Source organism: Ambystoma mexicanum, chromosome 2q (assembly GCF_040938575.1).
Source record: "Ambystoma mexicanum isolate Mex_15411 chromosome 2q, UKY_AmexF1_1, whole genome shotgun sequence".
In the NCBI taxonomy this organism is placed as follows: domain Eukaryota; kingdom Metazoa; phylum Chordata; class Amphibia; order Caudata; family Ambystomatidae; genus Ambystoma; species Ambystoma mexicanum.
Window position 1 is genome coordinate 722,594,511 of NC_090924.1, and position 72,089 is coordinate 722,666,599.

Sequence of the window (72,089 nt, forward strand, 5' to 3'; positions counted from 1 at the left end):
TTTTGAGAAATATGAACCACTATCAAACTTGTTGACAACAACAAATTTAGCCCCTAAAAAGGCAACGTGCGAGCACCAGAGTCAGTCAGTGGACTTCCACCTGAGTGTTTTTTGGTTACAGTATTTTGTAAGGCTCTTGTGTCAAAGGGCCTTTTTGATCTGGTAGCTCCTAGTATATGCATTATAATACAAAGAAATAAAGAACAAACTGATACGTTTGAATGCTTTACGAACAAAACGTGGTGCCCACTTCTTATCCTCCTTTTCTTAGAATAAGCAAAACATACTGTAGTCGTCTTTGACAATACTCTTTCACTGTCAGTCCTACTTCCAGCTTCAGGTCCTCAGGAAGATTGTGCCCTACCTTTATATGAATAATACAATTGAATGTACAAGAGCACTTGTCTTCTCATATCTTGATCACAGTATTACTCTTTTTCTGGGGTTTAACAAAAAACCAACAAAAAATTGCAATTAAACATAAACAAAGGAGCAAGGTTTGTCCTGGGTCTATAGCCTTGTGACCACATTTCTCCAGGCCTCAAAGCCATTTTTTGGCTCCAAATGGCAAACCACATTCTACACAAAGTTCTCAGCCGCATTTCCTTTTGTTGGGAAATGGTGGGAGAAGTTAACTAAATCCTTACATAATTACATCCTAAAGCGAATGCTAAGGTCCACACAGAACAAGGATTGTATAGTAACCTGGTTCAAGAGGCTGAGAGACGGAGGGGGATAAATTGCAGCATTAGGCTCAAAACACTGGAATAACTTTCACGCTGCCTAAAAGCTGAAGATAACTTTAAGAGATTCAAAAGAAATCTGAAACCCAGACTCATCAAACCCTAATACAAGCATTGGTTGAGATTTTCTTCCTCAGCATTTACCTCTGCTGCAAGAGCAAGCAGTTTTCAGGCTCTGGCTGTTTTTTTCCAGCCACTTCTGTTAATCATGAACCAGCATGTTTTTTTATTTAAAGTTATCTTGTACTACAATTACGTCCTGTGTTACGGGTGTACCAAAGAATGAGCAAGAATTAGCATAGATTTAGCAAAATGTGCATGTTCCGGTGTGTAATCCCACCCTATTCGGAAACATGTTCTAGAAAATCCTTTTTAGTGACACCATGGTGTGGGACACTGCCCCATATTGGTCCATTGCTTTTGACAGCTGTGGTTGAATGTATATCCCATCCCCACCTTGTATATTTCTATTCTGCACTGTAGAATGTTTCAAACTGTGGTACTTTGAAGCAGACCTCCTGTGGTTTTGCATCTCTTACAAAACATAAAACATAAAATAATATGAAAAGAAAACACAATTGTATTACGTCAGTATACCTATTTGGGACACTGCAAAAATGATCACAGTCTAAAAAGAGACTAGCTGTACTTTCTCATTCACCCCTTCCCAGCCCATGACAGCGATATCCATTTCTGAGCAAACACACCTATGAATCATGATTGTGACCAGAAGTGTATCTGCCACACCACTCAGTCACTGCACATAGAATTCATTTTGCACCATGAGTGCACGAAGGGCATAATGTAATGTGTATACACACAACGCAAATTGCAAACATGCAAATGCCCTTTGTGCTCAAACCCAAACACCTAATCAGCATGCACTACTTAGGTGTTATTGTGTTTGTTATATTTGTAAGCAGCATTTATGGCGATCATATACAACATTAAGGAGAATATGCCTCTACGAACGCTGCTGTTTCCTTTGCATGGGCTGCAAAACAGAAGTGTGACACTGGAAATGGGAAGGGAGTGTAAGGAAAAACAGCTAGACAACCAGACAATAAAAAAACTCCTCTGAGGAAAAAAGGCTTGGTGCACTGCTTTGCAGGGAACACAAGATATATTTTGTATACAAAAAGGAAAAAGTGTCAGAAGGGAAGGTCCATTAAAACCTAACTGAAACAGAGCTCTCTGTCAGTTCAAAGAAAGTATGAGATTTTTAAGGGAAGAAATCATCACTCATGACGTAAACAATATAGAGTGTTATTCCCCCACCCTCATTGGCTACCACCTATAAACATGCTACCAGTCCCCTATTGTCCCTTTACCGCTTGGCCACATCCTATTCTACCTCTACCTTCTAAGAAGTGCCCCCCACCCATTGTCAAATTGGTTCCCAGCTACTGGACTGGCATGTTACCTAGGATGTTACCTGGCCCATCAGCCTAGTCACATGTTGTGCACCTGGTCGTTAGCATGAGCTTGGTGGACAACTCCAAGGTCAAATTGGCCCTTTGAAATAATAGCTCATGCCTCTTGATACCAGACAAGCAGACGTCCCAGCCATGCCTCCCCAGCTCTGGACTAGATTTGTTGGCATCACCTCTTGCTATTTGTATCACAAATCACAGGATGGTCTGCTCCTCGCTCCCTCCTTATCAGTTTCCCACCCAGAGTACACCCGCTTGCTGTCTTGAGGACCACATTAATCGGCCCAATTAAGATGGATTTATGGACTCTATTTTCCAGCCGCCTGGCAGTTCACATAGGACGCCCGTTGTCCCGGCTCCCATGATTTTTTCCTTTGGGAAGGGCGCAGCCCCACACTCACTCTGCCATTCACGTTACAACCTTGTTCCGCATGTCTACAGCTGTATACAATTAAACAATGTCACTATTTTCATCTTCACTCCTGGGGCTTGGGAAAGGAAAAATTATTTATATGCTTCATTATGCCACGCTACTAAACTTCCAACAGGGAATACAAAATTCAAGGACTCACTTCCAATATGGCGATGCTTCAGTATTGCTCACACCCGAACCTATGTCTACATCATCATTGCTACACATTGTTTTTCAGTACTGCTATACAATATCGCCTGTGTACTTTACCAGGGCCTACCTAAGCCGTTATAACAACTTTGAGAATACATGTGTTGTTCCCAACTGCACTACCCCAACCCTCTGCAACCACGCACCTTCACTTTCTCGTGCGCTCTTAGATTTTCTTAGCCTAAATCATTTGGCCATGTGTGGGAGCCGCACGTGCATCCCAACAGGACTCGCAAGCTACTAATTACTGTTTGTAAGTGAAAATCCATTACACGGCAGTTACCCTTTCACAGTTACACAAATGAAGCAGCTAAGTACCAGAAGCCTTGTGTGGCATACAATGAATTTGTCTTTTCTTGATTGCAATGTGTTCACTTTTAAAGAACCAATTACTACATCTATTTAAGTCCCAGCGTGCAACATTAACTCAAACATAAAAACACCAGGGGCCTAATTCCTGTCCCTTAATCATGGCAGGGCTTTGATGAATAAGCCCTTGGGATTTAAGTATGATACAAGCCAGGTTCAACCATTCCGACCCAAACGTTTTCGTCACAGTCGATCTAAATCTTTGAAGCAGAAAGTGGTGCTCTGAAAAGGTCTTTAAAATATATAATGTGCTATTAAAAATAAAAAAAATACAAATACTGAATGCAAGTGACCCAAAATTATTATTATGTCCTGTTTTTGCAACCCTTTGTCCTGCAAACCACCCTTCACCTGCTGCAATAAAATGTGGTGAAATGCCCTTCTGTGAAATTACATGGGGATACCAAAAACATTTTTGTGATTGCTAGAGATTTTTACAAAAACTCTCAGTCAATATATATTTACAAAAGTTTCGTTTTTTTAATTAAACAAGCATTGTCCTAGCAAATATTTGTGACTTTCGTTTAGCAAACTCCTTTTGTTTTATGTGCCTCCTTCCATGTACATATCCAAGGGAACACAGATGCAGCCAGCATGGTGGAAAGTGGATGACTGCAGGAGATGAGTTGAACAGACAGAAACTCCCACAGCTACCCTGGGTCACCCAGCCCTATTTCAAATTGCCAAGGACAGTCATTAATCAGTCATTAATCCTTGAACTTGTCCATTGCCAAAAATGTTTATGATATGTAATTTATAACATGCTTAATACCCAAAGGTTTCTAAGCGGCGACCCGGGGATTGAACCAGTGTTGTTCCGTGTCGTCTTGCTTCCAAGGCAAGCACTTTGCCACTGAGCTATCCTCCCGAGACATACTGTAATCAATGCCCCCATATTTAGCTTGTTCTTAAAAATAGACAGCAATGATGTAAGTCCTTGCTCCATTGTCAAGAATTGCCAACAAATGCTAAAAGGCCATATTGCAATAATTATGAATGCACCTTGCAAATGAAACAAATTTAAGTGCAGACGCTTTTGGCCTCATTATAAGTTGGGCATTGTGGTAAAAATGCATTGGTAATACTGTTACAACTGCATTATCGCACCGTCCAACTACGAGTTTGGTGGTGAGGTGGAGGATTCACCTCCAGCTAAGAGCTGGATTTAAATCCATTACGTTTCAACCAAAAAATGACAATTCCTGCGGTATTACCGCCAGGCAGTAATGCCACCAAAATCCCCCATGCAGGCCTAGGGGGACTAACACTAGCTACCACCACTTGCATTCTGGTGGTAATACCGCTGGACCAATTGGCAGTAGCGGTAATTCCGTTTGTTGGTATCTTGGCAGATTTACCATCAAGATACCACCAAAGTTGTAATGAGCCCTTTGTCTATGCCTCCCATGGAAACAAGACTGGTTACCAGCTCTTCAGAAGATTGATGTTCAGGGATGAGGACAATAACATTGTCATGTATTATTGCAGAAGTAAATGTGATAACAGTAAAATGTAAACCAGATACATTCTGAATATGATGCTCATATCAATACTGTAGATAACTATCTGACCTCCAGATTATGCTGTGGTGGCTGCCAAAGTTCGTGTCTTGTGCTTGAAAATGAAAATACAGTGTCTGAAAAAATAGGCAGAGTATGTCAGTGATGCCAAGATGCCCTCCGTTTTGATCCCTGGGTGCACAAGGGGATATAGGCGCATTAGCAGTCAATCACTGTAGCATGCAGCAAATGTTTTGCTGAACACTCACAGAGCCATTTATTTACTATATGGTATGAAATGTTACTATGAGGTTTATGTTGAAACAGTACATTTTAAACTAAGGAAAGTAAAACAGCTTTGAACATCTAGAGTGGGTCATCCTTAGCCTGAAAATGTGAATCGTGGAATGATAATATGCTTGCACCCGGAGAGCAGTGTCTTGTCACATTTGTGCCACCTGAGCCTCAAAATCAAAAAAGAAATCAAAAAGAACATTTGAAAAATATGTACAAAATACTGTACTGAATTACTAAAACAAAGAAAAGTGTTTTTTTCATGGGTGGGGAAAAACTTAGCATGTCCTTTTAGAAGGGTTTCAAAGAAGGTAGCAGGCGCTCCTCTCCAGAAAGAATATGGCATGATGACCTGTTCTGAGATGAGCGTTTGCAGCACACGCTTTTTGCCCACTGTACCTTTCACAGATGGGAAATATCCATTTGCATATCAGTCTTTGTCCCGCCCACATGGGCAGTCCAGCACCGAAATGCTATGGCTATTCCTCTCTGAACAAGAGTACCAAAAGCAACCCCATACACGTGTTTCAGCCTTGTTGGGCCTCATCAGTGAGGTGAAGCTTTGTCTCTCTGAGAACACTGAGCAGGGAGTCCACGTCTGGTTGCCCCCAGGTAACTCAGGGTGACCAACCCCAAGTTCCTTGCAAACATTTCAAAGAAGGTAGCAGGTGCTCCTCTCCAGAAAGAACATGGCATGATAACCTGTTCTGAGATGGGAGTTTGCAGCACACGCTTTTTGCTCACTGTACCTTTCACAGATGCGAAGGAGCCATTTGCATATCAGTCTTTGTCCCGCTCACATGGGCAGTCCAGCACCGAAATGCTATGGCAATTCCTCTCTGAACAAGAGTACCAAAAGCAACTCCATACACGTGTTTCAGCCTTGTTGGGCCTCATCAGTGAGGTGAAGCTTTGTCTCTCTGAGCACAGTGAGCAGGGAGTCCACGTCTGGTTGCCCCCAGGTAACTCAGGGTGACCAACCCCAAGTTCCTTGCAAACATTTCAAAGAAGGTAGCAGGCACTCCTCTCCAGAAAGAACATGGCATGATAACCTGTTCTGAGATGAGAGTTTGCAGCACACGCTTTTTGCTCACTGTACCTTTCACAGATGGGAAATATCTATTTGCATATCAGTCTTTGTCCCGCCCAAATGGGCAGTCCAGCACCGAAATGCTACGGCAATTCCTCTCTGAACAAGAGTACCAAAAGCAACCCCATAAACGTGTTTCAGCCTTGTTGGGCCTCATCAGTGAGGTGAAGCTTTGTCTCTCTGAGCACAGTGAGCAGGGAGTCCACGTCTGGTTGTCCTTTAGGAGGGGTCAGGGATTCTTGAGCGTGCACCTCTGTCAGTTGTTCTAGGCTAAAGCATCCTAGTTCAGGGAAGTCGAGAAGGAGGGAATTCACTGAAGACAGCATGTACAATATACAGTCTGCCCTTTTGTCACCCCATACCCACCATGATTGCTGTGTTCAGAGCTCAGATGTTACTGTGAGGGAAGGGTAAATGTGCACTTCTGCCAAGCTACTATTGAGTGCAGACACAGGTATGGTCATTACCATTCTGTTTTTTGCCTGAATTGCACACAGAAAAAGGTAAAGTCATTTGGGGGTAGTCTGATTTTTCAAGTTGCTGGACTATATGCGTAAGCATCATCAGATAAAGATGCCATTCACAGTCCATTTAACCCTTGTAAAGACTAATTATGAGGCCCACTGCTAGTTCCAGAGGCAGAATAGAAAAGGGAATAATGTGAACATTATAATAATATAAAAATAAAATGAGATCATCATTGAGGAGGATAGAACCCACAGTCAATGGGAGGACTCATTTCCATGTGAGTGCTTAACTGCATTCTGTACAATTAGGTTTGCCTCCATGTGTGGCATCTGTTTATGCCCATGAGGTAGGGGCACAGCAGCTGTCCAAAGGATACTATAGAATTTGTCACTGTCATTTCTAAAATCATCCATGATACAGTACCCTGCACCTCAATGAGCCCCCACCCACACATCTATTTATTGTACTGCTCTCTTCAATACAACTAATTGCACCCCTCAAATATCTCTATTCGCTCCACAATATGGATCTAAACATAAAACATGCTGCCTATGCTCAAGGCATTAGCCAAATACAGCAGGTGGCATCATCACATTTCATGCAGTGTATGCAATCAAGGCCATCCCAGCGGTCCTTTGGCAATCTAACGGAGGCATGGGTGAAGATGAATGCACAAAAGAGCATTGTATGGATGCTAATGTGCACAAGCATTTTTCTTTCCCTCGTGAGCAGCCACTAGACTGCCAATACAGGCACAAGATGGTGCTGGGGCAATGGGATATCTGGAAGAGGCAAAAGGGCCTGGAATCGTATTGGGGGTTGTCCGGCAGTGGGGTTATGGTAGGAAATAAAGTGTGTGGGAGTGGCACTCTGAACATTTGGAAGGAAAGTGGACAGAGGAAAGGAACAAAGTGATCTTGCTGGTAGGCTCCCATCAGAAGGCAGACTTTCACATAACTGCTCTATCGAGGGCAACATTCAAACCTAGATCCCTAAGATGCTACCTTGTGCCAAGTGAAATATCTGTTCTTAAGCTTAAATAAGCTTGTTTGTGCTTCCACACCAAGGCATTGACACTGTGGATGCTCGGCTCCTTAATGTTGAAAAAGAGAGCAGTTCTGTGGACCTCCAGTATGCTGCCTATTGTTTAAATATTAACTGATATGACCTACAATGGTATGTAAATAGTCTACAATTAAAACAATACACTAATAACAGTTGTACATAATACCAGTGAGTGAGAAGTAGACCATTGTAGTAAGAAATGCCACCTTTTTGTGTGAAATACATTCATATACTTTCTTATCAGTGACAAGGAAATGAGGATAGAATTCCTGAATTGTTTGTCAGCAGGCAGGACATTACATTCAATGTCTAACTGAAACTAAGTGTGTAAATTATTAGTTAGGAAGACTAAGGGCTATAACTCAAAACCTGTAACAGGCCAGGTCCATGTAGGCTTGTGGGGGTGGGTAGTGTGGGATATTCTGACCCATTCCAATGTGCCCCACTACTTCACTTTACTGCAATGGTGAAGGAAACAGCCCGAAATGGATGCTCTGACTCCTGTGCGTGCCAAAATCTTGAAACTGCGTTTTGTAATAACCAGAAAATGGTTGCACCGCCCTGCCAACCCCATTTCAGGTGTGGTAAAATAAGAGTAATCACAGCAGGAATGTGTCAGTGTGCTCTGCAACATTCATCATGGAGCAAAGGAAAGAAGCAGCAGTACTTTGCTGTAAACCCAAAATGTCTCTTTAAAATGTCAGCTTTTCAACCATAAACAGTGCTCTTTTGGTGCTAGATCCATTCATTTCTACTGAATCATTGAGATTAAAAGGGCCCTGGAATTCCCAGGATCATCCAATGTGGCTCAGAGGAACCGAGCCTCATTGAATGACAGCTCCTGGCAACAGTATCTTTGTAAAAGCAAACCAGGTATTGTGTTTTCATTTTTCCGAGGGAAATGCGGCTAAAACTTTGCAACAAGTATAAGAATCAGCTGTGCAGAGAGAAACTCTAAACAAAGGCATGATACATGTATCCAGGTTGCAAACAATCCCTGCACTCAAGGGAAGAACTAGTGCTGACTAAAATGTGTATTTGCTGCAGATGTAAACCGGATTTAAAGAAATAAGTAATGTGCTTTTTCATGAATGAAGAGCAAAAATCGCCTGTTGTAAAGTATACTCTTGTGTAAAGGCATAATTCTTTAGGAATGTCAAAGGATTGCTAATGTTAAAAATCCACCTATAAACTGTTTTAATTTTATATGTTTAATTGAAAAATTTAAAAGGTGAAATTAAAGCTAAACCCAGTCTGAGTTAATCAACTATATAAAAAAACAACCCTGATCTGACAGTTCTTAGCCTGAGAAAGTTTGACACCTCCACCGCTGGCAGGAAAGGCTAATTGCTGCTGGGAGGCCTTGATTACTCATTACAAAGGGACTTCATTAGACATTTGTATGTGCCCCAGGCAGAGACAATAGCAGGCATGGACATTCACCCTTCCAGGGGAGGGGCAGGAAGTTCCAATCTCCAGGGAGTGGCCCCTCATTCTTCTTCAAAGGACTTGCCATTTACTCACACTTGGGAAGAAAGAAAAAAGACTGACACGTGACTTTTGGGTTTAACATGCTTATTTGGCCACTGAACTTCAAGACATTTAACTCTGCAACAAGAATAAGAAAAAGAGTGAAAAGTGCATACATCTAAATCTGAATTTATACTATTCATTTGAAAACTTGGTAGGGTTTCTTACTGCATAAGAAACAGAAGTTATAAAGAATGACCAATTGTGCAGAAACTATTAATGTTGCAAATATAATATTGTGTGTTCATATTCCAGGTGTAATTGTGCATATATGTACAGAATTGGGAAATGTTAGGCCAAACCCTTCATAACTAAAATTGCAAAAATTCAACAGAAAGACTAAACCAAGTCCCACTAACTTGGGAGTTGGATGGGAATTTGACCTACACAATATGTCATTTATGTATCCGATTTTCTTAGATGGCATAACTACATAAATTTGTATTTGTGGGAAAGTTAGATTTTGGTCCCAATAACTCTGGGAGGTTTCCAGATCATCTCATAAAACATGACAACCCTTTCTGTCATCGAACCAGCAAAGAGCAAGGAGGGAACTGTGCTCTGGCCCAATCATAGCATTGTGGGTGTGGGTAGTAAGTCTGCCCCTACTATAAACTTTAGTGATGTCATTTGGCATGATAAATAAGGGAACCTCACAACAGACAGACACACTGATTCCTGTCTCCATCCTGATTTCTGCGTGGCACCCTGTTCCTGAATCCTCCATCTTTGTTCCTGATTCCAGATTTCTTTGCAAAGCCAAGGCCTCTGCATTGCTGAACTCCTTTTCTGCTAGGCCCAAATTATGAAGCAATCACAAAACTTAAGGGAAGCAATTTGATCCAGTTTGGCTTGCCACCACTAAATGCTTGCCTGCTCCAAACTCGCCATCCCACTGATCTCCGGTCTCCAGTAACCAGCACAGTCCAGTCCGAGGTGCCAGTCCAGGTGACCAGAAACGGCCATCTGACCTAATTCCACCAGATGTGCCCTGCTGTCCTTTAGACCCGATCCGTGTGATGACCAGAACTCTTGATGGTCCCAAATCTTAAATTAAAGTGGATTGTAAGTATTAATAGGAATCATAGTAAAACATAGCATATTTTGCCTTGCCTTGTCCTATCCCAATCTCCAAATCATCCTATCTTTAACTTAAGAACCTGTAATATTGTCAGAACCATTCTTTTGTTTTATTAGACCATAAGCCATTAGTGATTTTGATTAAATAAAGTAATTCCCTTAAAGAGAATGGGTTACCCGCCACGTGAAGGGTTATAAGCTGCCGTGCAACTGTGGCGATTCATGGGTGGCATTCTCTTTTTCTTAGCCAGTAATCTAGTTAAGTAAAATCAACCTGTCATTTTAAAACCAATTTTCTGTTTGTTTCTGCTCTATTTTTCTAAAAATGCCTCTCATTCAACCTTGCATAACTTCCTCAATTTAATAGCTAGAGACTTCATTTCAACTCTGACTTAAACATAAGACCTGTAGCTACACCCCAACATAAAACAGTGTATTTCACCTGTTTTTCTTAAAAACTGTTTAGTGAATTTTAGGCGTGCATACGCATTTCTGCAAAAGTTTACACATGTGATTTTCAATTTCAATTCGTTCCAAAGTTCCATTATGATTCAAAGTGTGTACTGTTGCTCATACTAAAGCTTATGATTGTTGGCATCTTTCCCATTTTGCTCCCACAGGAAGTTATATTGATTTAAGGACTTTTGCACACTTTTCATTGTATTGCTCAGCCATTTTTGAATGTCATTTTAAAAGTGTAAGATTTCCAAACCGTTTTTCTCTCTTGTTTGGGGAGGGAATGTTGTATTCAAATCCTGTACACTTTTCTTTATTCCTTAATACCTGCTGCCTACTTACCTCTATGTGGAATTGCTTATTTGTGAGTTGAAAAATTTGCCAGGGGAAATCTTAACTTCAGCGCTATCTTTCAAACAAGCCAACACTGTTCTTTTTTCTGTATTTCCCTTCTGTGTTGCTAAAAGTGAACTCAACTGCATTACATACCTCTTTATTTGTATTGGCAACACCTTGGTGATTGCTGCCCCATGTATTAAAACATATGTTTGATTTGAATTATTAATACATAAATAAATATTACCTTTACCAAACAGCCTGATTCCTGGTCCATTGTGACCTGGGGGTATTTTGAGAATGTGTGTGATATGAGTGGTATATCACTCAGAATATTGAACCTATAGACACAATAAAATACGTATTTTATTTGCACACTGCATACTAGGCTGAGACCAAAGTGTATTGCCTGAATTAAATCCTTAACAGATTTGGAGGCTCGTGCTGTGATTTTGAGTTTGAGTTACCACCCATGACAGTCTAACACAGCAGACTAACCTGCAGGGTAGAGACACGTTGTTTGGTTGGTCTACTGTGCTACACTGTACAAGCACCTCTCAAAACAAATACTCCAAAACCAGGCCTGTTGGTAAAAGTAAAAGTAAATTAACCCCGAGATCATTAATAAAGAAATTGATATTTACAAAATGGCGATCCCAGTAGAAATCAATAGGGCTAGGGAGAACCTCCTGCACAAGCTTTTTGTCAGGGGTGAGTGGCCGAACAGAATGAACATGTCTGGCTGCAGGAAATCAAAGAACAGGTGTCAAGGGCCCATTATATCAAGCTCTTAGTGAATTGTACATGGCCCCAAAAGTGAAAGAGGAGCAGAGTTAAATTGCCAAAATAGCGGCCTATCTATTCCTCCACATAGGAGTAATGCAGGAAAAGCACGCTGAAAACATAGTTCTGTCACAGAATCAAGTTGAAGCACTGGAGAAGATCCAGACTGATGTAGACCCTGCAGAACAAAGGCTACAGAAGAGCCAAGAATTAGAGACAGAATCTAGACATTATGTTACAAAATTAAAAGAAGATCTGGCTCTCCTACAGCAAGAGAAGGCAGAGCAAGATACCCAATTACAGACACTAAAAGAAGAGTGTCAGGAAAGGGTGGACTCTCTGCAACAGAGTCAACAGAAACTGGCGCAACAATTACAGTTTAATAGAGCCTGTCAGAACAAATAGTTACCTTACAGGACCAGATAGACAAATTAAAAGAGAAAAATAATAAATTAATTATTAAATACCTCTACTCTCAAGAGGAATTTGATGAGGAGTGCCAGAAATCCAATGCATTCAAAAAACAACGGGATGACCTAGCTGAACAGAGGGGCACCCTGAGTCAGGAGAGGGACAACTTAGGCCAGGAAGTAAGCCAATTAAAAACCAAGCTAGAGAGAAGAAAGCTGGCCCTCCAGGAGCTCAATGAATTAAAAACAGAATATGATAAGCTACTAGAGTGCATCAGACGGGTGGAGGATGCTCTGGAAAAGAACACCCAGACCAATGATGCTCAAAGTCAGGAGGTGAGTCTTATGCAGCAGAAATTGGCCCAGTATTCCCAGACCAGGCAGGAAGCATAGAGAGACAATGAAGCTCTCTGTCAAAAGAATGATAGGCTGCACCAACAAGTAGCAATGTAAGAGCAAATCATTGAGACCAGAAAGGCCTTGATAGAGGAACAAAAGGCTCATATTTTTGCATATAACAAGGGAATAGGGGCTGAAAGCTAGAGAGGGACAAAGCAACCCCTGAGCATAACATCAGGACCCCTGTAATCAGGGACTCTAACCCCTTCAGTACCATGAACTCTGCCACCTTCATGTCCACTGGCGCATATGAACCAGGGGCCATGGAGATGGTAGACTTCAACAGAATTGGCAAAATGGGACTGACAGATCAGCACCTCCCAGAACTTAATGGACGGACATCTCTGTACAGATCCCCAAATGGTAGGGCTAACATCTCTGATCAGCAAGATTCCTCTGAGGGGAGAGTCCGGGAATGAATCCTCAGAAATACCCCCTACGAAAAGATCAGTTTGTTAAATTTGATGGGGAATTCCAGGAAATAAAGCCCAAAAACAGTATCTTCAAGACCTCTACTCAGCTAGGGCAGTGGGGAGGTACTCCGCCAATCTTGGGATCAGGGAAGGGTCAGAAGACTCTTCTGAGCATCACAGCAACAGGGAAACTAAGCCCCCACATTCTGCAAGCCCTTCTCAAGCTCGCATAATCAGGGAGTGCCTAGAGGAACAGGAAGCCACCTCCAGTAGTAGTGCCTCTGAGTCCGAGGACAAGTGGACTCGGGAGACTAAAACAAAAAAGGAAAACAAAATGAAGAGAGTTATGCAAGAACATCCCCTTAAGCAGATCAAGGCCATTGGGAGTGTTATAACTCCCTATTATAAAAATGGCAAGCATTCAGTCTGGGAACACTTTGAATTATATGAACAGATGATGGACACTTTTAATCTGAAAGATAGTCAGAATTGCATCCAGTATGTGAAATGGACATTCTCCCCCGAGTACTCCAGCTTCTTTGCGGGACGTGAGGATCAGAACCACTCAAGTTGTTCCACCTACAGGGCGGCCATCTTAAAATACTTCTCAGTCCATAGAAACCCCCAGGAGGCCCACAAGACAGCCTACAATCTGCAGTGTTGGGAAGATCAGGCCCCACAAGAATTTGTGCAGGAACTCAAACGTGCCTTTGTGCAGACCACCAGGAGGGTGCGCACAGATAGTAGGGAGTTGATCAACACCTTTTTCGATGCACTCCCCAAATATATAATGACTCAACTGGTGAAGGACTTTCACGAGAAGAGATCACTGGACTGGGTCATAGAACATGCTGTGAAAGCAAAAACGATATCGAGGCTGAGTACCCCAAAAGGAAATACACCAAACACGGTTTCAAAAGATACACAGATCTGTATTCTACAACTGAACAGTTTCAAAGGACAAAGCAACAGATAGCTATCAGGCTCTCAGTACAACACAGCGAAAACCCACCCTGTTCAGTGTGCTCAGTGAATGGGACTGTACATCAGAATAGTCGCACCTTTTATACACTCCAAAACATGATGTCCAACCCACTTGCAGGTTAATGAATCTTGGATCTAGGGTTTGTGCCGAGTTTGTTCCTAATTTATGCATCCATACATTTAGGAGTTATCCTTAGTCCATTCGCCAACAAGTCACAATAGCAACAGTATGTCTTTGGATTTCCCGTTGAGCCTTTGCACATATATTTATACAATATAGTTAAACAAGTGTTCACATAAGATGCTCAAACAGTATTCTACACGATATATGTTCATGGATTAGTATTGATTTGGCAGGTGATCCTCTACCCACAGGTCAACGAAGGCCAAGGTCTCAGTACATGACCCTAACATTTGGCCTGCGGGCAGTTTAGACATTAACTTGTACACAGAGGTCAATACGGCCATATTACATTCAAAAACGACATTGTCCACCATCTTAGAAGACAGGGTGACTTTAAAATAAGAATCTAAAATGGTGGCTGAACCTAAAATGGCGGCTTACACAGATCTAAGGATCTAAGGTCAGGACCTTGCAACACGGATTTCTTCGCAGAGCGACTTGGTCTAGGCCAATATATATATATATATATATATATATATATATATCAGAAAGGAATCCCCGTACGAAGGTGCAGGAAAAGTGGATGGCACTCCGGGAAGAGGTTTGGATTTGAAGAGTCCTTTCCAAACCCAGAGTCAGGAAGTCAGGATGTTTGCAGGCACAAAATAACTTTAATAATAATAATGTCCAGAGAAAGAAAAAAACACGAAAACAACGACGCGTTTCGCGGCAACAAACCGCTTGTTCACGTTAGGGGTAAGGAACACAGAAAATGGACTATAAGTCTAACAGTTACTCTATGGTTTCAGGATAGACAGAGGTAATACATAACACACAATCTCACAGTCAAAAACGGCGGCCATATTTGAAAGTGCATTTACCTCTACCATTCATTACATTTTGAACATAGAGTGGAAAAAAAGGTGAAAAAAGAGTGAAAAGAGTATGCACATTACTCAGACTGTAATTACTCATTTTTGTATATACGGCGAACTGATGTAGCATCTAAGACTTAACTGTTTTACCAAGATTACTGTAAAAACAGAATTTCCATGCTAATACATTTGCGAACATCCCGCATTTACGTGGTAATTTGTAGTAAATGCTCATTTTCAATTTATATCCGTATTCAATTAGCCAAAGGTTGACCTTTGTTGTATATGGATCTCTGATTGGGATTACGCAAAGGTTAGCAGCTATTAACAGAGTGGCAATGTGCTTTAACAGTCCACTGAGCGAGCCCATTGTAGGTAAATTGCAATGCACTTTAGCAGGTACAAAAGTAACCTCCCAATATAAAGATCAATAAAGTATCTGACCTTTATTATATGTAAATCTCTGATTAGGATTTTTAGGTTTTTGTATGAATATACTAAGGTGTTAAGATAAAGTGCTTAGTGCATCTGCTAAAGTGCGAGTGCAAACGTAATGAGTAACTGTGCAAATACGCAATATGTTAGCTGCTGTTAATAAAGTGCCATTGCCCTTTAACAGTCCACTGTATGAGTATAATCAAGTGTTGAGATAGAATGCTTAGTGCATCTACCAAAGTGCTAGTGCAAACGTAATAAGTAACTGTGCAAATACGCAATATTATTAGCTGCTGTTAATAAAGTGCCAGTGCCTTTTAGCAGTCCACTAAATGAACACTTTATAAGTAAAGTGCAATGTGCTTTAGCAGCTTCAAAAGTGAGCCTTCCGATACAAAGATCAATAAAGTGATATATACACTTACGATCAAGAGGGTATAATATGGTTTCCCATTCGAGAAGGCGACCCATATTTATGAGGTGCAGAAACCTGTAGATAACAAGAACACCAATAAAAACCCCAAACCAGCCAACATCCCTGCTGCTGCTAAGGTGGCGGAGGTGAAGGTTGCCCCTGAGTTTAGATCTGGAGATGAGGGGGGCGGCTAAAAATATACCTGTACAGGATCCATCCAGCCAAAGAACCAGAAGGCCCTCGAGTCAATCCCAGATGGGTAGTCAGGAGGTAATCCCACAAAAGGGACACCTAACTCCTCCGATTACATTAGCCCCCGATACGGGTAACAAACCCATCCTGGGCTATGTGTGGACACCCCCCAGCCCAAGGGGGGTGATCCAACCAGGTAGGTACCACCCCAGGATGTCGGTCTAGGAAAAATGGACACCTCTCACGATGGACGGGAAACGGATTTTGGTGGCCGAAGGCCAACCGTCTCATGTACGTAACGATAGAAATACAGGTTTCCGTGTTTGACCAATGAACGGCCATTTTGATGTAACAAGGCGCGCCATTTTGTTTTCTAACGATTGCTCCTTGCTTTCTTTCCAAATTCCTTTGCAGCATATTTCTGCTTACACTGCTCGACTATTAACATTGTTGTCTGAACGTGAAAGGACAAGGCCGCAAGGCCGCGAGGCTAATAAGAGTTTGTTGAAACACAACGTAAGGAGCTCCGGAGAGGAATGCCCGGCTCCCTCCCAAATGTAGCCTTGAAGCAGAGCCGCAGGGTATTTAATAATTTCACAGCTGCCAGCCAGTCTCGTTACATGGTAGAATATGTTAGAATAAAGCAGCTAACGGCTTGAATTATGCTCTTCTTACGGCCCCCCTTTTCTGAGCCCTGTAGAGCGTGTCGGCTCCCATGACACGAATAGCACCTCATAGATAGCAAGGTCTGGAATTTGACTCTTCCCCGGTATGTAGCTCACTTACAAGAACAGAAGCACTGTTTTCTGTTCAACAACCAAAAGATGTCTTCACACTTGCAAGGTTGCATACTGTTGCTAGAATAGATATTTGAAGGTGTCATATTTGTCGAAATTGACCATCATCAAACTGAGTTCAAAGAAACTCAATAAAGGGGGTGTTAAACATGTCACAGCTGATTGTATGATATGCATTTTGTATATATGTAACTGATGTACGTAATTCACTCTCTTGCGTCCCTCGAGGTCTAGCGATGCACGTCGCGGGGCGTGAGACCGAGTTGGCCAACTGAGACCATTTGCTTTGCAATAAACCCTAGCTTTGGGAATACAACCTCGTGTCTGGCGTAGCTATCATGTGTGGTGACTCGCCTTGTTCCCATAACACGAGGGACCCCTAGGGGCCCCTTTCAAGATGGTGCCCGAATAGGGACCCTGGCCCACTTGTTCCATCATGTACGTTGTAATTGAGTAAAGGCGGAGAATGACGAGGACGGGACGATCGAGCCAGGATCAAGAGGTTTTCGGGGCGCCCTTTAGAAGTGATGAGAGATTCCTTTACAGATCTGCACACATCTGATCCCTGACTGACGTATCTGGCCAGAGAACAAGGAGGCGAGGGTCCCAAAATGAGGCAGAAGCCAAGAAACGCAGACACGATGTCATTGGTTGCATCAGTATACAGACGAATTGTGTCCTGGAGGACAAATTGATTTATCAGGTGAGTCATACCCCGATTCAAAATAATCCTGATATTGGTTGAGAGTTGAATTTGCAAAATCAAACGCCCTAGGTAAGGTTGATTAACCAAGGGGAGGTTGAAACATGCCCGGGGAATTGTCCACCCTAGCGGGGTTTTTCCGCTGTGGTAGACAATCTTTGAAAGATGGCCAAATTGCACCACCTGGGGGAACGCCGGCGTATGAGAGGTATGTGAAGTATGGTGTGGGAGCGATAATATTCTGTGAGACTTGGCATAGGCAAACCAGAAAGCAACAAGACCATCAGTGGCCTATAAATGGTAGTTTTGAGATAGCGAGAATAGATCATTTGGAAAAGGTGTTGATAAGAAAGAAACCGCGTCCCGCAGCATTTGATATTGTTAAGGACTGGAGAAGGGAAGCAATGCTCCAATTTAGAAGTAGAGCGAAGCATGCGCGCAGGCATAAATCGAAAGGTGAAGTAGCGGAAGAAAAGGAGGAGGAGGAGTAGACTGAGAGTCTAAGGAGGTCAGGTAGACGTGACCAGTTGAATATAGAAAAAATATACCCACAACGAGAATTGAACATAGCAGATGAAGTGATGGAAAGCATATTGATCCATACAAAACAAGGCCCAAGATCAGAAGCGAGGCCAAACACGTTGTTGGAATTGAAATAATATTATGCCTCCTATCGCAGCAATTGTATGTGTATTGGCCGACGCCAAGTTGTCTAAAACATGCAAATAAACTCCGCGGCAAGGTCTTGACCTTAGAGAAAGTAATGTAAGTCGCCATCCTGGATTAAAACGCCATTTTAGGTTCTCTTGAACTGTGGAAGTCACCCTGAACATCAAAATGGAGGCCGAATGACATTCTGAGTAAGATTCTGGCCGTCGTGACCTCCGTACACACCAATAATTAATATGCCTGCAGGCCACTTGTTGGGGTCGCGAACTGAGACCTTGTCCTATTGCTGACCTATGTGTAAATGTACAACTATATCAGCAAAACTGATCAAAATGCATAAATTATAGGATTGACCTGGCTAGAAACCCTTAGGCCCGATCCCAGGAATGGTTAACCCGCTAGAGGATTGGCCAAGGGCTGGACAAATCATATAAAAGACCCAAGTATTCCAATGTACGGTCTCTCTTACTAATGTATCGAACCTTCGTTGAAGTTCGTTACGTTACTCTGAGAGCCAAATAGCTATCCGTTTGTCAATTGACTTTGGTAACTGTTGTAGCTTTTAAATAAAGCACTTGTATGTTCTTTGTAACCTGTGTTGGTGTGTTTCTTTTGGGCTTCCCGGCCTCATATTATTTTTATGTTTTCACAGTTGGCGCCCGAATAGGGACCCTCAAGACGGACGGTGTGATACTGCGGGCCCGACCGAACGAGACGCGATACCTCGGCAGCGCTGCACGATCTGATCCTTGGACAATAGTCGTGTGGTCTGACACGGCATCTTGACGAGGGTCCATTTTTGAGGCGGGCAGATTTGTCTAAACCACCAAACACAAGGTAAAATTCGTTAGGTAAGTTCTTTGGTAAACCATACGGTCCTCCTTAGGTTTGGTCAGGTGCAGTCGTGACCCGGCTCTTAATTTAACCCTGACAATTTGAATTTGGCGTATTGTATCTGCAGACACAATTATTGACCAGGTAACACCAATTTTTTGTGAAATGCCTGGGAAATTGTCTATCTGCTTTAGGGCTCTGTTCCGCAGCGATCAACAATCTTTAGAATTTAGCCGCCCAGCACCACAGGAGGGGTCGCCGGCATGTACTATGTACTGTAAGTATGGCATTGGAAGTATAGTATTTAATGATATTTGGCACAGACAGACCAGACATGACTCCGAATTTCAGTGGCCAATCAATGGTAGTTTTGAGATCCCCCGTATTGAATACCTAGAATCGGTTTTGCTAAAAAAGAAGGCCAGACATGCAGCCTTTGATGTTTTACAGAATTGTAAAAAAGAAGCATTACAGCAGCTTAAAAGTAGGGATAAACATGCACGCCGTCATAAAATAAATGCCGAAAAGGCGTTGTTATATGATAAGGAAAAACATTCAAAGTCAGTTAAAAATATGGATAGGGCTTTTTCACTCGGAATCCAGAAAATGTATCCCTCTAAAGATTTCCATGTTTCTTAAGAATTTATTGAAAAATTGTTAAACGAACGCAGGCCTGGTGCCTCTGCGCCACCTCCGTATGATCCTCTCCCGGGTGCTCTTCCCATTCCTGCTGTTGTCCCTGCTGTTATTCCTGTTCCCCCTGTACAACCTATTGTTCCTATTCCTCTAGCTGTTGTTCCTCCACCTATCGCACCACCCCTTCCTCCTGTGCCGATAGTTGCATCCTTATTAAATTTACCCGCACCTCCACTCCCGAGTGGTCCCGTATTGACTGAAGTTGATCAAGGTGCGGGGTCAAAGATTGTCACTCGTAATACTGTTTCTGCAGATAAGAAACGGAATTGTTTGCATGGGCTAAGCACTGTATGGAGAAAGGTGATCAAGTTAATGTTTTTTCCACATTATCAAATTTGAATAGTTTTCCCGAGAAAAATGTTTTTATGGAAGGTTTGGGGACTCATTTATGTGTGATGTGGGGTAGATTACAAAATTCGGATCTCCCACAAGGGGTGAGAGATCTAAATGCTTTAGCACTTTCGAGGGACACAGAGAAGAAAGTACATGGTCATGTTGAGAGATTGTTTGAGTATAGGAGGGACTTTGAAAAATTACGGGATGAGGATGGTGAAGATGACAGTATGTATGTACAGAAACGGTTCCTTCCGTGTCGTAGATCGGCATCTCAGGAAGTACGAATTTGTACCAAAGATGCGATTTGATGGATCTCGGATTCATCAATTCCGCCAGATGAAGTATATGACATGTATAGTCAGTATACAGTAGAAATGCAAAGGAAGGTGATTCAGGTAATGGTACAGTACCTGCAGGAAGAATGTGTAAGGAAGAAGGTTAGTTGTCCTATAGAGTTGTTGGGAAATTGTAAAAGGGCTTTTTCGCACGACACTTCTTCGACTGTCTTAGCGCTCGACCTGGCTCTGTTGCTTAGTAAGCAGTCGGAATTACCTATATCTCAGTTGCCTATGAGAGAGGTTCCTCCGACATTTGTCACAAAGGTTGAGATCCCTGCTAACGCTGGGACTGGTGCACCCGCTGTGGATATCCCTGCGCATTATGTATCGCAATTTGTTCACGTCCTGTTTTCACGACAGGAAGTGAACACTATTAGACAAATCAATTCTTGATATCAGGAAAAACCTGACAGGGTTTTACAAAGAGATAGAGTCCGTTTTGCAGTCCTCTGTGTTCACCTTAAGTGATATTGACTTGCTACTCCCTGTACTCCTACCCGTAGATTTATTGAAGCAGGTTCGGACAATAGACGATGTGCCAGGGTTGGGAGATACGTGGGCTAACATGACTAGGTTTGATGGGGAAAGACCAGCTGGTGAGAAACCACCTCAGGTAATACTCACTTTACCTGATAGAATTGTCGCAAAATTAAAAACTATAATTCCAGAGACAAGAATTATTTGGGACAAGTTTACGGCCTGTGTTCAAGGAAAAACTGAAGGCACCACCGAATTCTTTAATAGATTCGATTAGGTATTTTCTGACTTCAGTGGACAGGACTTGGGTACAGAGTCTGGGAAAAGGTTGTTCGTGGACAAATTTGTACGTGGATTGTTGTTCTGACATCCAGTCACAGATTATGTCCTCTGAGAGCGCTTGGCGGGCGAAATCTCAATCTGAAGTTCTGCACATGGCTCAGTATTATGAGAACCGTGTTAATAATGAAAAGGAGAAAATAGAGAAGAGGAAAGGAGATCTGAAGACTAAAGTATTGTTGCAACAAATTGTTAGAAACCCCAGAGGAGGTACGATGCAGACCAGAGGTCAGTATGTCCCAAAAGGAAACGCTCCTTTGGGTTCTGTGAATATTAATCAATGTGCCTATTGCCGCCAGGAAGGTCATTGGCGAGCACAGTGCCCCGTCCTTCGACAAAGGTCAAACAATGAGTTTGGGAGTATGGGTAGACGACCTAGAAGTCGCCCTGGAGCAGGGGGCCCTGATAGAGGTCAGTTTTCACAAGATCCTCAGCAACCTTTTTCACGGGAAAATCAGACTTCGAGTGTGGACGCAAGAAACATATTTGATCACCCTTCTGCTGCCTACCTTTCTGAAAATATTCCTTCCAATGACATTTTATTTTGTTAGGACTGCCCGAAGCAGGGTTTGGAACCTTCACCTATTCCCATTAATCAGAAAGGCCCCTACGTTGAATTGTTAGTGGGGAATAGACAACACCAGTTTTTGATAGACACTGGATCACAGAAGTGCTCCATTGATCATTCCCGGGTTCCAAACATTCCACTGTCAGGGCAAACAAATGTTTCTGTAGGGTTTTCTGGTATACCAATTGTCTGTCCGGTTTCTTCACCGGTGTCTGTTTCTTTGGGTCCCTTTACGGACCATTATCCTTTCCTTCTGACTTCGAACTGTGGAGAGAATTTGCTGGGGTTAAATTTGTTAAAGAAACTGAATGCATTAATTCATTGTTCCTCTGATGGAGTACGATTGACGGTTTCACCACAAGAACTTCCCAATTCTCAGTTTTTGACTCGACCATTGCCTCCTGAGTTTAGCGTTGTTCCGGAATGTTTATGGGCGGTTGATGACAATGATGTCGGGGTGCTACAGATTGAGCCCGTTAAAATAGTTTTGAAACATGGAGTTAAATTACCACGCATTCGGCAGTATAAAATATCAGTTGAGGGCGAGCGTGCTTTGAAGTGCATTGTCTCCGAATTTGTGCATCTTGGGTTGATCGAGGAGATTGCAGGTAGTTTATGTTACAGCCCGACTTTGCCTGTATATAAGAAAGGCGACAATGCAATCCCATACCGGTTCATAATTGATGTTCGTGCTATTAACAGAGTTGTCGCCCCACAATTTCCAATTGTGCCTGATGTAACAACGATACTGACAATGATCCCTGCTACGGCTACGCATTTCAGCGTTGTGGATTTAGAAATGCTTTCTTTAGCATTCCTATACACAAAGAGAGTAGATATTTGTTTGCGTTCACCTTGGGGGGACGTTCATATACATTTACTCGGGCACCTCAAGGGTATACTGAAATTCCAAGCATTTATAGTAGAGCTTTGAAAGAGCAGCTCGACACCCTTGAATTGCCACCTACTTGTACACTGCTTCAGTATGTCGATGATTTGCTTTTGGCTGCAGATTCTGAAAGTGCTTGTAAAGAAGGCACTGTACTGTTGCTTGTTCATCTAGCTAAAAATGGTCATAAAGCTTTTCTCAAAAAATGTCAATATTGTTGTCAGGAGGTCGCCTATTTAGGCTACCTCCTGTCAAAGGAGGGGAGAAGATTGACACCTGAAAGAATAAAACACATTTCTGGCATGTCTGTTCCAAATACACAGAAGGAAGTCAGAGCCTTAATAGGTATTGCTCGTTACTGTAGGTTGTGGATCCCGAACTTCTCACTAGTGATAAAACCGATGTTGGCTTTGACGAAGAAGGGTATTTCTCTGCCACTGCCATGGAAATCGGAACATCAACGATCATTTGAGCTTCTCAAAACCGCGTTATGATCTGCACCGGTTCTGGGTACTCCAAATTATGACAAGGCCTTTGTGTTGTTTGTACATGAATGTGATGGATGTGCTTTGGCTGTGTTAACACAGGAACACGGAGGGAAGAATAGGCTGTGCAGCTACTACTCCTCCGCCCTTGATCCTGTCGCATGCGCTTTGCCAAGATGTTTGCGAGCTGTCGCTGCTGCTGCCGCGTCTGTAAAACAGAGTGAGGGAATGGTCCTTGGCCATGATTTGATTTTGATGGTACCTCACTCTGTAGATATCCTATTGAACAAAACCCAAATGCAACAAATCACCTCTGCACGCCTAACAAGGTGTGAATTAATTCTGTTTGCCCCTCACATTCAAATTAAGAGGTGTTGTGTTCTTAATCCGGCTGAACTCCTACCTTTCCCGCAAAATACTGTTTGCGGTGATGAAGAATTACATGACTGCCTGTATACCACTGAGCAGGAAACGAAGGGCAGGATAGATCTTATAGATACTCCTTTGGACAATGCAGAAGGGAAGCTGTTTTGTGATGGCTCCTGCTTCAAACTTGGTACATCTACAGCTGCTTACGCAGTTACTACGTTGAGTACGGTTGTTGAAACTAAGAGAATTTCGTATAACTCTGAGCAGGCCGCAGAGATTATAGCATTAACCCGAGCTTGCGAACTCTCCGAAGGGCGTATAGTAAACATATATATTGATAGCCAGTAGGCCTTTGGGGTGGCTCACAACTTTGGGAGGCTCTGGTCGGAAAGAGGGTTCCTAACATCACATGGGACCAAGATCCAGCATGGTCCCCTGATAGTGCAATTGCTCTCGGCACTCTCACTCCCTAGGCAGTTAGCGATCATGAAATGTGCAGCACATCGTAAGGTCCTAGATGATGTGGGAAAAGGGAACGCTTTCGCTGACCAGATAGCCAGGCAAACGGCCACAGACCTTAGCGCAGACATGTATGCTCTAAGAGAAACAAAAGATGCCTATGTAATGGATGAGGGTATTGGGTCTGTGAGAGATATTCAAACTGATGCCACAATAGAAGAGTCTAAAAGGTGGGCTGAAGGAATGGGGAAACTGGATGATGATGGGTGTTGGGTGGATGCATCTGAAGGAAAATGATTGCTCCCTGATTCATATGTGCTGGCAATGGTTACGATGGCACACTGTCCTACGCATGTGTGTGCCCAGCAGATCACGAAAATGTTAGAACAAGTTTGGGTGAATGACAAAATTCTGAAGACTGCACAACGATATGTTCAGAATTGTATGATTTGCTTACAGCACAATGTGGGGAAGGGGACAGTAACTCCAAGGGGAAGCTTTGGGCCCCCTTCTGTTCCCTTCGAGGTCATCCACTTTGATTTTATTGAGATGGAACGGTGTAACAATCTAAAATATGTTCTTGTGATTATTTGTGCCTTTAGTAAATGGGTCGAGGCTTTCCCGTTAAAGATGCTACTGCCATGACCACTGCAAAGACTATGGTAGAAGAATTCTTTCCACGATTTGGGCTCCCAAGGGTAATTTGGTCGGACAATGGTCCCCATTTTGTTGCAGCAGTAATTTTGCAGATATGCACAGCGTTACATATTGAAAAGCGATTTCACTGAGCTAGACATCCTCAAAGTGCTGGGTTGGTAGAGAGACATAACGGTATCTTAAAGAATAAGCTTGCAAAAACATGTGCGAATACCCAATTGAAATGGCCAGATGCCTTACCTATTGTATTATTAGCCATGCGTACTACACCTCAAACCAAGACTGGGCTTTCTCCATTCGAGGTAGTGATGGGGAGACCTGCTAACATTTGGGGCCTTCCGAAGCCTAAAGCCCTGAGGGAGGTGGAAAATGTATTGCTTGTAGACTACTGCAACCAGTTGACTAAAAACCTGTATTTTATGTATCACCAGGTTCACTCAGCTTTACCTGTACGGTTCACGGGCCCAGGACACGATATTCAGCCTGGAAGTTGGGTCCTAGTGAAGGCCTATGAAAGGTCTTCCTGTCTCGCTCCTCGCTGGAGGGGACCCTACCAGGTGCTGTTGGTCACCCGGACAGCAGTGCGGGTGGCTGGGAAAAAACACTGGATCCACGTGACGCATGTCAAGAAACTTCCTAACCCGACGCCACACGTTACAGAAGAAGCAGAACCCCTCGCTGATGCTACAATCTCTGATCTTGGAGTAGCAAACAGCGCTGTGAGTGCGTCAGAGAATTGCTCTGAGCCCGTGGAGCTTGGGGAACAGTCCATTTTATCTCCGCACTCTTTTGAAAAGTCACTTCCGGAAAACACTGTTTCAAGTTCTGCGACTTCCGTCGCCTCCGATACGTCGCTTCCCTCAGGAAGTGACAACGCCTTATTTTCGGATCAAACAGTTTTGGGTAACACCAGGTACGACCTTAGACGAAGAAAATAGAACTACGGCACGGGTCTTTCCGTGCATTTGGAAAGGAGAAGTGATTGAAAGTTGTCTCTTGTATAAGAAATTTCCTTTCGAACAAAAGGAGCAAAAAGGGATTCTGCTGGCTAGGGTTGGGAAGGACTAAGAAGTCGCGCGACCGTAGTGTCGCCTGCAACGAACATTGGGGTCGTCGATTGAGAAACTGCAATGCCCGCCACCTCCACCGCTGCTCCCCGCACTGGACTTGTAAATAGGGGGGTGACCAACTCGGACAACGAACAATGTGCCTGGGCCCCGAAAACGTATTGCTGTGTTGTGTTAATAATAATTGGTATTTGTGTGATTACTGCTGTGGGACTTTGGTGCTTTGAAGAAATTTACCTTCTAAAACCTCTACTGCCATTTGAGATTGTAGCTACTGCTTTGACTCCCTCTGTACACCTTCACACTCTGTCACCTAGAGACTCCCATCATAGACGAAAGTATCATAATAACACTTTAATGATAGTAATGAATGCAACGCATGCCATTTTTAATAAGAGTAATTGTTGGATTTGTACATATTTACTGCAACATGGGAACAAGGGGCTAGGATGGTATATTCACCCTTTACCTTTTACGACTGCTTGCTATGCCTCTCTTAGAGCACTATTCTTTGGCCGTTGGAATGATAGCATCTCAGGGAACTTTGATGGAACTAATTTAAATGATTTTGAGAAACGAGAATTGACTCCCCTGGGATGCTCGCTTTTTGCAAATAGAAGTAAACCTAATGTTGCTTCTATTAGGCCGTATGATAAACTATCTCTTCCCTTTCAAACTCTAATTTCCTTTAAAATGGCTCCGATAGGCAATAAGGACGCCGTGCCTCCTTCCTACTCTATAAATCATAGCCCTGATTCAGTCCCCTTTTGTGTACAAAGAAATGGCACTCGGCCAATAGGAGATTTTGAAGGTTGTATGAACATTGTAAATTTGACTGGAGAGGACAGGCCTCTCTATGTAGGGGGGCCTGTTTATTTTGTTTGTGGTAGTTCAGCATTTCCCTGGTTGCCCAAGGATTGGCAGGGAACCTGTTAATTAGGAATCCTGTTATCTGGGGTATTTATAGCTAGTACATTGGAGGTTTCTAAGGCTCGCCCACGGCGGGACGAGAACGGAGATACCCCTGGGCAAGTATTGGGAGATATAGCAAAATCAGTTGTGCCCTTTTGGGGACGGATAGCAAACTCTGGAAATATTAGGGGACTAGCAAGAGTACTGGAGAGAACAATCAACCGGACCACGGACATACTCTACAATATGACACTAGAACAAAAGGCAATTAGACTGGTAGCACTCCAAAATCGAATAGCATTAGATGTCATTTTGGCAGAACGTGGTGGAGTATGCAAATTAGTGGGGTTCGCTTGTTGTGTTTTCGTACCAGATTCCTCGCCGACGATTTTCAAAGCAATACAGAACCTGCACATCCTTAGTTCTGAAGTGCATGTTCCTGTGGGAGATTGGAATATTAGCTCCTGGTTCTGGGATTCTTTACGATCTTGGGGTTGGAAGGTGCTTTCTGTCATTCTGGTTATTTTGGGGATCCTGCTATTCCTTTGTTGCTGTTTTCAATGTCTACCTAGTATATGTGTAATGCTAGGGGGATGTTGCGCTCAGGCAGTGAGCACAGTAGGCCAACCGTCTCATGTACGTAAAGATAGAAATACAGGTTTCCGAGTTTGACCAATGAACGGCAATTTTGATGTAACAAGGATTGCAATTTTATTTTCCAACGATTGCTCATTGCTTTCTGTTCAAATTGCTTTGCAGCACATTTCTGCTTACACTGCTCGACTGTTAACATTGTTGTCTGAACGTGAAAGGACAAGGTCGCAAGGCCGCGAGGCTAATAAGAGTTCATTGAAACACAACGTAGGCAGCTCCGGAGAGGAATGCCCGTCTCCCTCCCGAATGTAGCCTTGAAGCAGAGCCGCAGGGTATTTAATCATTTCACAGCTGTCAGCCAGTCTCGTTATATGGTAGAATATGTTAGAATAAAGCAGCTAAAGGCTTGAATTATGCTCTTCTTACGGCCCCCCTTTTCTGAGCCCTGTAGAGCGTGTCGGCTCGCAGGACACGAATAGCACCTCATAGATAGCAAGGTCTGGAATGTGACTCTTCCCCCGTATGTAGCTCACTTACAAGAACAGAAGCACTGTGTTCTGTTCAACAATGAAAAGATGTCTCCACACTTGCAAGGTTGCATACTGTTGCTAGAATTGATATTTGAAGGTGTCATATTCGTCGAAATTGTCCATCATCAAACCGAGTTCAAAGAAACCCAATAAAGGGGGGTGTTAAACATGTCACAGCTGATTGTATGATATGCATTTTGTATATATGTAACTGATGTACGTAATTCACTCTCTTGCTTCCCTCGAGGTCTAGAGATAACGTCGCGGGGCGTGAGACCGAATTGGCCAACTGAGACTATTTGCTTTGCAATACCCTAGCTTTGGGAATACAACCTCGTGTCTGGCATATCTATTGTGTGTGGTGACTTGCCTTGTTTCCATAAAGCGAGGGACCCCTAGGAACCCCTTTCAAGGAAACTTCCCTCCTAACTTTCCCGAGGAGGGCAGTAATCCCCCAAATGCCGGGTTGAGTTTCTTTCCCCTGTACCCTTAAAACTTCAACCTACAAAACAACCCTCCTTTCTTTCCCCACTTTCCTGAGCCCAGACAGCCCAATCTGGGAGAGGGGAGGCCAAGGGTGAAGGGTTACCCAAACTATCCAAACCCAGGGTATTATGGGAGAAGGGATAGCTACCCTTCCCATGAGTCACCAAGAATGGTCCAGAGACACCCGTACCAGCCAGAACGGGTGTCCCAACTGGAGTGCCAGCTCCAGAACTTGTCCCAGGATCTGGGTCGCATTTTGATGGCTCATCAGAATCCTCAGATGAACATGCCATCTCAGAACTCCACAAACCAAGGGTCTGGTACTCCAGAACAATGACGGGGAGAGAACCCTGACAACTCTCTGGTTCCAAAGGAGGAGGCACATGCAGGGGAAGGAGGGTGAAAAGCCTTAGAGAAAGCTTCCTTCCCCACTTGTGAAAAGCCCCTGGAAACCCAGGAACCAGAAATAAAATGTCCTGCCCCCGAAAGTCTGCAACCCAAGGAACAGAGGGCGGGTAGGAGAAATAAAGAACCTAAAAAGACCCATTTTGTGGAGGAGATTAGTGTCCTTTTGAAGCAGAAGGGTCCTCATAGTACTCTGGGAAAAAGATCTTCTCCTTCAGGGATGGGGAAACTCCTCCCAAAGAAAAATGGGTCCCAAGAGATCTTAATGAAGACTGGGTCAATGTGGGGACTGAGTTAGGATCGCCCATCATTGAACCCCAGAATGATATTCCAGAAAACCACCTTGCCCAAACCTATTCTGGTGACTGCCTCCAAAAAGGGGGGGCAGCCCAGAATCAGAACCAGGGGAGCCCAAAACTCCCCCAATACCCAACTGCCCCATTATTCTTGCAGATCCCCAAGCTCACTCACATAACCTTTGCCCCCTTGAGGAGATGGAAGGAAGATTTTATGCCCCTGTCCAAGTACAAGAGCAATGTACATTTTCGGCACTGGTGGACACTGGATCCCAAGCCACTATTCTGTCAAAGAGAGCCTTTGATCAGCTGAATTCAGGAAGGGGGGAGAGATACCAGATCCCTCTCACCCCTCTTCCTGGACAACTTCAGAACTTCGATGGGAATGAAATTCCTGTCGAGGGGACTGCCGATCTGGAAATTAAAATTGGGCGACACAACGTGAAACACCCAGTCATACTCGTGACGCCGGAGGGCACACCCTGTCTACCAGGGAATGACATCCTGTGAAGGTTGTCTCCCTTAATAGACTGCGTGAACAAAGTCCACTGGACCCCTGCTAACCGGCCAATAAAATTAAAACATAGTGTCAACCATGTTAGTTTAAATGGCACATGCCACATGGTTGGACACAAACAGGATCATATTGATTTCCATTTTCAAAACAATAAAATCCCTGACGTGATAGTCATTTCTGTAGGACAACAAACTGGTGATGGGAATTCATCTCTATTTCTGAATATCAACCTTCCTTCCAGTTTCAAGTGGCATTCCAGACTGGAAAGAAATACTCTGAAACTATATACTAATTCACAATCAGAAAATCCCACTTCCATAGTCCAAAATGATGAGAAACCAGCTCAAAGTTTAGCTGACATTCAGAAAATTAGAGAACAGTTATTTATCCCTATTCAGTTAAATGAGGGGAAGGACTCTGTTCTCGCCTGAGTGTGCGTGAACAACGGTAAGAGCTTCATCAGCGAAGCCATGTTCTGAAAACTCCCAAAAGATCCAGACATTCCCACATTTAAATTGATAGACAAATGAGAAATGGACCTGGAAACTCCCAATTCGAAACATCTCCTGCCTAGCAGGTGTATGCTCAAAAATTCTATAAGTAACAAAAACATAGTACATAACTGTTGGGTCGTGCGAGATGTCCCTGCTGCATTCTATTTAGGCAGTGACATTCTCAATCGCTTTGCGATTAATTTGGACCTGATAAACTACAAAGCCTGATCCCGATTAGGGGATAATCCCATGGACTTTGATGATTCAGAAAAAGCATTTTGGTCAGCTCAATTGCTGCTGTATGCAGTTGAAATTCAAATTGGAGAGGAAGTCACCATCCCAGGACAGACCCGAATATGCTCACTTAAAGAAAAAATTAAAAGAAGACAGAAACTGCAAAATCCTGACGCATATGGCCACCTCAACTCCCATCTCCAACAGCAAGGGTTGGGGTTAAACCCAACACCATTAGTCAATATAGAACACAACACCATTCCAATATTGGTCGATAACAGCGACCTTAGGAGCATCACTCTGGACGCAGGCACCATTATTAGAATAGCGTTTGATGACCGACATTTTTCCATAGATTTAGGTAATGAACTGATAGGACCGATCCAAAATGACTGTTTTGACAGTGATAGCGACAATGACATAACACCGGACAGGATCTTCACCCGGCATGGGGAGAATTTCCTGGTTTACTCTTCCTGCCCTTATGTAAGGATGGATTTCAGGAGGGATGAAGTGATCTTCAAAGTCCACAAGGACTGTCTTCCCGGCCTGAAACCCTCTGTCCAGTCAATACTTTAACCAGGGACTTCTCCACCCAGCTGGAGGAGGACGCTGAGATAGCCAAACCAGAAGTCTTTCTGGGCTTCAGGCAAATGGTTGAAGAGATAGTCAACCTAGCTGATGCATTTGAGACTCTGGAGCAAAAGTTGAAACAAGTTTTCTTAGATTTTCAGGATCTCTTTGCGGCGGACTCATATGACTGTGGTCGCACCGAAATCCACACAAAAGCAATTCCCACAGACCCTGGCATGACTCCAGTGTTTGTGAAGCAATATCACTTGCCTCTCATATCCATGGAGTCCCTCACAGAAATAATTAAAAGCCTTAAGACCAATGAGATAATTTGTCCAGTCCACAGCACCTTTAATAGTCCGGTGCTGGGGATTTTAAAACCGAACGGCCAGTGGAGACTCTGTGCTGACGTATAAGAGCTAAACAAACGGGTCCATATGTCCCGATGGCCCCTCCCCTACATTCACCAGGGGCTGGCCCAGATCCAGGGGTCAAAGGTATACACTGGCATTGACCTGACCAATTGATACTGCACCGTACCTGTCAGTAGGGAGGACCAATACAAGCTGGCGTTTACCTTCGGGGGTAGCAGTACAATGGACCCGGGCTCCCTCCGGATACATCAACTCCAGCAATTAATTTAATATCTTCTTACACAACGCCATGTCTGACTTGGGTGAAAGGGGTAACCTGGCCTATGTAGATGATGTTCTGATCAAAAGCTCAACTCTGGAGGAACACATAGTGGAAATCTGATATGTTCTGACACAGTAGAGGGTTGCCAGAGCAAAACTATCTTTCTAAAAGACACAGTGTTGCAGGACCTGTGTCAATTTCTTGGGGCATGAGATAACTCCTGAGGGTGTCTGCCCCAGGAAAAGAAAGTGGAAGCACTCCTGAAACTAAAAGACCCCACAACTCTGCATGAGATAAGGAGCCTCTTTGGACATACTAACTGCAGTAGAAAGTTCACTGAGGATTACACAGAGATCACAAGACCTCTGATCCATCTCTTGAAGGGGGGTTTCAAGTGGGAGTGGGGTCCAGAACAAGCCGAGGCAGTAAAGCAACTCAAAAGTTGCCTCTCACAAGCACTTTGCCTAGCATACCCTGTCAAAAACAAGGAGTTCTTCTTGGAGACAGGGTTCTCACATACATGCTTGACCGCAGTATTATACCAAAAGCATGACAAGGTCAATAATTTCATCTCCTATGCAAGTAAGACTTTATACTCTATGGTGGAAAAATTCAACGATTGTGATAAGGCACTCCTGGCAACGGTGTGGGTATTGAAAAATTACTACCCGTTCATCCAGGGGGAACACATCATAGTGGAGACTCCACACCAGCCTGTGCAATTTCTTCAAGTGACAAAATCTGGGCCGGAAATGTGAGTGATTCCAGAATTACTTCCAGGATTCTGTCAATGCAAGGCTTTCCTGTGGAGGTCAGATATGGGCAAAACAAGAAGAGTCACCTCGTGCAAGTTCTGGCTGACTTGCATGATTGTGCCAGAGAAAACTGTCTCGAGGATGAAAGTCTTAAAACTCAGGACAATATGGAGGCATACCTAAATTCCCTGCACAAACTCTATGAAGAAGACAAGTGTGAGGGAATGCCCACTGCCTATGTGGATGGGGCCCCTACCATGTTCACAACAACAGGGAAAAGGAACTAGTGGCCAGCGTGGGGAATGCCTGGGTGAATGATGCCCTGGAACCCTCTGCTGGGTAAAAAATCTGTCCCTGTAGTAGTCAAGTGGCAGAGCTCATGGCAGTTCATCAAGCCATCCTCACTGCTGTCCAACACCAACTCCACAAACTGTTCATAATCACTGATTCAGATTATGTCTGGGAACGGGTTCATGGAGCACTTGGTTAATTGGAAAACCAGAGGCATGCTATGTGCTAACAACAAACCACTCCAACATGGCAAGCTAATACAAAATATTGATGATCTGGTCACCTCTAGTGGGATGACCATCTACTGGAAAAAGATCAAGGGTCATTCCAGAATAGAGGGACCAGACAAAACTGGAAATGAAGTAGCTGATCATTTGGCCAAAACCGGAGCCATCCAAGGGGATCTCCTTGAGATCGGGCTCCACTATGATTCCATCTCCAATTCACTTGCCAACCTAGGCTGGCTTCCCTTCCACTCCCAACTTATATACCACTTCTTTTGTCTTGTTTTTAAATCTCTTCCTGACCTTACCCTCCTTACCTCTCCTCTATTCTCTCTTTCTATGCCCCCTCTCGCTCTCTACGCTTCGTTGATCACTTTTTACTCTCTGTTCCCCCCTGTGTCTCCTCTCGTTTACGCTCTTTCCAACTGCTTACCCTGTTACATTGGAACTCGCTCCCTTTCTCTATCCGCTCCATCACCACTTATTCCTCCTTCTGTTCCTCCTTAAAAACACTCCTACTGCACCCCCCTCCCTGACTCTTCTCCCCTTCCTCTTCTTCTTTCCCCTCTACCTTCCTGTTCCATTACCACTTCCTGTCTCTCCCCCCTTGACTTCCACCCTCCCCTCCACTCCCTCTCCCCTTTCCCTTTCTTCCTTCCCATACCTCGCCTCTTCTCTCCCTTCCCAAATGCAAATTGTTCTACATGCTGTTTTTCTAGTTTGAATCATGTTTATTTTATTGCTTCTGTGTTCCATGTTTACTGTATTTTTGTTGTTATGCTGTAAAACGCTTTGGTGTAAAGTGCTATATAAATAATAAAATACAAATACAAATGCACACATTGAACTCTCAACTGCCCAGTGGAGTAAGGAGACCCCAGATGCTGATTTAATCACAGCTCAAAAAGGGGATCCAATCATTGGTAAGTTTTATCAACACATTGAGGACCCTGAGAACCTTCCTCTGACTTATACCAATTGCAATGGGGAGGAGGACCTCAGAGTGTTGATGAAATATTCCGAATCTAAGGCGGTTTGTTGGTGAGGAGATCCATATCTAGCTGTGACCAGTGGGAGGTCCCTACCTCATTCGGAAGCCTGATGCTAAGTCACGCCCATGATGCGGCCACTGCTGCTCATCGGGGATTTCATACTCCATTAGAAATCTTGCGAGAGGTTGCATACTGGCCACACATGGGGCAGGACCTCGATCAATACTTGAAGGGGTGTCTTGTGTTGGCACAATTTCAGCTAACATCACTCACACACCGTGCTCCCCTCCAAAAGAGGGGAATGACACTGCCTTGGTCAGATTTACAAGTAGATTTCATCGGGCCCATGATTCGCTCCTCTAGGGGGAATGAGTACATGCTAACCGTAACATGCTAGTTTACTAAATGGGTGGAATGTATCCTGGTCCCAAATTGCAAGGCAGAAACAACAGCTTCCCTGATGATCATTCGCATCTTCTTGCGTTTTGGACTGCCCCAAAGGATTGAATCAGAGCGAGGTAGTACTTCGCCAGCGAGGTGATGACAAAGATGTGGGAGATACTTGGGGTAAAAAGGAAACTACACATTGCATACCACCGATCCTCTAGTGGTGGAGTTGAAAGGTACAATAAAACCATTGTGAGTATACTAAAAAAGTTTGTGGCAAACTCTGGGCCAAGTTGGAATATTCAATTACCCCTTGTCCTGATGGCCATCAGATCTACCCCTTCTTCTGCAACTTAAATGTCTCCATTTGAGCTGATGGCTGGACAAAGGATGGTGCTACCCCTGCATTTGCTCTATAGAACCCAAGAGCAGACATTGATAAATGCCTCCTCAACTCATGAGTATGTTGAGAATCTGAGAAAACACCTTCAACATGCTTTTGCGTATGTTCAGCGTAATCTAGAAAGATCTGCAGACAGCATGAAGACCCGCTATGACCTTAAGACAACCAAAAAGGAATTTCAAGTAGGAGACAGGGTCTACTTGTACAATTTCCAAAGGAACCAAGCCAAAGAGTGCACTTTTCTGCCTAGCTGGCTGGGACCTTTTGAAATTGAGGATAAAATCTCAAAAGTCACCTACAGAATCTGCATCCCCAAGGGCGACTTGACAGAAGAAGAAAAGCGGGTCCACATCAATCAGCTACTTTGCGTAAAATAGAGGAGCCTACAGAAAACCCAGTGGGAGAGAATTCTGAAGTGTAGTAATATTTCAAATTGTCACTGAATGCATGCGTGGAATATTTCAAATTTTTACTGAATGCATGCATATATCCCACTGCTGAAATCCCAATGGGAGGACAGTAGGGGGGAACATTGTCATAACTGGTTTGTGTTCTATTTTATAGATTTTCAAACCTACCTAACAACCAAGGAGACCTCCTTGGGGACCAGGGAGGAGAAACCAAAGAAATCGGGAGTGTCGCTGAGAGAAGATGGTGATATCATTCCTATTCCACCAAGTGTTCAACACTATGCACACCTCAATTCGAAATAGTTGTTATATCAAGATTTAAGGTAATCTAGGTGTCTTTGGTTATTAGATTGAGGAGATTTGAGTTGCAGGGCAGATAATCTCAACCTTGGCATCTGGGTTGGTACTAGAACAAAAAAAGGGGGATGTTCCCAAAATGGGGAACTCCCGTCCCCTGCACACTATCTATAATCTGTATATACAGAAAAATAATTTGGCAGTGTGATGTACTCTTATAAGGCAATGTGTTATAACACTGTCCTATAGAGTCACCAAATGAGCTTCATATATTTTAGGTACATTTATATAGTCTTAAACTACTGTGAGTCAAATTGACTAACAATTTCAGTCAAAGCAAGATATAAATGAAAAAGAGTAACAAGTTTTTTAACACAAGAACTTGACTTTAATCCATAATGTGATCACCCAACACGTTTCGAGATTTCTCTCTTCATCAGGGGTACATAAATCGAGAATTTTCATAGTTTCTATTAAAACAAAGAAATAATATCAATTTTAACAGAATTATATAAGTGCGAACTAGTTAGCAACGAATAATCAGTTCAAATTTCAGAGCGTTAACTTTTGATGACTGCTTTGGCAAATATCCTTATTTTTGTGAACTCATCATCATACAATTTCATAACAACATTTCCATGGAATCACAAAGTATTGATATGGCATCATAGTTGTGGTTTGCAGTTTTGTAAATGCCATTGCCTGCATTTTTCAAAAAAGCCAGCATTCTAAGAATCGCAAATGAACAAAATTAGGCTTGCTAACCTTGTGTGTATTATAAAAAGGGGTCCTCTGGAGGTCTTGTCTCAAGAAGGACGATAACATCCAGGGAGTTTGGTTAAGGAATACAGGTTTAGCAATTACTCGTGGTTGCCTATAACAAGGATCATAAATTAAAAGATAGCATATAGTGGTTTATGAGTAGTATAAATGTATATACAATAATTAGGAGCTAACAAGGTTTTAGTACTTTTCTGAGGAAAATACAGGAATGCAAAAAAATGCTTAACACATGGTTGTCTATTACAAAGATAGTAAATTCGAAGGAAGCTTATGGTTCATTCCTATTCCAACCAGAGCCGACGAGGAGAGCGTGTCGCATCACTCGCTGATGGAAGAAGAATTTACACCAGAATAAACCTGTGTTTTTCACTAAAAGATAGAAAAATCCCCCTTACCCGACTTTCCCACAATTGTAAATCAAGCCGAAGTTGGGGTGGGGTTTCTGTGGGATATTCTGACCCATTCCAATGCACCCCACTACATCACTTTACTGCAATGGTGAAGGAAACAGCCCAAAATGGATTTGATGACTCCTGTGCGCACCAAAATCTTGAAACTGTGTTTTGTAATAATGAGAAAATGGCTGCACCACCCTGCCAACCCCATTTCAGTTGGGGTAACACAAGAGTAATCACAGCAGGAATGTGGCAGTGTGCTCTGCAACATTCAACATGGAGCAAACGAAAGAGGCAGCAGTATTTTGTTGTAAACCCAAAATGCCTCTTTAAAATATCAGCTTTTCAACCATAAAAGTGCTGCTTTGGCTCTAGATCCATTCATTTCTACAGAATTATTGAGATTAAAAGGGCCCTGCAATGCCCAGGATCATCCAGTGTGGCTCAGAGGAACTGAGCCTCAGTATCTTTGTAAAAGTAAACCAGGGACTGTGTTTTCATTTTTCCACGGGAGACGTGGCTAAATCTTTGCAACAAGTATCAGAATCAGCTGTGCAGAAAGAAACTCTAAACAAAGGCATGATACATGTATCCAGGCTGCAAACAATCCCAGCAGTCAAGGGAAGAATTAGTGCTGCCTAAAATGTGTATTTGCTGCAGATGTAAACCGGATTTAAAGAAATAAGTAATTTGCTTTTTCAAGAATGAAGAGCAAAAATTGCCTGTTGTAAAGTATATTCTTGTGTAAAGGCTTAATTCTATAAGAATGTCAAAGGATTGCTAATGTTAAAAATCCACCTATAAAATGTTTTAATTTTATATGGTTAAATGAAAAATGTAAAAGGTTTAATTAAAGCTAAACCTAGTCTGAGTTAATCAACCATATAAAAAAAACCTGCTCTGACAGTTCTTAGCCTGAGAAAGGTTGACACCTTCACCGCTGGCAGGAAAGGCTAATTGCTGCTGGGAGGCCTTGATTACTCATGACAAAGGCACTTTATTGGACATTTTTCTGTGCCCCAGGCGAAGACAATAGCAGGCTTGGACACTCACCCTTCCAGGGGAGGGGCAGGAAGCTCCACTCTCCAAGGAGAGGCCCCTCATTCAACTTCAAAGGACTTGCCATTTGCTCACACTTGGGAAGAAATTTTAAAAAATGGACATGTGACTTTTGGGTTTAAAATGCTTATTTCGCCACTGAACTTCAAGACATTTAACTTGGCAACAAGAATAAGAAAAACAGTGAAAAGTGCATTTAAATCTGAATGTATACTATTCATTTGAAAACTTGGTAGGATGCTTTACTGCGTAAGGAACATAAGTTATAAAGAATGACCAATTGTGCAGAAACTTTTAATGTTGCAAATATAATATTGTGTACCCATATTCTAGGGGTAATTGTGCATATATGTTCAGAATTGGGAAATGTTAGGCCAAACCTTTCATGGTTAAAATTGCCCAATTCTACAGGAAGACTAAACCAGGTCTCACCGACTTGGGAGTTGGATGGGAATGTGACCCATGAAATATGTAATTTATGCATCTGATTTTCTTAGTGGGCATAACTACATGAATATGTATTTGTAGGAAAATTAGATTTTGGTCCCAATAACCATGGGAGGTTTCCAGATCATCTCATAAAACATGACAACGCTTTCTGTCATCCAACCAGCAAAGAGCAAGGCAGAAACTTTGCTCTGGCCTAATCATAGCATTGTGGGTGCGGGTAGTAAGTCTGCCCCTACCATAAACTTTAGTGATGTCATTTGGCATGATAAATAAGGGAACCTCACAACACACAGACACACTGATTCCTGACTCCATCCTGATTTCTGCGTGGCGCCCTGTTCCTGAATCCTCCATCTCTGTTCCTGATTCCAGATTTCTTTGCAAAGCCAAGGCATCTGCATTGCTGAACTCCTTTTCCGCTAGGTCCAAATTCTGAAGCAATCCCAAAACTTAAGGGAAGCAATTTGATCCAGTTTGGCTTGCTAATACTAATTGCTTGCCTGCTCCAAACTCGCCAATCCCACCAGCGCAGTCCAGTGCAGTCCAGTCTGAGGTGCCAGTACAGGTGACCAGAACCGCCCAGCTGACCGAAGTCCACCAGATGTGCCCTGCTGTCCTTTATACCCGATCCGTGTGATGACCAGAACTCTTGACGGTCCCAAATCTTAAATTAAAGTGGACTGTAAGTATTAATAGGAATCATAGAAAAGCAGAGCATATTTTGCCTTGCCTTGTCCTATCCAAATCTCTAAACCATCCTATCTTTAACTTAAGAACCTGTAATATTGTCAGAACCATTCTTGCAACCCTGTCTGTGATTCCTACTGTTAGCGCCGATTTTCTCCTAATTTTTGTTTTATTAAACCATAAGACATTAGTGATTTTGATTAGATAAAGTAATTCTCATGAATAAAACGGGGTATCCGCCACATGAAGTGTTACAAGCGGCCGTGTAACTGTGGAGATTCATGGGTGGCATTCTCTTTTTCTTAGCCATTAATCTAGTTAAGTAAAATCAACCTGTCATTTTAAAACCAATTTTCTGTTTGTTTCTGCTCTATTCTTCTAAAAATACCGCTCATGCAACCTTGCATAACTTCCTCAATTTAATAGCAAGAGACTTAATTCCAACTCTGACTTAAACATAAGACCTGTAGCTACATCAAACATAAAACAGTGTATTTCACCCGTTTCTCTTAAAAACGGTTTAGTGAATTTTAGGTGGGCATTCGCATTTCTGCAACAGTTTACACGTGTGATTTTCAATTTCAATTAGTTCCAAAGTTCCATTATGATTCAAAGTATGTACTGTTGCTCATACTAAAGCTTATGATTGTTGGCATCTTTCCCATGTTGCTCCCATAGGAATTTATATTGATTTAAGGACTTTTGCACACTTTTGATGGTTTTGCCCAGCCATTTTCGAATGTCATTTTATAAGTGTAAGATTTCCAAACCGTTTTTCTCTCTTGTTTGGGGAGGGAATGTTGTATTCAAATCCTGTACACTTTTCTTTATTCCTTAATACCTGCTGCCTACTTACCTCTGTGTAGAATTGCTTATTTGTGAGTTGAAAAATTTGTCGGGGGAAATCTTAACTTAAGCGCTATCTTTCAAACAAGCCAACACTGTTCTTTTCTCTGTATTTCCCTTCTGTGTTGCTAAAGTGAACATTTGCGCACTGCATACTAGGCTGAGACCAGTGTGTATTGCCTGATTGAAATCCTTAACAGTAGTTGGAGCGGCCTGCTGGGGGAGTTAGCATAATTCCTGGCATTAGATTTAAATCCATTACAGTTGGAGAATAGGATAAAGTGAGCATTTGAGTCGAGAGCCTAGGAGATACTGGAGAACTTGACATGTCATAGAGGTATATGTTGTGGCCTCAAGTGGACCATGGCTAGTGGGCATACAATGAATGCAGACTAAAGAGTACCCAGCTATGGGTTGGGTGATCCTGCCCATATTCAAATGACCCCTCTGGAAGGTGGTAGGAGAACAAAGTCTTGACCCAGTAGAAAATAGATACTCCACAACTGCAGACTCCAGAAGGCCAACAAATGTATGTAAGCAAACAGAAAAACCAAGAAATGATCATGCTGCAACACTGTAAATACCCTGGTACTGTGAGCTATCTGAAGGAAGCTTTCGAGGGTGAAGACCCTGGGATCTTGTTTGTTACAATAGGGTTCTTGACATTGGACTCAGGCCAGAGGGTTCTCTTACCCTAGATCTGTGCATCTACTTTAATTATTCCTCCTTCCTGACACTGTAACCATAAAGCTCCCCCTTTATGTTCACAATGTAAGCACATTTCCCACCCTTCCCTGTGAGAAGATTAATGGTGTTGAACTGATATGTGTGTTTCTAGTGTTCTTCAGTGCCTGCGCTGTGAGAGTCCATGGTATGTCATGCTAGTAATAAACACAAAGAAAATGTATCTCTTTTTTGTTGATATTTGCCAAATCATAGATAATGGTAGGCATCTGCAGTTCATTTATTTGATATTTCTCCAAGGAGTTGGGTCACATTTCACTCATGGATTGTCACCTATTTCCTCTTAATCCTCATTCCTAGGTAGTAGGAATGGGTGAACTAGTTCAACAAAATCTAAAATCATTTGCATTTTGCATGGCTCGAGCGAATAAACCAAAGATTCATCCAGAAGGTTTGAAGTCAACTATGTATAAACATTTAGGCACATTAACATACTTCAGTGCCCTATTCACGCCTGGCAGGTCCCCCGCATGGAATGGGGATGTATTATCTTTTTTTCTATCGCTGGTATTCTGGATCTGACACTGGAATTCAAAACATAATATCTTGACAGGAGGACACTAGCGCTTAATTGCATTGTACGCCAAGGTTATCATATTGATTCTGCAGGACATTAGGATCGGTTTCGGTGAGTGCCCCACTAAATGTTGCTGTCACTTTTGGGCAAGTTCACTCTCTATTATGTTGGCACAGTCATTTAGGACGAACACCTCAGATGCCCTCAAGTTAATTTTAATGCCCGTGATGCAATGGAATTCTGCTACAGTCTTTAAATCTTGAAGCTTAAATGAATGCATACCTAAGGTCATGCAGAGTCAAGATGATATCATTAGTTTACAATACGATAAAGCTCTTGTGTTCGTCTATAAAGATATTATTTTGTAAATCTCGGTTTCAGTACTCAAGCTAAAGGTTCAATACCAAAATAAATTAGTCATATCTACTGTTATGTTCAGTAGGCAGATTTCAATTGGATGTAGTATTTTTAAATGTCTCTTCTCTGTTTTCTAGACCTTGATTAAGTACCTTACTTGAGGGCTAAGGACTGACATGGGTATCGTTTGTAGTTGCTTGTATATCAGATCTCGGAGTGAAACTTATTTTATTGCACCTCTGTCATTTACTTCAGCAGGGCCTTAATCAATTCAGTCAACCATTCTCCCATGTACTGCAGCTGTGCTTCACAGTATTTCTGCACATGTGATACACCTGATTAGCGTTATAGCCATTGGCCAATGAATCTCAGCTGCTCTGTGTTTGTTGACCAGCTCACCTTCATTGAAGCAGCATTGTGGTCCGACTGAGATTATATAGAGCTCTAGCTTGATTTGTCTCCCAAATTATTGAAAATGTGTATTCTGCATGCATAGGAGGAGAGCTGCACAACTCCTCTCTCACGGCTCCAGGCTGTGTAGCACTTGCCAAACCATGTACTTCTACCATGCACTTAGCTGTGGCTCAACTACAATCACCGACACTCCAGCACCTCCCCCCTCTGGCATATTGCTTGCTGCACTTGCACGTTCTGAATACTCACAAGGTATAGTAGCTTTGTCCTTTTTCCCTTTTCCCTCTACTGTTTTAATGTTTTTGTGTTATTTTTAATGTGTTTCATTCCTTTTTTTCCCTCCCTTTGTCCTGTGGACGGTTTGAAACAGTACTTACTTGCTGTATAAGCGCCTGTCTAGCAAACAATAAATAAATGAATGCATTGCTCACTGACTGACCATGCTTCCACACACAGTACAGTTACAATAGGGCTCATAGAGACAGAGGTTTAAAGACAGAATTACTCTTGTCGAGGCTGTGCCATCAACATCAGAATCCAATTATGTAGATATTGTATCCTTTTAACAAAAGTGCTAATGAGCTTAGACCTTTCCTTTTCAGCGAGTTGCTATAGCAGGCCAAACAAATATATTGAAGATATGAGGTTAGGGAGGAGGTTGAAACATGCATTTATATGAAGAATACGGATTTGAATTTCGTTACAAAAATTACTTACAATAAAACATTTACATTTGGCAGGGGCACTCCCAATATGGGTGTCAGTACAATAGCACAAAGATGAGAGCAATCAATTAGCCAGTTTATGAGGTTGTGAAAGAAGTCAGACAGATACCAAGGAAAAGACAAAAAAAGGGTGACTTGCAAAGGTAAATTTAATTCAAGTGACCTTAGTGCTGCCAACTTAAGACTAGTACTTTACAAATATCCAAAATTACATTACTATGCAGCACTTGATGTAGTAGTGGGGTCAGGTATGGAGGAAGGACAAGAGGCTTGGTCCTGTCTGTGAAATGTAAACTAATCTTTGAAGGGATGCAGAGTTGGGCTGGTTTTGGTTGTGATCAGCAATGGGTTCAAATGGGCTGGGGCTGAATATGCAGAAGAGCATAAGTGAGGGGAGGCCTGTCGGAAGTGTGGTTGAGTGATGAAGAGGAGTTGAGCGAATAAGATGGTGAGAAGACAGATACAAAATCAGCCAGGAACTGAGGAGCTAGTTGATAGCTTTGTAGACTAGGAGTACGAACTTTAACAGATAGCGTGCGCGCATGGTAGCAATGGCGTGTTCCAGTCTGAGATCACTATAAAAGTAAACCATAAGGTTGTGAGCTTTGGGCTAGAGAGAGTAAGAATGTCAGGTGGGTAAGAGATAAGAAAGGGGAGGCTAGAAATTGCATTGGAAGCCTGGAGAAATATGTCTTCTGTTTTTGAAAAGTTCAGCAGGATGCAGCCAAGAACCACCTTGTGACAGATTGCAGTGAGCCAGCTGATAATCCATTTCAAAATGGTTGGAATGAAGGACGGAAAGGAGGACATGATTTGGGTGTTGTCAGCAAAGAGGTTGTAGTGAAAGCCAGAGGTTGAGCTACATCTACTTAGGGCATGTTGTAAGCTGCACGCATACAGTTAACCTGGCTATATTATCTCAGAGAGGTTATCCCCCGCACCTTCTAAGAAAGTCTCGTAAAAGGGCGAAACATCAACACTGCGAAATATTATTGGCCAAAAATACACGCGATAATCTGAATCAATCACGCATGGTGTGTGCTATGACTTATAACACACACCATGCTACCATCAAGAAAGTGATTGGTAAACATTGGCATCTCCTGCAAATGAATATGCCAGATTTGGAACCTCGTATGTATGCCTTTAAAAAAGGTAGGAATCTCAAGAGTTGGCTTTCTCATGCAGATAGATCGCAGGCTCCACAAGTGGCCAAGACGATAACTGAGATGTGGGGTATGGATAAAATTACAGGCCATTATCCTTGTGGTCAATGTTGTAATTGGGGCTCTACTTCCGCAACCAACACTGTTACCATCAATTATAAGGCATGGAAACTCAAGAACCATACGACGTGTAATTCCAAAAATGTCATATATGCTGTCACATGCCCATGCGAAAAAACATACATAGGGAAAACATCTAGACCCATTAAACGTAGGACTTCTGAGCACAAGTCCAGAATTAGGACCCGTAATTCTTCTTCTCCATTGGTTGCTCATTTTTTAGAGCATTTCCACAATTGTGAGGATCTTCGATGGTGGTGCCTGGAACGCATAGTAGGCTCAGATCAATTCGCTACAGCAAACAGACTTACTGCACGTGAACATTGGTGGATATACAATACACAAAGTCATACCTTGGGCTTGAATGCTCAGGATGAATGGCAATCTGTATTTAATTAATTTATTGATTTTGCTGTATTTCCTTGCTATATTCTTCTCAAATTAAAAAATATTCTTTTCTCAAACTATCACATCATTTATCAAGCTGTATATTCAGTATTTTTCATTGATGGCTTCTGTTGTTATTCTTCTTTTTTAGTTTCTGATTGATATATATATCCGAGGTCTTGCACTTTTTTGGTGTCGTTTATGCATTCTAACAGGGTGGCCAACTTTGTTCGCTGGATTAGACTTAGTCGGTACATCCGCTCTAGTCTATTTATTCTCCGCCTTTACCTTGAGCAGACTACTATTGAGCAGTTAGATATAGTTTTTCATTGTCCCTTCCCCGCCCTCCATTCGGTGTAGGTCACGCCGTACGTCGTACGTTCGTGGCGTATATCGGGATGGAGTCGGCTCGCGCCGTGGGCAGTCCGTCATTTCCGGCTTTCTCTGCGCTCGAGTCGGGACGGAGTTTGCGTTTATATGAACAGGTAAGGTTAGAGACTGCTTCTACTAGTACGTGACGCACAGCGCAGTGCGGTTTCTTGCGTGAATGTTATTCCTTTTGCTCGCAGCCTGTAACATCTAGGTGTGGGTTCATTAGGGTTTGTGCACATTACAGGTTCTTTTCATTTTATTTGATTTTATTTTGACCCAGCATTCTGTTCCCATCAGGTTACACCTAGGATTCTGGGGACACAGTCCGGACATGTGTTCCATCTGTTCGCTAGGGACCCACTTTGTTACAGTGGCTATTGCAGTCCTATTATAAACGAAGTTACCGCCACTGCGCGCCTTTTTTATGCCAAAGAGCAGGAGACAGCGACATTCGTTTCTTGTATGATCGACCAGTTTTAGAGGTGAGTATGTGCCTCTCCCTAGTCAGACTATTTTCATTCATTTTTGTTGCAGTAAGTTTAGTTTAGTTGTGTTCATTTCCCTTTATTATTATTCAATTCTGTATTAGGTTCCTTTATTGCCATCTCTGACAGATTGTGTTAGTTTTTGTTTACTCGCCTAATTATAACACGTGTGTGTTCTAGCCCTACATCACTTGTTGGCTAGATTGATCTCTTTCAGACATGTGGACTTCACTTTAATTCTGGAACAATGTTTGACCATTCTTCGGATGGTCACTCACAACGTAAGTTGTTTTTTGACACTTTTGCTTTTCAGATCTTATTCATTTGAGATCTTCTTCCGGTGTGGCTGAGCCGCTATCTCCTGGATTTATTGACAGGCATTTGGGACCAGCCCCCACTCAGGGTTGAGATCATGGTAATTACCTTTTCTCCCTCTTATCACATGACATGTCCTAACTCATGTATATGGATACAGTGCTTCATGTTCAGCTTTTCAGATCACCATCTTTTTAACCATTTTTTAACACTGCTGTTTATGATGTCTTTTCTCTTTTTTGATTTCTTCTGATAATTCCTTTACAGGAACAAACTGTTCTTGGTGCCTTATTATATACATGAAAGGTTTCTAACTTGAATACGTTCAGAAAAGTATCTTTTTTGATGAATGATCCGAAAAAGATCTAGCCTATGGGAATGCTATGTCCTGATGAAGATGGATTCCATCTGCATGTCTTCGCAAGATGTACTTCTTCCATCGAAACTACAAATCTTTAATGATGCCATGCTCACTTCACTGTGGTTATCCCTGCATGACATCGTAATAGTTGACATACAGCATCCCTAAATTGTATTTCCATGTGTATGTTTTTATATATCTGTGTGTATTTACTCTGGTATTGAGTTTTGTTTCTGGTAATTGGTCCTCTCGCATTTTGGATCATGATAACTGATTTGTGTTATTTTTGAGGATTTGTATTGTCTAGAATGTGCTATTAATATACTTTTGCTATTTGCACTTTCTAATCACCATTGGGCGACTGCTAGCTCCCCATTGGAGTGATCTCCTTCACTCTTCTGGGGTTACCTTCCAGCCTCCTTTTGTGTTGATATTCAGAATTATTGAGATTGATTCATTTCTTGATGATTCGTCATAGAGGCTCATGATTGGTACCAGCACTTTACCACTGTAAGCACTTTATTCCTCAAATGGTATGATTGAACTTGTTACATTGCACAAATATTGTAAAATATTTAATCTTTTTTAATGTATTTAAATAAAATTTCTACTAATATGTCATTCTGTATTATTATGTGTTAACTTCTGTATGGTGATCTGGTTAGTGACCAGGAGCACGGTCTCCAGTTTTGTTATGGTGGGACGATGTGCTTGAAGTAAATATGTATTTTGTTTCCGCTGACTTGACCTCTGTCTACAATGATGAGGAGCCTCGGCACGCCAGGAGGAACCAGTGAGACTTGTGCATTCTTGCACATGTGCGAAGGGGATTTGCTGCGTTTGTGGCAGAATGTTAACGAATAAAGGAGAAAAAGCACACGTTATTCCCTGCTCTGTGTTGTTCATTCCAGCGCGACATGCACAGGGGGCTAGATGCCCATCCTAAGGGGCACCACAGAGTGAGGCATGATAACTGGCAATGCGGATGGAATTGCTGCACCCCATTTGAAAATAAAAATAAAAAATAATAATGAAAAACATTTATGAAGAGACAAAGACTGAATCCTGGTGACCCAGTCACCTTACACATAGATGAATCAATACCTCCAGTAGTGCAACACCCACGGCGGATACCCATCCACCTGCAGCAACAAGTAGAGAAAGCTGAGAGAAGACATCATAGAACAAGCTCAGGGCCCCACCCTGTGGGTCTCGCATTTGGTCACGGTACCCAAGCAGGGGTCTTTTCAAAAGATCAGGATCTTTGTGGACATGCGCCAAGCTAACAAAGCAATTCAATGAGAGAGACACCACGGCATGCATCTAGATGACATGATTGGCATGCTAAATGGAGCCAAGATATTCACGAAACTTCACCTCTACAAGGGGTATCACCAGATCCAGCTAGATCAGCAGTCTCTGTACATAACCATGTTTGCAATGCACAAAGATGTGATCTCTATGAGAGAATTTTTGGTGATTTAAAACACCAAGAAAGAAGTGACACCCGATACTATGGACTGGGTCATCATTTAAAATGTTAATATACATGAGAACAAAATCATTTCTGTAATCATTTGTATTGAATAGCAAAATCTGGTGCTATTCTCACATTAGGGTGTTTTATGGTCCGATGTTTGAATGAATTTTATGAATGTGAATACTTAAGTAGGCATGAGTGGTTTAGAATGATTTGTGATGTATTTTATGATGAACTTGTATAACTTTTTGAAATTAAAATATGTGATTTAAATAGAAAATAGCCAGTGTCATCCGATTCCACTGATCCAACCTTTTCTTGTTTATTGCAATGCACAAAGGCCTATGCAGAAATAAGAGGTTACGTTTAGGGATATCGTTAGCTGCTGAGATTTTCCAAGAGACCATCCGGATGATCATTCAGCATATAAAGAACTGTTTCAACTATAGAGATGACACAAACCTCAAACAACATGACAAGGCACTACACCAGGTATGCTTAGCTCTCTCCCAGGCTGGGCTGACGCTGAATGCCGAAAAGTGTGCATTTCACAAAAGGAATATCAAATTCTTTGGACACGTGTTCTCCCAAGAAGGAATGGGCCCTGACCCGGAGAAAGTCACAGCGATCGAAAACATTTTGTCCCCGCAACATGTGAACAACATAAGGTCATTTTGGGGATGGCAACTACTTCAGCAGATATCTGAGAGACTTTGCCACCACTAGTGCACCACTAAGAGAACTCACCAAGCAGAGGAACACTTTTCAGTGGGACCAAGCCTGCGAGAGAGCATTCAGAAAGATCAAGAGAGACATTGGATCGGCTGACTGTGTGGCCTAGTTAGACCTGGCAAAATGCACTGAGCTGATGATGGACCTAAGGCCGGTCGGCTTGGCAGCCGTCCTAGCACAACATGGACCTTGTAGAGACAGTCCAAGGGCCATCTTCGCCTATGCGTCCAAGAGTCTGATGGACGCCGAAAAGAAATATTCACAGCCAGGATAGGAGAGGCTGGCAGTCGTCTGGGCATGTGAGCACTTCCAGATGTTCCTGCTGTGAGAACCATTCACGGTGGTGACTGACCATCAGGAATTGGTCACAATGTACAGAAACCTGCAGTGCAAAATGCCTCAGAGAATTGAGGTGGGGATTAAGACTGCAAGAGGTGGGGATTAAGACTGCAGGATTTCAACTTCACCATCATGCACAAACCGGGCAAGGAATACAATCTGGCAGATTTCATGTCAAGGCCCCCGCTTGTGAAACACAATAGTGATTCGCCCATGGCAGAGGAATACATAAACTTCCTTGCTCAGCGGGGACCACCAAAGCCACTCACAAAGAGCAAGGTGAGAGACCACACCATGAGCGATCGGATGTTGCAGAAAGTGAAAGAACTCATTATGTCGCAAAGATGGAGAGACATTGGGGCTCATTCCGAGTTCGGAGGTTGCCTCCAAAACCGGGTCCGACTCCGGTTTGGTGAGATGTGGACTTATCGGTCCATTCCAACCTTGGAGGAACCGGTAAGTCCCATTTACCAAACCATTCCCCATTCCCATTTGAGCCCCCATTGGGCTCAATGGGAATGGGGAGGGTGCAAATAACAGCCTGGCGCATGCCAAGGCCGTTATTTGCGCCCTGTTCATCTAACGGGACCGTAAGGTACATTTAGTCCGACCAAATGTACCTTACGGGTTGCGCTGGGGGACCTCCGAATAGGGTGCAAAGGGATTACCGGCACCGGTGTCCTTACCAGTGCCCGGTATCCCTTTGCGCCCGGGTCGGAATGAGGCCCATTGAGTTAGAACACACATAAAGATACCAGAAATGCTGCCTTTTAAGCAAGTGAAAAATGAATTGTCAGTCACGGCACAGGGTCTTGTGATTGTGGAAAGCAGATCGTTATACCCACAGATATCCGACAGCAAGTAGTGGTACTGGCACATGAAGGGCATCGTGGCATGCTGGACACCAAGCGTCAGATAAGAGACACATTGTAGTTCCCAGGGATTGACTCCCTGGTGGAAGACACTGTTTAAGGATGCCATCTGTGTCAGTGCATGTCGAAGCCCAGTAATCCAGAGATACTCAGGATGTCTGAGCTGCCCGAGGCGCAATGGACACTTGTTGCAATCGACTTCTGTGGGCCGTTTGGTGGAGGGAAATACTGGATGGTCATCATGGACTAATTTTTCTCAACTCCCGTTGGTACAGATGATTTCATCCACAGCAGCCAGCACTGTCATCCCTGAGTTGGTCGTCATATTCTCAGTGTGGGGCATTCTTGAGCCGTAAAAGTCAGACAACAGGCCTCCATTCAGTAGTTGGGAGTTTTCCCGATTCATGAGCCACATGGGCAAACATCATCGAAAAATTACACCCTTGTGGCCACAAGCCAACGGGATGACAGAAAAGTTTATGGGAAGTTTGAAAAAGGTGCTGCAACAGAATGCATTCAGTAAGAGGGCGCTGAACCAGGCACTGCATGCTATGGGATTATTGGAATTCACCACATGGAACTACGGGAAAGTGCCATCGGAACTTGTGTTTTAGAGGAAAATAAAGACGAGATTGCCCCACAGCAGGGACGTCCGAGAAACAGACCTGAAGGCACTCCAGAATGAGGATGAGAAGAGGGGAGCAAAGTGGTCGACACTGCAAATGGGAGACAAGGTTTTCATGCATCGGAAGCAAGAACGGAGACCAGATTTGATCCTAATCCATGTGTCATCACACAGATCAAAGAGTCTATGGTGACTGCCTGGTCCCCGGGGCGAGTGATCAAGCAAAACGTGTCGCAATTCCGACTTTACCAAGAGGAGGAGAAAGAGTGCGATGACGAGGAGAGTGCTCTGGAAGGTGTTCAAGTGAGGTCAAGGAAGGAGAATGTGGCCTCAACAGAGACTGGGCAGCCTGTGGAGGTGTCGGTGAGGCCCACGCGGTGAATGGCAAGGCCCATAAGACTTATCAAAGAGATGTGAAGCCAACTGTGAATAAAGATTTTTTCTGTTTGCCCAAGAGAGGGAGATGTTGTGTCCCGCAATCATACAGTTAACCTGGTATGATGAGGAGCCTCGTCACGCCGGAGGAACCAATGAGACTTGTGCATGCATGCGCAAAGGGGATTTGCCGTATTTGCGGCAGAATGTAAAAGAATAAAGGAGAAAACGCACACGTTATTCCCGGCCCCATGTCCCTCATTCCAGCACGGTGCGCACAGGTGCCTAGAGGCCCATCCTAAGAGGCACCACAGAGTGAGGCACAATAGGGCAGATGTCCAGCGAGTGAAGAGCAGGGGTCCAAGTAATGACATGTCAGGGGAGCCGACAGTGACAAGGTATAGACAGAGATTTTCAAGTTCCAGTAGATTAAAGGAGTGATCTCCCAGAAGGATTCAATGAGGTGTGTTATTGCTGGTTTTTTGCTCAGTGACCTTTTGCGCATCATCATTATCTGCTAATAGATGACGTCATGGTATTTTATCCATTTAATTTAGGACTCTTCACAAGTACTTATTGAATTTGTCTTGGGTAAAACCACTTATTACTCCATCACATGTTATCCAATAACTCACGGGAAATGATTTATGGGATATTCTGGACTGCACCAGTGACTCGCGATAATTCCAAAAAGATCATCCAGTTATTAACCCACTCCTTTCTTTTCTATTAGTCATTGCATGTGGCTTTTTGCAGAAATATGCTTTTTCCTGTGCTACTCCTAGTACACCCATTAGATATCTTTTTAGGTGACTTGGGTTCGGGGCGCATGGTGTTGATTTCGGGTGCAGGTTGAACGTGGAATCCACATCACGCTTGTGTAATGAAACATCAATGTCACACATGATTAGATCACCGATGTTGATGTGACAAAATTAATGATAATAGCTGGACTAATCATTAACGGTATGTTTATTTGATCCCGCTATCTGATACCAGAACCAACAATGCATCACTTGTCCCCCCTCTCTCAACCGGAAACGTGGTATGCAATGTTTTTCTATATTTTGTTATGACTTATTATTTTTTTTCACACCTGATTCGGCTAATAGAACTCTCATGTATTCACTTGTGTTGTCTTATGCTTGCTCACAATATGATGGATATTATGATTTGTTCAACTATTTGTCTGTTAATTACCATATTATTATATTTCAATATTCTTGTTTGTGTACAACCATTCAGCCTTGAAAAAGACCAGGGGTCAAAACACGTGTCGGCTGTTCATGATTAAATTTAAAGTTATCAAGGAAACTGTTTCACTTGTAATAACTACTGTTATTTGCATGGTGCGGAGCGCGTCGCCATCCCATACCCCTCAATCATATGTTATTTATACCAACCAGGGTGGATTGGTTGGTGGGATTTGAGCAATCGCAGCTCGCACATACTGCATCTATATAACCAAAGTATATTCAGAAGGTAATTCATAGAATTTCGCAGAAAAGTGTTGCAAGCGGCTGGCGCAGAGTGTCCGCGTGCGATTGTCTGCGCCAGGCACGTGCGCTAAAACCGATTTCCGCGCACAGCGTATTCATGGATTTAAGGCTCCCAAACCAGCCGTGGCGCAGAGAATCGCAGCGACCCTGCAGCAGCGCCAGTAACGCCCCGAAGAACGCCCTCACGCAAGGAAAAGCCATCAAAATCGCTAAATCATCGCAAAGGGCTGCGCTAAACCTGGACCAGTTCACCGGGCTGGCAAACAGCAAACGGCAACCGGGGAACGTGTATTTCAGGGGTGCGCGGGAAGTTCCACACGCGATTGGCCCAGTGCGAGCAAGGTATGTGAATTTCAGGGGTGCGCGGGAAGTTCCACACGCGATTTCAGCAGGGTATGTGTATTTCAGGGGTTCGCGTGAAGTTTCTCACGCGATCGGGCCTGGGGGAGCGTGCTACGTGTATTACAGGGGTTCGCGTGAAGTTTTATACGCGATCGGGCCTGGTGGAGCGGGCTACGTGTATTACAGGGGTTCGCGTGAACTTACTCACGCGATCGGGCCTGGGGGAGGGGTTCGCGTGAACTTTCCCACGCAATCGGGCCTGGGGGAGCGTGCTATGTGTATTACAGGGGTTCCCGTGAACTTTCTCACGCGATCGGGCCTGGGGGAGCGGGCTACGTGTATTTCAGGGGTTCGCGTGAACTTACTCACGCGATCGGGCCTGGGGGAGCGGGCTACGTGTATTACAGGGGTTCGCGTGAACTTTCTCACGCGATCGGGCCTGGGGGAGCCGGCTATGTGTATTTCAGGGGTTCGCGTGAACTTACTCACGGGATCGGGCCTGGGGGAGCGGGCTATGTGTATTACAGGGGTTCGCGTGAACTTTCTCACGCGATCGGGCCTGGGGGAGCGGGCTACGTGTATTTCAGGGGTTCGCGTGAACTTACTCACGCGATCGGGCCTGGGGGAGCGGGCTACGTGTATTTCAGGGGTTAGCGTGAAGTTAGTCACACGATCGGGCCTGGGGGAGCGTGCTACGTGTATTACAGGGGTTCGCGTGAAGTTGCACACGCGATTGTCCCAGTGCGAGCAGGGTACGTGTATTTCAGGAGTGCGCGGGAAGTTCCACACGCGATAGTCCCAGTGCGAGCGGGCTACGTGTATTTCAGGGGTTCGCGTGAACTTACTCACGCGATCGGGCCTGGGGGAGCGGGCTATGTGTATTACAGGGGTTCGCGTGAACTTTCTCACGCGATCGGGCCTGGGGGAGCGGGCTACGTGTATTTCAGGGGTTTGCGTGAACTTACTCACGCGATCGGGCCTGGGGGAGCGGGCTACGTGTATTTCAGGGGTTAGCGTGAAGTTAGTCACGCGATCGGGCCTGGGGGAGCGTGCTACGTGTATTACAGGGGTTCGCGTGAAGTTGCACACGCGATTGTCCCAGTGCGAGCAGGGTACGTGTATTTCAGAGGTGCGCTGGAAGTTCCACACGCGATAGTCCCAGTGCGAGCAGGGTACGTGTATTTCAGGGGTGCGCGGGAAGTTCCACACGCGATACCAGCAGGGAATGTGTATTTCAGGGGTTCTGGGGAGTACTACACATGAATTGGCCGTGTGGGTCCTCCCAGGTGTACGCACCACAACCTCCACGGCCCCTGCAGATAGCCCACACCACGGGGGACTACCCTGCACCCCTGCCCATGTCCCGCAGGCAGCCCATTCACCATGGGCATGCCCCCCAGCCAACCCACATGTCACCTTGCACTACTGATCAACAATGCCTGTCTCCCACCACCCCCACCCCCCAGCAGTGCAAGGGCAGCCTCCACCAGGCCCCCACTCATGTCCCCCTGCACCCCCACCCCCCAGCATCCAGGGTCACCCTCCACCAGGCCCCCACTCATGTCTCCCACCACCCCCACCCCCCAGCCACCATGGGCAGCCTCCACCAGGCCCCCACTCATGTCTCCCACCACCCCCACCCCCCGGCAGTGCAGGGTCACCATCCAGCAGGCCCCCACTCATGTCTCCCACCACCCCCACCCCCCAGCCACCATGGGCAGCCTCCACCAGGCCCCCACTCATGTCTCCCACCACCCCCACCCCCCGGCAGTGCAGGGTCACCCTCCTGCAGGCCCCCACTCATGTCTCCCACCACCCCCACCCCCCAGCCACCATGGTCAGCCCCCACCAGGCCCCCACTCATGTCTCCCACCAGCCCCACCCCCCGGCAGTGCAGGGGCAGCCTCCACCAGGCCCCCACTCATGTCCCCCTGCACCCCCACCCCCCAGCATCCAGGGTCACCCTCCACCAGGCCCCCACTCATGTCTCCCACCACCCCTACCCCCCAGCCACCATGGGCAGCCTCCACCAGGCCCCCACTCATGTCTCCCACCACCCCCACCCCCCAGCAGTGCAGGGTCACCCTCCAGCAGGCCCCCACTCATGTCTCCCACCAGCCCCACCCCCCGGCAGTGCAGGGGCAGCCTCCACCAGGCCCCCACTCATGTCCCCCTGCACCCCCACCCCCCAGCATCCAGGGTCACCCTCCACCAGGCCCCCACTCATGTCTCCCACCACCCCCACCCCTGGCAGTGCAGGGTCACCCTCCACCAGGCCCCCACTCATGTCTCCCACCACCCCCACCCCCCGGCAGTGCAGGGGCAGCCTCCACCAGGCCCCCACTCATGTCCCCCTGCACCCCCACTCCCCAGCATCCAGGGTCACCCTCCACCAGGCCCCCACTCATGTCTCCCACCACCCCCACCCCCCAGCCACCATGGGCAGCCCCCACCAGGCCCCCACTCATGTCTCCCACCACCCCCACCCCCCGGCAGTGCAGGGTCACCCTCCAGCAGGCCCCCACTCATGTCTCCCACCACCCCCACCCCCCTGCCACCATGGGCAGCCCCCACCAGGCCCCCACTCATGTCTCCCACCAGCCCCACCCCCCGGCAGTGCAGGGGCAGCCTCCACCAGGCCCCCACTCATGTCCCCCTGCACCCCCACCCCCCAGCATCCAGGGTCACCCTCCACCAGGCCCCCACTCATGTCTCCCACCACCCCACCCCCCAGCCACCATGGGCAGCCTCCACCAGGCCCCCACTCATGTCTCCCACCACCCCCACCCCTCGGCAGTGCAGGGTCACCCTCCAGCAGGCCCCCACTCATGTCTCCCACCAGCCCCACCCCCCGGCAGTGCAGGTGCAGCCTCCACCAGGCCCCCACTCATGTCCCCCTGCACCCCCACCCCCCAGCATCCAGGGTCACCCTCCACCAGGCCCCCACTCATGTCTCCCACCACCCCCACCCCCCGGCAGTGCAGGATCACCCTCCACCAGGCCCCCACTCATGTCTCCCACCACCCCCACCCCCCGGCAGTGAAGGGGCAGCCTCCACCAGGCCCCCACTCATGTCCCCCTGCACCCCCACCCCCCAGCATCCAGGGTCACCCTCCACCAGGCCCCCACTCATGTCTCCCACCACCCCCACCCCCCAGCCACCATGGGCAGCCTCCACCAGGCCCCCACTCATGTCTCCCACCACCCCCACCCCCCGGCAGTGCAGGGTCACCCTCCAGCAGGCCCCCACTCATGTCTCCCACCACCCCCACCCCCCAGCAGTGCAGGGGCAGCCTCCACCAGGCCCCCACTCATGTCTCCCACCACCCCCACCCCCTGCCACCATGGGCAGCCTCCACCAGGCCCCCACTCATGTCTCCCACCACCCCCACCCCCCGGCAGTGCAGGGTCACCCTCCACCAGGACCCCACTCATGTCTCCCACCACCCCCACCCCCCGGCAGTGCAGGGTCACCCTCCACCAGGCCCCCACTCATGTTTCCCACCACCGCCACCCCCCGGCAGTGCAGGGTCACCCTCCACCAAGCCCCCACTCATGTCTCCCACCAGCCCCACCCCCCGGCAGTGCAGGGTCACCCTCCACCAGGCCCCCACTCATGTCTCCCACCACCCCCCGGCAGTGCAGGGGCAGCCTCCACCAGGCCCCACTCATGTCTCCCACAACCCCCACTCCCCTGCCACCATGGGCAGCCACCACCAGGTCCTCACAATCCCCAATCATGTGCGTAATGGTCAGCCTCCACAGCCAAAAAGCCCTACCAAGTAACCCATTCACCTGCATGGAAATGGAAATCACATGTTACACCCCCAATGTTCATGAAGCTAATGAACCCATGTCCATCACACACATTGTTTGCAATTGAATGGGAAAACACACAACATGACATGCATGAAACCAATGAGATGATACCACACAGTGAACTATGCAAACAAAATTGTATTTAAAAAAATAAAGAATGCTAAAGAAAGAAAACTAACTACAATGTAAATGTGAAAAAATACGCTGCATGTCCGTATAAAAACACAAAACTGGAAATCCAAATCCTAAAAAATTATGTCCAAAGTCAAATGTAAAAATATCTCCATGCAACAAAGAACTATGTACAAAAATAACAAGGGTCCATGAGCCCAACTGAACAAAGGAAACCTCCTAAAAAACCTACCTAAATATCAACTATATACAAAAAGTGGAGCAGTGTCCGTCGACTCCAAATCATAATAAGAACGAAAGGAAACCTAAAACTAAAGAACTATATACAAAGGCGGCGGGCAAGTCCAGCGGCTCACTCTGTGGTGTCCCGGGCCAGGGCATCATCGAACTCCTGTTCGATGTCCCAGAGGCGGTCCAGTTCCATGGCCCCGAGGGTCCGCAGGGACGACGCTGTGTCCTCCTCCAACCCCCTGCGGATTGCCTCGAGGCACTCGGCCCGCCTCAGGGCCCTCTGCATGGAGTTCTCCGCCCTGACCATTGTGAGCCGCGTCTCTTCCGCCCCCGCCGCCGCTCCGCACCTATGGCGTGGCCCAACCGCTGCCACACGGAAGACACTCTCTGTCCTGGGTCCCCCTGCCCTCTGGCCGATGCCTGCCCCTCCGATGTCGAAAGCCCCGAGCCTTCATGTCTCCCACCATGTTGCTACTGCTGCTCTGCCTCTGCCCGTGCACTGCCTCCTGCTGCCTGCACATCCTCCGCCGGCTGGGGTGCACTTGTTGATGTGGCCACCCCTGCTGGACATCCGACTCCCGACTGTGGCAGGGATGCCTCCTCCACCAGCCTGGCCGCACCGTCAGAGGCAGCTCCACAGGGCACCCAGGTGACTGATGGGTGGGAAGATGGCACAGAGGACGACTGGCGCGTAGGGGGTCCAGTTGAGGAGGGGGTCGAAGCAAGCCCCATCAGACAGCGGAATCCGGCCTGGGTGACCTGTCCCAGCAGGCTGACGTGGTCAACGAGCCATTCGAGATGACGTGCAGTCTCTCCATGAAAAGACTGCAGGTCACCTCGCATGGCCCGTTGACGCAACGCCACACCAGCCAGGACAGGCTCAACCCGGACCTGGATGGCCACGTCCGCAGGCAAAGGAAGGCCAGTTGATGTCAGCTCATCCCCTGCCTGAAAACAGGTCTGGACGTAGGCATCCCTGCTGGTGCAAGATGATGCAGGGACAGGATCGGGGACAGGATTGCACACAGGCACCTCCACGGCCGCCTGTGCTGCCTCCTGTCCCTGGTCCTGCACTGCACCACTAGCACCAGTGGGATCCCCACCTCCAGACCCCGTCTCTGGTGCTTGCGCGGCCCCCTCCTCCACCAAACACCCCACCAACCTGGATGACTCCGTGCCATCTTCCCCTGTTGGGCCCTGTGGGGTCCCAGCTGCCCCTTCTGCTGCCGAGGAGTCCAACTGCAACCTCCGCCTCTTGGACCTCCCCCTGGCAGCTGCGGCCTGGGACGCGGCACCGGACTCCTCACTCCCTGACGAGATGACAACATGGGAGGGGAGCCGGGCCTTGCGTCTCCGGCTGGCGGTCGGATCCCCGCCGCTGTGCTCCACAGCACCTTCTCCGCCCTCTTCATCAGTTGACGCTGCAGACAGGGAGAAACAAAACACAGGCATCAGGGCACTGTACAATGGACACATACACGCATGACATTGCACATGAGTGGCATTGGCAAACCTCAGACATGTCATCACAATCCCCAACACACATGTCATTGCAACTGGCACACATGAGCCATACCACAGCCATATCGCAACTGCCAGCACCATCCCTACACATACAAAAGCATCAGCAGCCAAAGGGGAGCCAGACATCACATGCAACACAGGAAGTGCACCACACATGTACACACACCACCACACTTGCATGCATGTCTACACTCTGCCAAGTGTCGCACTGTTCAGACGGGCATCCATGTCACATCTGCCAATCAGGCTTCCACATACCGCTGTCACACGCATCCATGTCGCATCACTGTTGCACCCTTGACAAATACACACACATGCACATGTACACAGTGCTCATACATGCAGCCGAAAACAACATACATGCCTGACATCACGGACATGTCTACTTACATACACATTCATCCAAACATGTGTGCACGCACAACTGCATTTGCCATGCAAGCCCACACACACAAGCACCATCCATGTCTCACACATTACAGCCTCGCATGTGTCAGCCCCACGGCCCTGTACACCCCCACCCATACTCGACCCCATACAAACAGATGTGCAACCGGCACAATGGCGAACGATCACCACACGCACTGCTCACAACCAGGATGCATGTACACTCACCGCTCGACTCCAGACGGGTCTGCTTCTCTAGGACCTGGACGTGGAGCGCTGGGGATATGCGTTCCAGGACCCCCATATGTTCTTCCGACAAGTGGCCCCGGCGCCCCTTGGCATCCGCTGCCTTCAAGAGGCGCCGGGCCTTGTTCAGGGTCCTGGACCTGAAGTCCTCCCAGCGCTTCCTGACATGTTGTAAGTCCCGGACTGCCACCCCCTCCGCGTTGATGGCAGTCACGATGTCAGTCCAGATCCGAGTCCGTCCTTCATTGTCAGCGCGGGAACTTCCAAAGAGGGCATCATACTGCCCCAGGGCTTGCTCCACCAGGACACCAACTTCGGTGGCACTGAAGCTGGTGCCCCTCTGCCTCTCTGGCCGGGGGTTGTCAGTGGTCACAGATGGTGTTTGCCCCGACATGACAACCCCAGAGGCAGGAGTGGGTGGGAAACTGGGTCCTGGGGCTGGGCTGTGGAGCGATGGAATTCCAGTCGGGAGTCTTCGGTTCCAGCAGGGGTGGTCACAGCAACAGCACCCCTGGCTGATGTGCAGGCAGCAAATGGCAGTGCACACGGGCAGCAGGCAGTCAGGCAGCAGCAGATGGCAGGTGGGAGCGTGCTCGGGGCTCTGGGGGGCAGTAGTTCGGCCTTCTGGGCAGGAGCGTGGTCTTCTGTGTGCTTACGCGTGGCCAGCTTGGTACGGAGTGATTTGGCACGTGAAAATCCTGCACGTCAGCGTGAAAACCGAGGAAAGGCCCTTAGCGCGTAAGCGCGTCAGCACGCATACGCGATTCTATTGGACCAAAGGCCCTCAGCGCGTAAGCGCGTCTGTGACGTGACCCGCACGGGTGTTTCCCACACAGCACGTGATGACAGAGCACACGTGGAAAGACTGCACGTCAGAGTCTCATCGCGTGTGATTGGTGGAAATGGCCGTACACGCAGAAGTGACAAAGCGTGTAATTGGTGGAAATGGCCGTACACGCAGAAGTCACAAAGCGTGTAATTGGTGGAAATGGCCGTACACGCAGAAGTCACAAAGCGTGTAATTGGTGGAAATGGCCCTAGCGCGTACACGCCGCGTAAGTGACTTTGGACGTGTGGGCCTGTATAAAAGGTACGCGTAGAACACCATTTCCTTGTACGTGCTTTTCGTGGAGAGCGAGTGGGTGAATTCTGTACTTCTTGTCGGTTCACACGCGATTTACTTCACAGCGTTTCAAGTTCGTATTCCCTGTTACCTCTGACAGATTTTTCTCTTTTTTCTCTTTTACTGGTTTACCTGGGCCTGTTCCCTCAAACAGTGTTCCCTTCTACTGTTGTCCTGTCTCCTCAGGCAGCGTACAAATCTTCTTTTGGCGGGGGTGTTGCCAACCAAACGCGCTCCTTTTTCACGCTCTTTTACCTGGCAGACGGTGAGTCACGCACGTATCTAACATCTGTGCTTGCCCCGTGTGTAGCCTACCCCTTCAGAGGTCATTCTAGGCTGCGTGTGACACGCATACGTTCATTCTTGTGTTACTGGGTGCCACAGCATAGTGCAGGTTTTTCTTTCTGCACACGTGGTCTAGGAGGGGTTGCGTGCACGTCATCTCCCTTTTTTGGGGCTCCTGTGCGTAGCGTGACCCGTCATCTTTCCCCAGGGGTTACAATCAGCCTTGCAAGAGCACTAGGGTACAATTACCATCTGGTACTCAACCCCTTTGACCCCCAATTGCCAAGGACAATATTTTACAGCCACTCCCATACGCATATCAACATCAGTGCCATGGTTGGGAGGCGAGGATTCCGTAAGGGTGGCAAAGGTGGAAGAGCCACAAGTGGTGGCCGTGGTGGATCCGGTAGGGGACGTGGTCGTTACTTGCAGGGTGAGCCTGTCCCCCCATGTGTGGAGGACCAGTCAAGGGCACCCATAATCCCCCACCCCCTCCCGTTGAGGCTGATGTGGCTGACACCATCCATGCTCAGCCCTTGTTGGACCAGCCCATTGTGGCACCAGACCTGGCTGACTCCATGGCTGACTTCCAGGTCAGCAGGCCTATGACACGTGCGCTGGTGCACGTTGATTTCACCATGCCACGTGCATCTGGGGCAGCAAGGTCATCTGCTGCACCAAGTAGGCAGGGCGGAGAGGCTGCAGGGGCAGCTGCGGCTCCATCCACCCCAGCCCTCACACACCCAGCCCGGACAGTGTCGGTCCTAGTCCATGCTCCTGATATTCCCCCTGACACAATCACACTAGAGCCAATGCCTGCACCAACTCCCATGCTGAGTGTGCAATCCCACACTCCTGATACAGAGTCCACCAGGGCTCCTGCCCCTAGTGTCCAGAGCGGCGCAGGACACTCAGGATCACTACCACCTTCCAAGCGGAAGAGGAAGAGTGCTCGTCCGGCACAGGCTGATGCCCCAGACACGGCTACACAGTCCGGCCGATCCAGGAAGCCCAGCTTCATGGATGAAGAACTGAATGCACTTGTCGAGTATGTGTCCGCACATGACAACGAGATGGTCATTGTTGCAGGATCCAAGACCACACCCGCACAACGCCAGGCACACTGGCAGACCGTTGCAGACATCGTAAGTGCCCTTGGAATCGTGAGGCGCACAGCCAATGATTGCTATAAGCGCTGGAATGACCTAAAGCGCAGGGCAAAGAGTAAACTGGCCTCAAGTCATGCCGCAACTCTAGTGACTGGAGGTGGGTCTCCAGTAGTAGACACGGAACTCACTCCACATGAGTCAGTCGCTGGGACCTACGTCACGGAGGAACAGATCCAAGGCGTGGGAGATCTCCCTGATTACGAGGCATTGTCCGGTGAGTGCACATGCATGTGTGTGTCATCCATGTGCATGGTGTGTGTGAGGGCTTCTGTTTGTGTGCCAGGTGAGAGTGTGTGCGCCTGAGTCGTATGGGTCATCCATGTGCTTCATGCAATACATCCTGCGCAGCTGCATTTGCCCATAGCTGTATCCCTTCTGCCAACAGTAGACATGTAGTCCAACTGCACGCCAGTTGCCCTTGAAGTGTCACCTTGCCACAACATTGTTGCAAAATTTAGCACTGTTCATTTAGTCAGATATTTTCCATTCCACCACTTTTACTAGGCATGTCGCAGTCCTCTAGTCACATGTCTGACATGGCTATGGTAAAGTTGAGTGACTTTGTTACCTGGATATCATTTGTTCAAACATGTCCCTGTGCAATTGCACCATTTCGGACTGGCAGCTCCAGGTGAAGAATCGACCTGTTAGAATTAGAAAAGCTATTACATGCGGGAACTGGACAGTATGCATAGGTGCTGCCCTCCTCTCCATCTTCACTCAATAGCAATGGTAGATGCCATCTGTGTGATGGCATGTGTGTTTCACCTGCCAATCACAGGCCAATGTGTGATGCCACTGCCAGGCAGCATGCAGAAAATGTATTCATCTTCAATCTTGGTGTCATCAGTGTGTGCCATTTGCCTGCCCTTCATACGCAGTGAGGGTGCATGCATGGGAGGGTTTTAGTCATGTGGGACATGTGTCAAACAAGTACTGTTTCTCTTGCTTCTCAGCCCTCATTGTGTGCCATGGTGCTAATGCCTGTTTCCATTTCTTGGTTTTTATGTCTTTGCAGGGGAAGACGCACCTGATACTGCTGGGGTTGTGGAGATGGTGCAGACCCAGGAGGGGCCCGAGGGCCGACCAACCACCAGTGAGGGACGTGGTGTGGTGGTGGGTGAGAACCCACAAGTGCTGCAGGTCCTGCTCTCAAGTGGTGTCTCTGGCTGCACCTCCCCCGAGCTGTACTCAGGTGTTGATTCGGATGAGACCTACGTGCCGTCGCAGGTGAGTGTTCCAGGGAGGGTTTCTGTTCTGTCTCACCCACCTGCACCAGGGTCAGAACCCTCAATGGGGATGTCAGTGTTGGCAGCTACGCCTTTGGTGGTTACGGATGCAGGGTCACACTCCGCGACATCTGATCCTGTTCCTGGGCCAGCAGATCAGAGGGGGAATGCAGTCCTGCAGCCTCAGGCAGTGCCGGCACAGCAAGGCGCAGTTCGCCTTGCCCCAGACAGGTGTGGTGCCCGCCGACGTGGTGGCCGTACGGCACCTGGCAATACTGCATGGGAGCAATCCATTTACGGTATGGCAACCCAACAGGCAGCATCATCCGAGATGATGGCTCAGGCCATGGATAGGGTGGCCACTTCCATTGTCCCCCCTGAAAGGCTGATGGAGCGACTAGAGCAGGCAACCGACACCATCTGCCAGTAACACAGGGAGGACATGTTGGGGTCCAACAGGGACAGGCGGGCGGCACTGGCGACTCTGCAGGAGGCCATCTCCATTGAGTCCCAAGGCCACAAGGAAGCCCTGAGGCAGGAGCTCCTTCACCTCAGGACGACTCTTGTTGAGCTTGAGGCTTCTACCTGGGCCTGTTCCCTCAAACAGTGTTCCCTTCTACTGTTGTCCTGTCTCCTCAGACAGCGTACAAATCTTCTTTTGGCGGGGGTGTTGCCAACCAAACGCGCTCCTTTTTCACGCTCTTTTACCCGGCAGACGGTGAGTCACGCACGTATCTAACATCTGTGCTTGCCCCGTGTGTAGCCTACCCCTTCAAAGGTCATTCTAGGCTGCGTGTGACACGCATACGTTCATTCTTGTGTTACTGGGTGCCACAGCGTAGTGCAGGTTTTTCTTTCTGCACACGTGAACTAGGAGGGGTTGCGTGCACGTCATCTCCCTTTTTTGGGGCTCCTGTGCGTAGCGTGACCCGTCATCTTTCCCCAGGGGTTACAATCAGCCTTGCAAGAGCACTAGGGTACAATTACCATCTGGTACCCAACCCCTTTGACCCCCAATTGCCCAGGACAATATTTTACAGCCACTCCCATATGCACATCAGTGCCATGGTTGGGAGGCGAGGATTCCGTAAGGGTGGCAAAGGTGGAAGAGCCACAAGTGGTGGCCGTGGTGGATCCGGTAGGGGACGTGGTCGTTACTTGCAGGGTGAGCCTGTCCCCCCATGTGTGGAGGACCAGTCAAGGGCACCCATAATCCCCCACCCCTCCCGTTGAGGCTGATGTGGCTGACACCATCCATGCTCAGCCCTTGTTGGACCAGCCCATTGTGGCACCAGACCTGGCTGACTCCATGGCTGACTTCCAGGTCAGCAGGCCTATGACACGTGCGCTGGTGCACGTTGATGTCACCATGCCACGTGCATCTGGGGCAGCAAGGTCATCTGCTGCACCAAGTAGGCAGGGCGGAGAGGCTGCAGGGGCAGCTGCGGCTCCATCCACCCCAGCCCTCACACACCCAGCCCGGACAGTGTCGGTCCTAGTCCATGCTGCTGATATTCCCCCTGACACAATCACACTAGAGCCAATGCCTGCACCAACTCCCATGCTGAGTGTGCAATCCCACACTCCTGATACAGAGTCCACCAGGGCTCCTGCCCCTAGTGTCCAGAGCGGCGCAGGACACTCAGGATCACCACCACCTTCCAAGCGGAAGAGGAAGAGTGCTCGTCCGGCACAGGCTGATGCCCCAGACACGGCTACACAGTCCGGCCCGTCCAGGAAACCCAGCATCATGGATGAAGAACTGAATGCACTTGTCGAGTATGTGTCCGCACATGACAACGAGATGGTCATTGTTGCAGGATCCAAGACCACACCCGCACAACGCCAGGCACACTGGCAGACCGTTGCAGACATCGTAAGTCCCCTTGGAATCGTGAGGCGCACAGCCAATGATTGCTATAAGCGCTGGAATGACCTAAAGCGCAGGGCAAAGAGTAAGCTGGCCTCACGTCATGCCGCAACTCTAGTGACTGGAGGTGGGTCTCCAGTAGTAGACACGGAACTCACTCCACATGAGTCAGTCGCTGGGACCTACGTCACGGAGGAACAGATCCAAGGTGTGGGAGATCTCCCTGATTACGAGGCATTGTCCGGTGAGTGCACATGCATGTGTGTGTCATCCATGTGCATGGTGTGTGTGAGGGCTTCTGTTTGTGTGCCAGGTGAGAGTGTGTGCGCCTGAGTCGTATGGGTCATCCATGTGCTTCATGCAATACATCCTGCGCAGCTGCATTTGCCCATAGCTGTATCCCTTCTGCCAACAGTAGACATGTAGTCCAACTGCACGCCAGTTGCCCTTGAAGTGTCACCTTGCCACAACATTGTTGCAAAATTTAGCACTGTTCATTTAGTCAGATATTTTCCATTCCACCACTTTTACTAGGCATGTCGCAGTCCTCTAGTCACATGTCTGACATGGCTATGGTAAAGTTGAGTGACTTTGTTACCTGGATATCATTTGTTCAAACATGTCCCTGTGCAATTGCACCATTTCGGACTGGCAGCTCCAGGTGAAGAATCGACCTGTTAGAATTAGAAAAGCTATTACATGCGGGAACTGGACAGTATGCATAGGTGCTGCCCTCCTCTCCATCTTCACTCAATAGCAATGGTAGATGCCATCTGTGTGATGGCATGTGTGTTTCACCTGCCAATCACAGGCCAATGTGTGATGCCACTGCCAGGCAGCATGCAGAAAATGTATTCATCTTCAATCTTGGTGTCATCAGTGTGTGCCATTTGCCTGCCCTTCATACGCAGTGAGGGTGCATGCATGGGAGGGTTTTAGTCATGTGGGACATGTGTCAAACAAGTACTGTTTCTCTTGCTTCTCAGCCCTCATTGTGTGCCATGGTGCTAATGCCTGTTTCCATTTCTTGGTTTTTATGTCTTTGCAGGGGAAGACGCACCTGATACTGCTGGGGTTGTGGAGATGGTGCAGACCCAGGAGGGGCCCGAGGGCCGACCAACCACCAGTGAGGGACGTGGTGTGGTGGTGGGTGAGAACCCACAAGTGCTGCAGGTCCTGCTCTCAAGTGGTGTCTCTGGCTGCACCTCCCCCGAGCTGTACTCAGGTGTTGATTCGGATGAGACCTACGTGCCGTCGCAGGTGAGTGTTCCAGGGAGGGATTCTGTTCTGTCTCACCCACCTGCACCAGGGTCAGAACCCTCAATGGGGATGTCAGTGTTGGCAGCTACGCCTTTGGTGGTTACGGATGCAGGGTCACACTCTGCGACATCTGATCCTGTTCCTGGGCCAGCAGATCAGAGGGGGAATGCAGTCCTGCAGCCTCAGGCAGTGCCGGCACAGCAAGGCGCAGTTCGCCTTGCCCCAGACAGGTGTGGTGCCCGCCGACGTGGTGGCCGTACGGCACCTGGCAATACTGCATGGGAGCAATCCATTTACGGTATGGCAACCCAACAGGCAGCATCATCCGAGATGATGGCTCAGGCCATGGATAGGGTGGCCACTTCCATTGTCCCCCCTGAAAGGCTGATGGAGCGACTAGAGCAGGCAACCGACACCATCTGCCAGTCACACAGGGAGGACATGTTGGGGTCCAACAGGGACAGGCGGGCGGCACTGGCGACTCTGCAGGAGGCCATCTCCATTGAGTCCCAAGGCCACAGGGAAGCCCTGAGGCAGGAGCTCCTTCACCTCAGGACGACTCTTGTTGAGCTTGAGGCTTCTACACACTAAAGGACAGAACAGCAGCTGGAGCGTCTCACCCGTACGCTCTCAGCTGAGATGCAGGCAACGAGGGCGGAGGTCCGGGCATCCCGTGAGTTGTTGCATGGGGACCTCCGCACACTCATCCTCCAGAACCAGACCTACCACACCCGCATGCTTGCAGCCATGGAGGAGCAGACTAGGGCTTTGCGTGGGCTGCCTCCCATAGTGCAACCACCTCCGGATGCAGCTGCACAGGGTGATAATAGCGACAGCAGTGATACTCCCACAATAGGGTAGCCGTGTGGGCCATGAGCCCATGGAGGTGTTTTTTTTTCCCAGGATCCACGCAGGTGGGTTCTGGTGTGCATCCTGTCCTCAGACCTCCTGGGTGGCCGACCCCAACCCCCCCGGGCCCTTCAATGGCCATTTTTGATTTTTATTATTTTTTTTTTATTTTTTTTATTTTTATTCCTTTTATTCCCAATTTTTTTGGGACGATTTGTAGGCTTCCGTGGTTCCTGTGGGCATACACTGCATTGTGGCTGGGCACATGCAGGCTTGTAATGTATTTGGTTCAGATGCTTGGGTTTGAGTCACACACACCCCTCCTGCTTCCCGTTTCCATGGGCTTGCAAAGGGTGTGCCCAAGTGACAGTGAATTACACAGTGACGTTGGACTCCCATGAGCTGTGTGGGCAGTCTGTAGTCAATACTGTGTATACATTCCTAGTGCATATTGCTGTTGTGTTGTACACTGCATGTTGCATTGATGTGTAACTCATCTTCTGTGTCTACCTCCCAATTTGCAGGTCCCTTCCTCATGTCTACACAAGGACCTCTAGTCTGGAGATGTGGTCCATGTTGGCAGCAGTGCACCTACAACTCTACAGGCGCCAACACTGCACAGTTGGTAGTGGTGGGAGTGCAGGCATTTCCAGGTGGTGAGACTACTAATATTATACATTAGTGATGTCATGTTAATGGTAGTACGTGCTCAAGTTTGTTGTTGGTCCGGCATTACTGTGAGCATTTCAGGTGTTGCAAGTTTGTAATAGGGACACTACATTGTGTCACTAGTGTCATGTTGTGGGGATTACTTTGTTTACGTGCAAATAGCATGACATGGCATGGTGTGTCGTGTGGCGGTGCTGGGGTTGGGTTGGCTGACATGGCACTGTCCTCTTGTTGCATTTTGCAAGTGGGTATTCATTTCAGCTGCTTGAATGTGTAACTTCACAAAACTGCATTGGTGGTGTCAGTGTGGGTAGGGATGCACACATTGTGACACTTCCAGGTGAACAATCTCAGGCTGATATGGTTTTCACAGTTCTTTCTCCAGACATTCAGGATCAGTGTCAGGTTGAGTCATCATTGATTGTCAGATGGAATGTGCCAGGGCAGTGTGCACTCCACAGGGGTGTGATTTCTATGTGAAGTAATTAGCCACTAGCTGTGTACGGGCTGCCTCCCCCTGTGCCCTTTCCCCTCCCATGCGCAGCGGCTGTGCATGTGGTTGGGGATGGGGGGGCACCACCATGTCCACGGCCAGGCCCCGGCGTGTTGCAACGTTGTGCAGGACACATGCTGCCACTATGATCCTGCACACTACTGGGGGAGCGTACAACAGCTGCCCGCCAGAACGGTCAAGGGAGCGAAAGCGTGACTTCAGCACTCCAAATGTGCGCTCCACTATGCCCCGGGTTGTAATGTGGGCTGCGTTATATCTTACCTGGGGTGGCGTGGTGGGGTTCCGAATTGGCGTCATCATGTGGGGGCTGAGAGGGTTGGCACTGTCGCCTGTGGAGGTGGTGATTGGTATCATTGGTGGGGTTGTGACCTTGCTCAGTATCTGACATGCATGCATGTGCAGTGGCATTCATACTCACCAAGCAGCCATGTATCGCCATGCCGGCCAGCTTCTAGGTCCCGGCTTAGGGTGGACATTCGGTAAATGAAGCTGTCGTGGGTTGACCCAGGATAGTTGGCATATACTGAGGTGATGATTCCCTTGGCATTACATACTACCTGCACGTTGATGGAATGCCAGTGCTTGCGGTTCCTATAGATGTGCTCAGATGCCCTGGGGGGACGTAGAGCCACATGGGTGCAGTCAATGGCACCTAGCACTTTGGGCAATCGTGCCACAGCGTAGAAATCCAGGGCGGCAGCATGCCTTTCTGCAGGGGTTCTGGGCAGGTATATGTGCCTGCGGACTGATGGGCGTGCAGTGATGATGTTCAAGACCTGGTGTAGGCAGCGTGACTGGGTGGCCTGTGATACACCACCCACAATGGCACTTGTCCGCTGAAATGATCCAGTGGCTAAGAAGTGCAGTACATTGAGGACCTTCTCCAGGGGGCTGAGTGCTTGGGAGCACAGGGTGGGTGATGTGAGGTCATCCTCCCACTCACTCACCAGGTCCAGTATGATGTGTGGTGGAAACCTGTACCTCCCATGCACCTGGTCATCAGGCATCCCGAAAAGGCTGGTTCTGGGTGTGAATATTCTGGCCCTGACTATCCTCCTCCTCCTCCTTTGGTAGGCCACGCCCACTGCTGCTAGGAACGGTATGTTCATCCTGGGTCTGAGCTAGTTATTTTGTTAGCGCGCAAATTAATGCGTTGCGCGTGTTGTAGGTGAGCGTGTGACCCGCGCACCCCTCAAATCCAGTGCCCAGTCCAATAGCGTGTGGAAATTGGCGCGCACACCGGGATACAGGTGCGCTGACGTACTTGCGTGTGTAAGTGTCCGCGCACACCTGATATACACGTACATAGGCCAACCGCGTGTACACGCACTTTTGTCCAATTACACGCGATGAGACTCTGACGTGCTGTCCAATTACACGCGATGAGACTCTGACGTGCAGTCTTTCCACGTGTGCTCTGTCATCACGTGCTGTGTGGGAAACACCCATGCGGGTCACGTCACAGACGCGCTTACGCGCTGAGGGCCTTTGGTCCAATGGATTCGCGTATGCGTGCTGACGCGCTTACGCGCTAAGGGCCTTTCCTCGGTTTTCACGCTGACGTGCAGGATTTTCACGTGCCAAATCACTCCGTACCAAGCTGGCCACGCGTAATCACACAGAAGACCACGCTCCTGCCCAGAAGGCCAAACTACTGCCCCCCAGAGCCCCGAGCACGCTCCCACCTGCCATCTGCTGCTGCCTGACTGCCTGCTGCCCACGTGCACTGCCATTTGCTGCCCGCACATCAGCCAGGGGTGCTGTTGCTGTGACCACTCCTGCTGGAACCGAAGACTCCCGACTGGAATTCCATCGCTCCACAGCCCAGCCCCAGGACCCAGTTGCCCAGCCACTCCTGCCTCTGGGGTTGTCATGTCGGGGCAAACACCATCTGTGACCACTGACAACCCCCGGCCAGAGAGGCAGAGGGGCACCAGCTTCAGTGCCACCGAAGTTGGTGTCCTGGTGAAGCAAGTCCTGGGGCAGTATGATGCCCTCTTTGGAAGTTCCCGCGCCGACAAGGAAGGACGGACTCGGATCTGGACTGACATCGTGACTGCCATCAACGTGGAGGGGGTGGCAGTCCGGGACTTACAACATGTCAGGAAGCGCTGGGAGGACTTCAGGTCCAGGACCCTGAACAAGGCCCGGCGCCTCTTGAAGGCAGCGGATGCCAAGGGGCGCCGGGGCCACTTGTCGGAAGAACAGATGGGGGTCCTGGAACGCATATCCCCAGTGCTCCACGTCCAGGTCCTAGAGAAGCAGCCCCGTCTGGAGTCGAGCGGTGAGTGTACATGCATCCTGGTTGTGAGCAGTGCGTGTGGTGATCGTTCGCCATTGTGCCGGTTGCACATCTGTTTGTATGGGGTCGAGTATGGGTGGGGGTGTACAGGGCCGTGGGGCTGACACATGCGAGGGCTGCAATGTGTGAGACATGGATGGTGCTTGTGTGTGTGGGCTTGCATGGCAAATGCAGTTGTGCGTGCACACATGTTTGGATGAATGTGTATGTAAGTAGACATGTCCGTGATGCCAGGCATGTATGTTGTTTTCAGCTGCATGTATGAGCACTGTGTACATGTGCATGTGTGTGTATTTGTCAAGGGTGCAACAGTGATGCGACATGGATTCATGTGACAGCGGTATGTGGAAGCCTGATTGGCATATGTGACATGGATGCCCGTCTGAACAGTGCAACACTTGGCAGAGGTGTAGACATGCATGCAAGTGTGGTGGTGTGTGTACATGTGTGGTGCACTTCCTGTGTTGCATGTGATGTCTGGCTCGCCTTTGGCTGCTGATGCTGTTGTATGTGTAGGGATGGTGGTGGCAGTTGCGATATGGCTGTGGTATGGCTCATGTGTGCCAGTTGCAATGACATGTGTGTTTGGGATTGTGATGACATGTCTGAGGTTTGCCAATGCCACTCATGTGCAACTGTCATGCGTGTATGTGTCCATTGTACAGTGCCCTGATGCCTGTGTTTTGTTTCTCCCTGTCTGCAGCGTCAACTGATGAAGAGGGCGGGGAAGGTGCTGTGGAGTACAGCGGAGGGGATCCGACCGCCAGCCGGAGACGCAAGGCCCGGCTCCCCTCCCGTGTTGTCATCTCGTCAGGGAGTGAGGAGTCCGGTGCCGCGTCCCAGGCCGCAGCTGCCGGGGGGAGGTCCAAGAGGCGGAGGTTGCAGTTGGACTCCTCGGCAGCAGAAGGGGCAGCTGGGACCCCACAGGGCCCAACAGGAGAAGATGGCACGAGTCATCCAGGTTGGTGGGGGGTTTGGTGGAGGAGGGGGCCGCGCAAGCACCAGAGACGGGGTCTGGTGGTTGGGATCCCACTGGTGCTAGTGGTGCAGTGCAGGACCAGGGACAGGAGGCAGCACAAGCGGCCGCGGAGGTGCCTGTGTGCAATCCTGTCCCCGATCCTGTCCCTGCATCATCTTGCACCAGCAGGGATGCCTACGTCCAGACCCGTTTTCAGGCAGGGGATGAGCTGACATCAACTGGCCTTCCTCTGCCTGGTCCGGGTTGAGCCTGTCCTGGCTGGTGTGGCGTGGCGTCAACGGGCCATGCAAGGTGACCTGCAGTCTTTTCATGGAGAGACTGCACGTCATCTCGAATGGCTCGTTGACCACGTCAGCCTGCTGGGACAGGTCACTCAGGCCGGATTCCTCCGTCTGATGGGGCTTGCTCCGACCCCCTCCTCAACTGGACCCCCTACGCGCCAGTCGTCCTCTGTGCCATCTTCCCACCCATCAGTCACCTGGGTGCCCTGTGGAGCTGCCTCTGACGGTGCGGCCAGGCTGGTGGAGGAGGCATCCCTGCCACAGTCGGGAGTCGGAGGTCCAGCAGGGGTGGCCACATCAACAAGTGCACCCCAGCCGGCGGTGGATGTACAGGCAGCAGGAGGCAGTGCACGGGCAGAGGCAGAGCAGCAGCAGCAACATGGTGGGAGACATGAAGGCTCGGGGCTTTCGACATCGGAGGGGCGGCCATCGGCCGGAGGGCAGAGGGACCCAGGACAGAGAGTGTCTTCCGTGTGGCAGCGGTTGGGCCACGCCATAGGTGCGGAGCGGCGGCGGGCGGAAGAGGCACGGCTCACAATGGTCAGGGCGGAGAACTCCATGCGGAGGGCCCTGAGGCGGGCCGAGTGCCTCGAGGCAATCCGCAGGGGGTTGGAGGAGGACACAGCGTCGTCCCTGCAGACCCTTGGGGCAATGGAACTGGACCGCCTCCGGGACATCGAACAGGAGTTCGATGATGCCCTGGCCCGGGACACCACGGAGTGAGCCGCTGGACTTGCCCGCCGCCTTTGTATATAGTTCTTTAGTTTTAGGTTTCCTTTCTTTCTAATTATGATTTGGAGTCGACGGACACTGCTCCACTTTTTGTATATAGTTGATTTTTAGGTAGGTTTTTTAGTAGGTTTCCTTTGTTCAGTTGGGCTCATGGACCCTTGGTAGTTTTTTATACGGACATGCATGTTTTTTTTTTCTCATTCACATTGTAGTTAGTTTTCTTTCTTTAGCATTCTTCATTTTTTTAAATACAATTTTGTTAGCATACTTCAATGTGTGGTATCATCTCATTGGTTTCATGCATGTCATGTTGTGTGTTTTCCCATTATATTGCAAACATTGTGTGTGACGGATATGGCTCCATTAGCTTCATGAACATTGGGGATGTAACATGTGATTTCCATTTCCATGTGGGTGAATGGGTTACTTGGTAGGGCTTTTTGGATGTGGAGGCTGTCCATTACGCACATGATTGGGGATTGTGAGCACCTGGTGGAGGCTGCCCCTGCACTGCTGGGGCGTGGGGGTGGTGGTAGACATGAGTGGGGGCCTGCTGGAGGCTGCCCATGGTGGCAGGGGGGTGGGGGTGGTGGGAGACATGAGTGAGGGCCTGGTGGAGGCTGCCCATGGTGGCAGGGGGGTGGGGGTGGTGGGAGACATGAGTGGGGGCCTGGTGGAGGGTGACCCTGGATGCTGGGGGGTGGGGGTGCAGGGGGACATGAATGGGGGCCTGGTGGAGGATGCCCATGGTGGCAGGGGGGTGGGGGCGGTGCGAGACATGGGTGGGGGCCTGGTGGAGGCTGCCCCTCGTGGCTGGGGGGTGGGGGTGGTGGGAGACATGAGTGGGGGCCTGGTGGAGGCTGCCCCTGGTGGCTGGGGGGTGGGGGTGGTGGGAGACATGAGTGGG